Source organism: Dendrobium catenatum, unplaced genomic scaffold, assembly GCF_001605985.2.
Source record: "Dendrobium catenatum unplaced genomic scaffold, ASM160598v2 original_scaffold_208658, whole genome shotgun sequence".
Lineage (NCBI taxonomy): Eukaryota > Viridiplantae > Streptophyta > Magnoliopsida > Asparagales > Orchidaceae > Dendrobium > Dendrobium catenatum.
The window spans coordinates 210,052-271,568 of NW_021527071.1; the positions used below are offsets into that span (position 1 = coordinate 210,052).

A 61,517-nucleotide genomic window follows, 5' to 3' on the forward strand; every position below is an offset into this window, starting at 1 on the left:
AGCCAACAAATCCACCAAAACAGCCAACAAACTTTACCAACGAAACTAGAAGAAAGATACAGATGGAGTGGAACTTGCGTAGAGAAGAAAGAGGTTAGAAGCCCAGACGAAGGGTGGAGAAGCTCGCAAGCCTTCCAAGAGCTCTTAAGCTTTTCCAAGAAGAACCCGCAGGTTATAACAACTTTGCTCTCAATATTCACCAACCCATTTCATCTTAAAGCATCTCATATTTATAGGCAATAGAGGGGAAACTAAACAGCCCCAAAACACTTCAATTCCACACATAAATGGGGAATTGAAAAAGCCAGCTGGTTTATGTACAGAAATTCCAAATGGCACAGCAAACCACAAGGAGAAAGCCACGGTTCCAGCAGCCAAGCACAGGAAACCAGGAGGCAAATCTCGGGTCCAACTTGTAAGTTCATTTCACGGTAAAAAGGGGGGTCACAGCTGTAAAGTAGGCAGCAACCCTAAGAGGCAGCAGCAAACCGTGGGAGAGAAAACCAGCAGAAAAGCTGCAGCAGCCCAGGAGTCAAAAGGAAGGTGAAAAAACAAGTTCCACTCACCAAATATAGTTCCTATTTTTTTTAATTTCAAAGCTAAACATCAGCTCATAATGAGTTGCATTACTACTTGATATTAATGAGCTGTCACCACTAGAATTCCAACAACTAAAGCTCAAACCGAAAACAGCCAAGGCCCACTTGAAACCAGCAAACAGCCCAAAGGACAAGGTGGACCCCAAAGCCAACAAACCCAAGGTAGGCATAACCCAAACCTTTTCCTACCATGATCATTGTATTTACCACCATCATTGGATAGCATAAAAATAAAACAAAATATAGAAAATATAACTAATATTGTTCAAAACAAAAATAATGCAAAAATCTAAATGCATCAATTCCCCCATGGTGGGAGAATCTCATCTCCTGATGAGAAAGTTTCAGTAGTTCTTTCATAAATCTCCAAATTTTGTTTTTTCAGATCAGCAGCATCAATCCAGGTGCAATCAGTTAATGGTCAATTACTCCATTTGACCAAAAACTTCTTGAGTTCACCATGTCTTGTTTTAGTGATTTTCACATCAACGACATCTTCAATTTGATCTTCTTTGTTCAAAGAAGAAGTGGAAAGTGGCAACGTTTCAACATCCACAGAATCACCTATATTTCGTTAATAGAAAGGTCAAAAACATTAAATAGAGGAGAAGTTCCAACAGTAATAGGTAGATCCAAGAGGTATGCATTTGTGCCCAGTTTTCGGATAATTCGGAAAGGTCCGAATTTCTTTCTGCTCAGTTTACCAATAGTACCAACCGGAAATCGTTGGCGACAAAAGGAAGCCATTACCATGTCACCTTCTTTAAAAATAACTTCTCTCCGATGTTTATCTGCAACAGCTTTGTATTTGACATTAGCTATACGGAGTTTTTCAAGAACTTGCTGTTGGACCGATTTGATATGATCAAAAGATTCTAAAGCTTCAGCACTTACTTTGCTAGGTAAAGACAAACCATTCCTATCCAAAATATGTGGAATAGACTAACCATATAAAATTTCAAAGGGAGTTTTTCTAGTAGTTCTATTAACATAATTATTATATGCAAATTCAGCTTGAGGTAGAATTAAATCCCATTAAAAAGGTTTCTCACCAGCAAGACATCTCAAAAGATTTCCCAAACTGCGATTGACAACTTCAGTTTGCCCATCGGTTTGAGGATGATAAGCATTACTAAACTGAAGAGAAGTTCCTAACTTAGCCCACAGAGTTCTCCAAAAGTGACTTTAAATCTAGTATCCCTATCAGAAGTAAATGTACGAGGAACACCATGAAGACGAACAATCTCTTTAAAAAATAATCAACCACATGTGAAGCATCAATAGTTTTTTTGCAAGGAATGAAATGAGTCATTTTACTAAAACGATCAACAACAATAAAAACAGAATCATGCTTTATAGCAGTAACTGGAAGACTAAGAATAAAATCCATAGAAATATCCTCCCAAGGTTTATTTGGAATTGGGAGAGGAGTGTATAAATCAGTATTTTGTGATGTTCATTTAAAAGCTTGACAGATTTTGCATTGTTTAACCAATTTAGCAATTTGTTTTCTCATATGAGGCCAGAAATATTTTTCTTCCACCATAGCAATAGTTTTCCCCTGACCAAAATGTCCACTCAAACCCTCACTATGAAGTTCATGCACTAACTGTTCTCTTAAAGAATTTTTTGAAATGCAAAGTCTAGAACCTTTAAACAAAAAACCCTTGATGAATAATGTATTGACCAGATGGATCAGTTCCTGAAGTAAGACAAACTTCCCAAATATCTTTAAAGTCAGAATCACTTGCATAAGTTTCTTTCAAAAACTTAAAAGAAGTAACAGTCGGATAAACAGTTATTAACAAGTGAGACCTCCGACTTAAAGCGTCAGCAACTTATTCAAAACACCAGTTTTATGTTTGATATGAAAAGTGTATTCTTGCAAAAATGAAACCCACTTGACATGCCTTTTATTCAGATTTTTTAAGAGCCCAGAAAACGAAGTGTTTCATGATCAGTATTTAAAACAAATTCTCTTTGAATCAAGTAACATCTCCAAAATTTTAAAGCTTGCAAAATAACATAGAACTCTAAATCATAAGTAGAATACTTAGATCTAGAGTCATTCAGTTTCTCACTAAAGTAAGCAACATATTTTCCTTCTTGCTAAGCACGACACCAATACCAATATGAGAGGCAGGCATCGCAATCAACTTCAAAAATGATGTCAAAATTTGGCAAGCTAAGAATGGGAGCTTGACTCATTTTTGTTTTAATAATTTTAAATTTTTTTTCAGCTTGAGGTGTCCACCTAAAAATCTCCTTTTTCAAACAATCAGTAATAGGAGCAATCAGAGAACTGAAATTTTTTATAAATCTCCTATAGAAAGAAGCCAAACCATGAAATCCTCTTACTTCACTTATATTTTTAGGAATAAGCCAGTTTTGAATTGCTTCTATTTTAATCGGATCTACTTTTATCCATTCAGCAGAAATAATAAAGCCCAAAAACGTCAAACTTGCAATCATGAAAGAACATTTCTTAAGGTTGATGAAAAGCTTTTGTTGCGACGTGAGGGATGCGACATCGAGCAGCAGAGATCGTGCGATGGACGGCTTCGGCAGAGCAGGTATGGTGTGCACGATCTCTCCTCCTCTCTCTCTTTCTCTCTTTTTTTATATTCTCAGGTCAACAATGCTATAAATCAAAATGTCATCGAAATAAACCACAACAAACTTTCCAATGAGAGGTTTCAAAACATGATTCATAGTTTTCATAAAAGTACTTGGAGCATTTGAAAGACCAAAAGGCATTACAAGCCACTCATACAAACCCTCTTTAGTTTTAAAAGCAGTTTTCCATTCATCATCAGGCCTTATTCTTATTTGATGATACCCACTTCTCAAATTAATTTTAGAAAAGACTTTGGCACCACTCAGCATATCAAGCATGTCATCCAGTCTAGGAATTGAAAATCGATATTTAATGGTAATTTTGTTTATTGCCCTACTATCCACACACATCCTCCAAGTTCCATCTTTTTTTTGGAGTTAATAAAGTAGGCACAGCACAAGGACTCAAACTTTTTTGAATCAAACCCTTTTTTAACAATTCAGATACTTGTTTAAAAAGTTCAGCATGCTCGGTTGGACTCATTCTATAATGAGGAAGGTTGGGCAAAGTAGCTCCAGGTATTAAATCAATATGATGTTGAATTTATCGCATAGGAGGCAATCCAATTGGCAAATCATCAGGAGTTATATCAGAAAACTCATCCAATAAAGCTTGCATTTTTTTTGGAATATGAAAAACAATATCAGATTCTTTTCTCAAAACCAAATAAGCAACTTCAAAATGTTTCAAATCATTAGCATTTAAAAGCAGTTCAGGAGAAGTAATTTTGGCAACTGTGTTTTTCTTAACGGGTGAATCCGACACATTCTTTTGTGGATGAAGAGTAAACTCTTTATTATTTTGCATCAAAGTATGTGTTTTTCTCTCCATTATGAACAGTTTTGTTGTCGTACTGCCAAGGTCGTCCTAGCAAAATATGACAAACTTCAAGAGGCACAATATCACAAACAACTTGATCTTTAAATGATCCCCCAATTGATAAATTGACAGTACATTGTTTAGTGATTGGAACCTCACCCCCTTCTTTGAACCAAGAGATCTTATAGGATTTAGCCAGTGGTTTTGATTTGAGTTTAAGTTTGTCAACCAGTTTTTGAGAAACAAAATTTTCCGAACTTCCACCTCACCCCCTTCTATCATAAGGGTGCAGATTTTTCCTTTGATGGTGCAAGTTGTTTTGAATATGTTTCTTCTTAGCCATCTATCTTCTTTGTCAATTGTTGTTGTTAGAACTTGTCGAATTATCAAAAACTCTCCACCTTCATCTCCTTCAACATCAACTCTTTCTATTTCATTGTCATTTTCAGATTCAGTTTCATTCACTTCTTCTTCTTCTGAATTTTTCATCTTTTTCAATGAGATTATTTCTTGGTGGGTTATTTTTTCTACAAGTGGCTGAAAGATGACCATAAAGCCCGCATTTATAACATGGTCCAATTAACTTAGGTGAATCAGTCGGTTTAGTACCCATAATCCCTTTTCCTTTATCAATATTTTGATTTTAAAAGCTTTAATTTTCAGACCAGATGTTCCCCCAGAAGTTCGAGATTGAGATTTACTCGAACGACGTTTATATGTTTTCACGATTTTATTGTGACCCCTTTCCCGTTGATGTTGTTTTTCCAATTTTAATGTCATACGATAAGCCTCGTCAGTTTTAATGATATGATGCAAATTGAGTTGATCTTGAATTGACCACTTTAATCCATTGATGTATCTTGAAACAGTTTTTTCTTCATATTCTTCTAAATCGTTTCTAGATTGAAGTTTGTAAAACATTTCAGTGTATTCTTCAATGGATTGATTTCCTTGTTTCAGATTATTAAATTCTTGGAATATAGTTCGAGCATGATCAGTTGGCAAGAATTTTTCTTTCATTTTCTCCTTCATTCTTTCCCAATTTTGGACTTTTTCTTTTCCCCTTCTAAGTCTATTATTTTGAAAGTTTTTCCACCAGAAAGTTTTAAGCTAGCAAAACGAACTTTCCTATCATCAGGTATTTCTTTCCACTCAAAAAATTGATCTATCTTTTCTACCCATTCAAGAAATTGATCATGTTGTAGCTTACCCTCAAAGTTAGGAACATCAATTTTAATTCCATAGTCCCAATTTCTTTGTTGCCTACGACGATTTCTAGGAGTCTCTTCTTCACTTTTAGAAGTTTGATCATTAGGATTAGCATTAGTGTTGTTAACATTCAAGTTCTCAATTGCTTCAGCCATGGTATTAATCTGTTGTCGCAAATTATTCAATTGTTGCATAAGGTTTTGCCAATCAGCTGGATTATTAGCCATTTCAGAGAATAGAAAAGATTCGCCAAATAAAGCCAACAAAAAACCAAATCAACTAAGGATGAGAACTTGCTCTGATACCAAAATTGATGTATGCAACTTGAAGCAAAACGCAACGAGAGAACAACAAAGAGAATCGAGACCCACATTTAGAAATTTAAGACACCACTTGGAGAACAAAATAAGCTAAATAAACAACTAAATTTCAGAATAGAAAAGAAGCGATCATCCAACAAAGCCAATGCAAAAGAAAGTTAGCAAAAGAAACAAACTAAAAACAAACAAAAGCTTTCCTCAGAACATCCTACAAGAGGACTCCTCACATGCACCGATTTTAGGAACCAAGGGTCCACCACTGCAAAGGGGTCCAACGTCCTTCTAAACTCCTCCAGCAAATGTCACCAAAACAGCCAACAAATCCACCAAAACAGCCAACAAACTTTACCAACGGAACTAGAAGAAAGATACAGGTGGAGTGGAACTTGCATAGAGAAGAAAGAGGTTAGAAGCCCAGACGAAGGGTGGAGAAGCTCGCAAGCCTTCCAAGAGGTAGAAGAGGGAATGAACAAAGCTCTCAAGCTTTTCCAAGAAGAACCCGCAGGTTATAGCAACTTTGCTCTCAATATTCACCAACCCATTTCATCTCAAAGCATCTCATATTTATAGGCAATAGAGGGGAATCTAAACAGCCCAAAAACACTTCAATTCCACACATAAATGGGGAATTGAAAAGCCAACTGGTTTATGTACAGAAATTCCAAACGACTAAGCAAACCACAAGGAGAAAGCCACGGTTCCAGCAGCCAAGCACAGGAAACCAGGAGGCAAATCTCGGGTCCAGCAGGTAAGTTCATTTCACGGTAAAAAGGGGGGCCACAGCTGTAAAGTACGCAGCTACCCGAAGAGGCAGCAGCAAACCGTGGGAGAGAAAACCAGGAGAAACGCTGCAGCAGCCCAGGAGTCAAAAGGAAGGTGAAAAAACAAGTTCCACTCACCAAATCTATTCCTTTTTTCTTTAATTTCAAAGCTAAACATGAGCTCATAATGAGCTGCACTACTACTTGATATTAATGAGCTGTCACCACTAGAATTCCAACAACTAAAGCTCAAACCGAAAACAGCCAAGGCCCACTTGAAACCAGCAAACAGCCCAAAGGACAAGGTGGATCCCAAAGCCAGCAAACCCAAGGTAGGCATAATCCAAACCTTTTCCTACCTTGATCATTGGATTTACCACCATCATTGGATAGCATAAAAATAAAATAAAAAAAATAGAAAATATAACTAATATTGTTCAAAACAAAAATAATGCAAAAATCTAAATGCATCAGGGGGTAATGTTAGACCAGCCTAAGGTCTGGTTGAACCGGTTCTAGTGTACAGGCGTAGGATCAAAGGGGGAGGGGGATGCATGGATGGGCCCACGCCATAATGAAGGCTTGGTTTAGGAGGGAAAATTCGAATTAGGGTCTGTTTTGGGATTAATGAATTTTCCTTTTGCTTTAAGTAATCTTCTTCTTGCTAGGGTTAGGTTTTATCTTGAATTAAATCTGAAATTTGAGATCTTTGGCTTGAATTTGGGCGCTAGACTTCGGCTAGAGATTGGAGAGCTGAATCTTCCTCTCGAATTGAAGATTTATTGTATCGGGTTGTTTCTTTTTATCTCTTATTGAATTTCAAGTGCTTGCCTTGCTATTTCTCTACAAATTTTATAAAATCTGCTTGGTGTTTGCTGAATTTCTCTGAAATTCAGCACATTTTCTCTGATTTGTTGGTTGTTTCTTATCAGTAAATTCAACCCTTTTTAAGTATTTTGATCATTTCAAATCCTTAAAACACTTTTGTGATTGGCTTTTTTACCTTATAGATGCCTTTGTGATCACTCCTAATAAGATGTCATTAGCATAAACAATAACTATGATGAGCTTGCTTGTGCATGCGTAGTGAAAATTGAATGATTTGTGATGCTATTGTAAGGGAATCTTGAATGATATGTGCAAAACTATTTAACCCAAGCTTGTGGCCTCTATTTAGGCTCATTATATACTGTCTGAATAAACATATGCTTTTCTCCCCTGAGCAACATATTCATGAGGCTGTTCTATTTGAATTTCCTCATTAGAGGAATACATTACTTAGATCCTTTTACAGTATAGACCACTCTTAATTGATGGTCATAGATTGGACAATTCAGAAAAAGTTAGCTTACCAACTCGGGAGAAAAATTTAAAATAGTTTGTCCCATATACCTGTGTGAACCTTTTTGCTGTCAATGGATATTTATATAAATCGATCAAGCCATCAAGATAAAATTTAATAGTGAACAACCATCCATATGTAATATGTTTAACTAAAGAAGGGGGAACAACCAAATCCTATATTTGACATCTTATTATAACACTTATCTTGATATCCGTAACCTACTTCCAAAGAGTATTCTTCAGTATGTTTTGAGGGCTTGGAAAGAGAGATAGATAATATAATACTACAAATGTATGGTAGGAAGAACTTCGGTGATTAAATGACATAAGAGTGAATTGGATGAGCAGTACATTACCTTTTATGTTTTCATAGGGCAATTAAATATTTAGGTTAAAAAACTCATCAATAGGTGGATCCAAAGTTAAATCTAACATTGTGGATCGTAGTATCACTATGGAAGGTGGTCAAGGTTATCAAGAGTAAATTTTTGAAGGGATAAATGTAGCTACATAAGCTTATAGAGGAGGAAGAATATGTGGTGAAGGCATCTCAGAGGAAGAGGATAGGGAAAAGAAAGGTGTGCTCTCATGACAGTAACATCGGTTGAAGTATATAAGCATCAGGTAAGAGGATCATGCCATATATATCCTTATGATTGTGACAATGCTTAGGAAATATGCTTCAAATGACAGTTTTTGTCATATGAGAAAAAATCGTGAACAAAGAAGGTGCAGCCAAATATGTTTAAGCAAGTGAAGTTTGAATGGGAAAAAGGTGGAAACGGGTGAAAGATTATTGAGGAACGGAGATGGGAAATGGTTGATGAGATCGTAGGTTGTTAATATCACAATCCCTTAGAATTGATAAGGGATATTCATGTAAAATATTAATATCCTTGCAACATTAAGTAGATGATGGCTTTAATGTTCAATAATATTATTCTGTTGAGATGTGTAAAGAAAAAAATGAGCGTGAAATTGTAATTGCATAAATTTAAAGCATTATTAGTGCTTAAATTTTTGATTAAGATGGAAACAATGAACTTTTATGTCTTGATAATAGGTTTGAAATACATTTAAGGATCTTTGATCAACATTTGAGCAAGTAGATGTAATTGACCATGAAATAATCATACTGAATGTAACAAAAAAGTATAATCCTAGGTAGCTAAAGATATAACTATTATGGGCTCCAAAAATTTGGGCCTCAACAGCTCTTAGAGAGCGTGTTTTCTAGGTCATAGTTTTAGAGGACAGATTTAGTTATAGATAAGACATTAATTAGGGATTTTGGCCTCATTTTGTGAAGACTTTAAGATCTGGTTTCAGGTTTTCTATAAGTGCAATTCCTTATGGTTAATTATCCCTTCTAGTGACGAAAGAGAATCTTCGATTAAGGCTAGTTGTTACAAACTAAATAGTTTTGTGTATAATGGCAATTTGATTGAGGATTGAGAAAAATATATTGGTTTTAGCTTAAGTAGGTGTTGGGGGAATGATAACAAATTCGATCAAGATCCCGTGATTTTATTTTGGGTTTTAATAATCATTGGTCTACTTAGCCAGCGGAGATAGTTGACCCAACCGGACAAAATGACCCTTATCAACAGTCATTGGTTGCTTTATCTAAGGGTATCTTATAGACATGGGGTAGATGTTTATTTAAGGGGACGAATTTTAGTTGATCTTATTTAATAGAAACCTTTGTGCACTATCAAGTATACCCTATGATTCACAGCTCAAGGGTTTTCAAGTTGTTGGGGAACTTGCGGGATTTGATTGTGATCATAATTTAATAGTGTCATTTTGTTGTGAAACCATCTGATTAGAGGGCCCTGATTATAAATGATTACCTATTTTGCTATTTGGTGGCAAAATCTTTGGTCAGAAGATATATATCACATTCTTATTGACGAGAGATCGTAACGATATGCCTAAAAAGGCATTGACTCTTTATGATTAGGTTAATTTTGAATGTCACCCTTGATAAATAGTTGCGGAGAGTGGATTGTTACTTATTTTAAGAATAGATTTTACTTGTGTTTTTAAATTTTGTTATTTTTTTTTTGAAATTTTATATTTTTATATGGATGTAGCTTCAAAGTGATTTGCATTGAGATTTGGGGTAATTTTGTAGATAAAGCCCCATTCGGTTGATTTTTGCTTTTTACATGGCCATCAGCTGGGTTCAAGTCTTGTCGACTCTAGTATTGTGGACATTGATGATCAGACTTGAAATATAGGACTCATGACTCTGCTCTATGGGTAAGGCAGTCTGTTCGAGAACATCTTGTAAAATGAGAGCTTAAATTTATGCTTGAAAGGTAATTTGTGAATTTTTAAAAAATTGTGGCTTGTTTTCTTTTGCAAAAAGAGTTGCACAATACTCGGAGCAGGGTAAATTCAAATTTCATCTTATTTTTAGTTTGTGAATCATTCTCAGACTTTGTGTTCGAGTATTTATTATATTTGTCAGAGTACATGTGTATCCTTCTTTTATGTAGATGCTTGACGCTCTGTCACATTTCTCAGTGCATTTGTATGACATTGAATCATTTTTTGATGCACTTGCACATTCATATGATTTTCGATGCACTTGCAATGTGCATTTGCAAAAGAAAAGAAGTGAAGTGTATTAAGGATGAAGAGCAAAAAATGTTTTTATCAGAAGAGGATATTCAACAAAGGTGGATGAGATATTTTTATAAACTTTCAATAAAGATTATGTGAACGCGTTTGACTTTAGTGACCTTAGCATCCTAAATGAAAATAAAGATTTTTATTTTTATCAACGTGTTAGTAAATCAAAGTTAGAGAGGCTTTAAAGAAAATAAAGTGTGGAAAAACTATTGGATCCAATAGAGGTGTGGTGGAAATGCTTAGGAGATGAAGGAATTTCTTGGCTTACTAAGCTTTTTAATGTTATTTTCAAGACTAAAATGATGCTGGATGAGTGGAGAATGAGTGTGTTGATTTCTATTTTTAAGAATAAAAGTGATGCACAAGATTGTGCGAATTATAGAGGAATTAAATCAATGTGTAATACTTTAAAACTATGGGAGAGAGTTATGGAGCGTAGGTTGCGACGTGATACTAATGTTTTTCAAAATCATTTTGGATTCATGCCGGGTTGGTCAACTATGGAAGCTATACATGTATTGAGAGGTTTGATGGATAAGTATAGAGAGAATAAGGAGGATCTACATATTATATTTATTGATTTAGAGAAAGCATATGATAAAGTTTCAAGAGAAATGCTTTGGAGAGTTCTAGAAAAGAATGGGGTTAATAGTGCTTATATTCAAGTCTTTAAGGATTTGTATGCAGGAGCTTTTGTTTTCAAACTCAAGGTGATTTGACCAAGTATTTTCCTATTTCTGTTGGATTACATCATGGATCAGCCTTAGTCCCATATCTTTTTGATTTAGTCATGGTTGTTTTCACTAGACATTTGCAAGAGGTTGTACCCTGGTGTATGCTTTTTGCTGATGATATTTTTCTTGTTGATAAGACTAGAGAGGGAGTTGAAGGTACACTTGAATTATAGAGATCAACCTTAGAATCTAAAGTATTTCATTTGAGTAGTCTAAAACTGAATATATAGAGTGTAATTTTAGTAATAATAGTTCTTGTGGGGGGATTGTGACTTTTGGTAATCAAGTCATTAATAAGAGTACACATTTTATATATCTTGGGTCTATTGTTCAAAATGATGGTGAAATAGACGGGGATATTATTAACAAAATGCAAGTTGGATGGTTGAAGTGGAGGAAAGCATCAGGCTTGTTGTGTGATAGAAAAGTCTCCCTCTGTAGGCTCCAAAAATTCGGCCCCGGCCTCCCCGCTGCTTTTTGGGGGAGTTTTAATGGATTTAGTTCCGAGGTAAAATTTGGGAAGGCAGATGAGGTTTGTAAATATGACACTACCCAGAGATTTCACCCTCATTTTGGGAGGACTTTATGATATGAGTTTTGGTTTCCTATAGGCGCAAGCCCTTATAGTTAATTACCCCTCCGGATAACGAGAGAGAACTTTCGATTAAGGCTAGTCGCCAAATGAATACGGAGAGATACGTGTTATCTGGCATATAGTAGCAGCATGGGTCTAAATATTGGAAGTTGGATATTCAAAATTAAAAAAATTTCACCATCTTGTACTTAAAGCGTATGGTGGGGGAATGGATGATGGACTAGATCAAGATCCGATGGTTTCATCGTCCTGGGTCATCATGGTCCCTAGTTTACTTAGAGGAGTTAATCGGCCCAACATGACAGAAGGATCCTTGCGGCAACCATGGGTTGCGTCATCCAAGGGAACCTTGTAGACCTTGGTGAATATTTGTCTAAGGGGATAAATTTGAATCTACCTTAGCTAACAGAGGGGTGCCTTATCGATAATATCCTATTGATTCATATCTCAAGGATTTGATGTCATTGGGGAGCATACGGGCTCTAGCCATGACCATAATGTAGTGGTGCCATTTGGCGGCAAACCACCCTGTTCAGAGGGCCCCGATCATAACCGGTTATTCTGTGGTGCCATTTTGTGGCAAAACTGCCGGTTAGATGACACATGCCACGTCCTTGCTAGCAGGAGACTGTTTGAGAATGAATCCTAATAATCTTCTAGCTCAGACATTATCTCTTTATGAGGTGAAGTAATTTTTCAATTTTTTCACCTCGGTAAATTGTTGCGGAGGATGGATGGATTTTGCACTACGTGTTTGATGGTTTATTTCATATCTTAAATATATTTGGAATTTTGGAAGTTCAGTTTTGGAATATTTGAGAATTTGAGGAGGCATTTGAAAATATTTGGAATTAACCTCTCTGGCTGAGATTTACATTCAACACGACCATCATCGGGGTATATTAAGTCATTTTATTTTGTTGATTTAACCTTGTCGACTCTGTCTATTGGCAACAAAGGATCGAGTTTCATGGATTTTATGCATTTATTAGTAAATTTTCTTGATTATAGGCTATGTTGCACCGATATGGATACGACATGATACGGGACACGGTATAATAATTTATAAATCATGCATAAAAAATTAAGAAAGCAATCAAAGAATAATATTTGAAATTAAAAAAAAAATGATAACAACATTATTTGTAGCCTTGTGGCTTATAATATCCAAATATAAGTAAGCATTAAATGTCTAGTACAACAATAAAAGCAAAAACATAAATTGTCTAGCACATGAAGTTTCAACTATTCAATAGAAGGAATGACATGATTAGCTTCTTCAGTGGTTTGTCTTTGAACTTCTATATCATCTTCAATAAATATCATAGCTTCTAATTCAGGCTCATCAAGTGAAAAATTAGTAATTACTAATATTCTCATAGCATCAAGAGACTCAAATCCATCTCGGAAATGAGAGAACCTTGCTCGCAGTTGGGAAAGTAAATACGACACATTTTTTTTTTCGGATTTCTTTTTGTTTTTCAACGGACACGCGTATCAGATACACTTGTCCTTTTGAAATTAAATAGTATTTTAATTGGATACGATTTTCGCGTATCCGACACGTATCAGTGGTGTATCAGAGGCGTATCTGTGTATCAGTGTATCAGATACAACACGCCTTCATAAATAGGTGTATCGGTGCAACATAGATTATAGGCCTTGAAGGCCTAATATAAACGTATTTAATAAATATCTTAATCGACGCTATGACTGTATATTTGTTTGATAGTTGGAGTTGTGTCGACTCCTATCTACTCACATAGAAGTATCGAGCTTGAACTTGAATTCACTTATTGACTCGCGCAACATCCCTAGATGTCACGTGTGTATTGATAATACGCTCGCCTGGGCCCATGCAGTAGCACATGCTTTTCAGTGCATTTTGCATATGACACATTTATTTCAGTGCATTTTGCATATGACACATTTAATGTGTATGACATATCTGTGTGTTTGTATACTTTTTGATTTGAACAATGCATTTACATAATGTGAGTGATGCATATATGTGATTTTCACTATGCACTTATATGACTGTTATATGATTGACGTAATATATTTGCATGATTAACACAATGTATATGGAGAATTGATATGACAGATATGCATAAATGGTGCATAGTATATTTGCATACATGTTTGCATATTTGTTTACAGATGCATTTATATGTTTGTATGCACATTTATGTTTTTGGTTATGCATTTGCATGTTAAACATGTGCGTAATATTTGCATTTATATAGTGCATTCGTGCAGTGCAATCGCACATTTTAGATCGTGCGTTTGTATGACACACCTATTTGAATTTTGATGCATTTGCATAATGACATGATCATTAGCATATGTAGGAAGTAGTTTGCATGATCAATGGTACGTGTGCAGGTTTGTTAGCGTGCTTATATGATTGGAAGTATGCATGTGTGCCACATAATGTATTTGCATCATGCATTTATATATCTTTGGTATGCGCGCATCATATAATAGGAACTCTTAGACGACACTCTCTTTCAGTGATTTGACATGATGTGCATATTTTGATTAGTGGTCGTATAACCCATGACACATAACAGTGCGCTATTTTTTTTCTTTTTAAAGATAAATGTTCACGAGACGTACAAGCCATTTATAGGGCACGTACGAGCCTCCTAACTTTAATAGGTTGCAGGGATGCTACCTAAAGCACTTGTGCACCCGTGACTTGCAATGTGATGGATGGTTCTTATTTTTTTATGAAGTGTTTAACTAGAAAATTACCGGTGATATGCAGGGGTTCTTATATGTTTACAATTAATGTAAGTACCCTTCGTAGGAAAGGTAAATAACTTTTTTACTTTGTCCCTTCTTTTTTTAAAGATAATTATTGCCCGTATTTGAGTGTATTCACGCTCATATTTCACATGTTGGTAAATACTCGAGGAATCCAAAGCTGGAGCCTCAAAAATGACATCTTAGGATTCTAAGCTGATGGGGGCTGCAGGCGTACCTTCCATGTCTTTTAGCAAGGGGATCCTAGGCTGGCATGGCCTGTAGGTATACCTTCATATTTTTTAGCGAATGGATCCTAGGCTGACGGGGCCCGCAAATAATTTGAATTTTGTATTATAAATAGGAGAGTGGCTCAGTTTATTTCTTCCACACTTCATTTCTACAAGAAGTGTTATTGGGGAATTTAGTTGTGTGTGTCAAGAGTTAGGAGAAAGAGGTTTGGTTCCTATCGTTGGTGAACAACTAATTCCTCTACAAATTCAGTATAAGTTGTATTATGTTATAGTATGTATTTTCTTTCATATTTGCTTTCAGTGTTGGAACCTAGGGTGTCATGTATTTTATTTTTTTTGTAGACTTAAAACTTTAGGTGAATTTTGATTTCTTTAAAATTTTTCAAGTCCATAGTTATGTTGAAATTTTTGGCAGTACCCAGCGTTGTCCCCGTGTAGGGGGCTGCATCGGGGTGCGTAAAACCTTCCTGCCTGCCAAGAAAGGCAGTCACGGTAGTTGTTAGGTGACATTACGGCTGCAATCTCATTCCCCATGTTGTGGGATAAAAGGCTTGATGTTGTTGTTGTAACATTCTTGCTTCTCCTGTGTCTTGCTCTTCTAGTACAAATGAAAGTGTTTGTTTGCTGGGAGTGTCAAACTGAAAATCATTATAATTTTTGTACATCATATTTTAAATTAATGAAATGCAAAATTTCCTTTGACTTTGGAGCTAATAATATTATTCATTTGCTCCACGGTCACCTAACATATGAGAAGTTTAGAATCTCTCTCTTGTTCATGCATTGCATATCTCATGCTTTATTGTTATTATGCAAATGTTTTGTTGCTTTTTTTATACAACATTTTTTGGTGCTCGTTAACAGGCTGCCGGAGTGAAGCGCCTTCTTTTTTGTGGTGTTGGTTGCCAAGTGCAAGGTACATTCTTGTTTCTTATTTTTGTTCAATAGGAAACTTCTTTCATTGTTATAACTTGCCACTATTGATATGCAGAGTGATTTCTTACCTGCAGCACTAAGATCTGTGGAGAAATATCTTGGTTTGGAAAAGCTTTATGTACTTGGCACAAATTGTGGTAAATGATTATTATTATTGTTATGGTTATTATTATTATTATTATTATTATTTGATAATTTGATTAGAATTCTTATTTTGTGGTGAACTTGTATTTTAAGCTTCACATCTCATGTTGCATGGCACAAACAAATAATAATCAGCAATTTGATCTATATTCAACTTGTAGTGGACAATGGAACTCGCTCAGGTTTAGATAAGTTCTTGAAGGCCGCAAGCAGTGATCCAGAAACGGTTATGCATTATGAGTTCATGCAAGACTATAAGGTTGGTAAATTTTATGTTGCTTTGTCTTTATAAATGGATGAAAGGTCATATCTCTGCACCTCATAGTTCATTATTCTCTTTCATTTTCTACATTATGCCATTCTTTGTTCGATCCTTGGCTGCTCTGGTTTCATTCTACAAGTACTCACGTATTTGTTGTTGCTCATCTTTTTTTTTATTATGCATTAGCACTTTCAATGCTTGTTGCCCTATGTTTGGCTTTCATATACTTGACTGCCTGAATTCTACATCAACCATCCTCATTGATTAAACTCAAACCAAGGAGGCGAGGACCCTCTTCCTAGTTGGATTAATCTTCAGTTCCATTTCCTTACAAGATTTGAAGGGAAGAAAAAACCCCCTAACTTCTATCTCTAACTTGTCTCAAGGCTTAATAAATAGGATATTACTTTGGTTGCTCCCATGCCATTGATTCAGATTTTAATGAAACTTGGATGGCTCTAAATATCTTGGCTTAAATTTCTAATCATCTCCTTAATTGCCCTCTCATTAAAATCCTGTTCCTTCATTTCTTTTGGTGAGTGCCCCTTTCTCAACACGTGACCATTGAATGTTAGTTCAAAAAGTTTCTGTAGCTGTAGCTTGAGTAGAAAGTTTCTCAAAGAAACTTGTTATTACTTAGAAGTCTATACGTGACAGTTGTGGCGCTGACAGGTTCACTTGAAGCATTTGGATGGCCATATTGAAGAGGTTTAATTTCCTACTCCTATTTTTTAAATCTGTACTTTATTATATCAAACTTTTCTAAGACCCAACTAATGCAAACTCTTTAAGAAAGCAGGTTCCTTACTTTTGCCTACCAGCAAATGAACTTGTTGATGTCATTGCTCCATCTTGTTACAGGTACTTGAATTTACAATACATTTGAATTATGATATATCTTAAAGAATTTCCGAAATTTGAAATTATGGTCTAGTTATAGCTGGTGGCAGTCAATAGAGGGCATGACCATAGCAATAGATAGATCGCATTCATTGCGATTCCTGGTTCATGAGTTTGAATCAAGAAAACATTCATTTTGCATAGAAGGGGTAAGGCTGCATATATTAACCCCTTTCCAGACATCGTAGTGGCAGGAGTCTCATGCTTGCACCTTTGTAACTGCTACCATCTATTATATTTTTATCAGATTGGTTAAAATCAGTTTATTTCACTAGCTTGTTTTTACTTTTTGAGGGAATCTTTTTTATGAGGACATCGAAAGATCAACGGCTACGATCTGGAGTTTATTTTATTTTTGATGTGTCTTATGTACTAGTTTTTTTCCCCATTTTACCCCTAGGGGTGGTCATGTGGTGTTGTAGCCCGAAGGGCGTTTTAGTATTTGTTTATTTTCTTTTCATGAGGCCTATTTATAGGCTAGCTCACTTGTAATTTGGGATGATGATTTGATAATGAAAATTTCATGTGTTTTCTTCGTCTTCTTATGTGAGCACGAGAGAGAAGGGAGAGAGAGCTCGAGGTGAGCAAGCGCAATACCCACCATTCGTTGGAAGAGTCTGCGACTCATGGTTTTAATTTATTTTCTTCTTCTCCTCCTTATCTCCACCCCACCCGTCAACTCCTCCTGGCTTTCACTGCCAGCCATCTTCCCCACCCAAATCACCCCACAACTCCACCATCTCAAGCCCACCCGCCAACCTAGCCTCATCCAACCCAACACCTAGCCACCCCTTCCCTTTTGCCGCGGCCTCCCCTCTTGCTCCCATTCCATTATGATGATTTCAATTATCATAATTCCCTTCCTAAATTAACTCCTAGAGGAAATGAACGAAATTGATTTTATTTGAAATTTGAAATTCAAATTTCAAATATTTTCCTTATTTGCAAATCCTAATTAGGAAAGTGCATAAAATGAATCCTATTTAAAATTCAAATTAGATTGGATTTCTTAATACCTTTCCTTATTCCCATGAGTTATTTTGGAAACCTTAAATCCCTCCCCACAATTCCTCTTCCTCCCTCCACGATGTCGTCGACCCCTCATTGGCCACCTCACCCTTTATAAAACCCGAAAACTGTCGTTCGAATGCGTCGCACGCATTTTGATGCACCACGATGAATTTAAGCAAAATTTCAAAGTCGTCGGAATTCCACAAAATAAATTTTATTAAATTCTACGTGAAATTTCGATCAAAATGGTATAAAGAACATATACCAAATTTCGCACGGTTTGGGAATTAAAAATTGCCGAAGATAATTTAAGTATTTTTACCTTTTCTTCCATTTTTACCCCTCATTATAGAGAAATTAATGGGAGAGGGGCACATGCGTCATTTTACCTAATACTCATCTTAAAACACTAAGGGACCGAAATAATCGGTTGGTCCCTTGTTCTTTCCTTCGGCCGAAAGAGAGGAGCGGACGGGAGAGGGGGGGAGACCGTCGGGGGACGCGCGGAATCCGGCGACGCTATTTTTCGGCGTGCTTTTGGAAGAAAATCAAAGGGAAGGCTTAGAGAAGAAGAAATGTAAGTTTTTCATGCAAGAAACTTCTCTATTTTTTGAGATTTTTCTTGGAGAAATTTTTAGGGTTTTGATTTTGTTGGATTTTTCCTTAGAAAAATGTTAGGGCTTGATTATGCCTATGTTTCTAAGTCATAAATATGATTTTTTCTTAAGAAAAACTTAGGTTCCAAAATTAGGGTTTCTTTTAAACATGAGATTTTGTTTAAGAATAATGTTAGGAAGGATATAGAAACATAATAACCATGAAATTTAAAGTTTTTCTTAAGAAATTTTGGAGTTTTAAATTAAGGTTTTTCCTAATTTTGCATTTCTAAGCTTGTATGTTAACTAAACTGGTTCCTAAAGGTTATGGGAGATATCTAATTAAGAGAAATTGAACTTTTTGAGAAAAAAATATTTTTTTCCTAATTTTTTTAATGTATTAATCCGAAAATTTCATTTAAATTCTATGTATTTAAAGGAAGGAATGTGATAATATAAGTTCATAATAAAGTAATTATCTATTAGGATTGATTTATGATTTATTTAAGATATATGTTATATGTGATAAACATGCTTATATGGTTAACTAAATGTTTTAGGATATGGGTAGGTGAATGTGTATTAGTGAGCTTAAGGGAAGTGATTAGCTATGACTTGAGAAGGGTTAATGAGATATAGTGAATTTAATTGACATAAGAGGCTTATGTTGTAATGTTTCTCTTAAGTTTTGAAAATAAGAATTAAGGAGAGGTTGTTGAAGTGAAGACTTTTAAAGAACAATTGAGGTTGAAATCTCTTACTCTAAATATTCATGTTCCTTTATATTTTTATTGTTCTTTTATGTTTTATTCTTTAGTTGATTTGATACATAGCAAATGCATATCTTTAGTTGATTTGATACATAGCAAATGCATATGATACATAGAAAATGCATATGAAATGTCTTTATTATTTGATAGAAATGTAGAAATATTTTTATGAATCAATGCATCGTTGATGTTTAAAATTTTAAGCATTTCATAGAAGTTATTTAATGTACTTACTTTATGATTAAGGCATATGGTTATTATAAAAATGTTACATTTCATACCTATGTTTCTATGGAAAGATTATGTAAATGATTGTGCATGTTGAAGGCGGAGTACCAAATATGGTGTGAAAGCACAAATATGGCTCTTATGAGCAATACGAAATAAAATGACCCTTTGGGGCAAAAGAGGAAAGGAAATGAATGGCCAAAAAGATATTTATGTATCTGATTAGTACACTCCTGATACTCCGGTACAGTTGTATAAGATAAAACATAAGTAAACATATGACATACATAAGTTATGAGATACATAAGACACATGACATACATCAGGCATATGACATACATCAGGCATCTGACATACATAAGACGCATGACATACATAAGGCATATGACATACCTGAGGCATCTGACATACATAAGACATATGAACTATCATATCACATTTAGCTTATACATAAGAATTATCATGTGTAGCAAAATAATCAAGGCATTTCACTTCTAGCATATATATAAATTTTCATTTTAAAAGACATGTGAAAATGTTAGGGTTAGAGTTTGTGTTAGCTCATTCCCTAGTGTTGGGATACTTTTCAGGAGAACCAGCTGCAAAAAATGGCTGACCACCCTTGGTTCACCTACAGTCGTAGAGGACCGACTGACAAGTTCTTATATTTTCTTAGTTGTAGTTTACACCTTTTTGAGATGTTTGACATGCTTGATAATGTAACCACCTCTGTACATGTGAATCCTCTCTTGAAGTGATATGAAATAATATGCAGTATTTATTATATATTTGAAAAATTTTAGAGGCGCTTTTAGTTTCTTGTGGAGTATTTTAGATTAATTCAATGCATGTTTTAAGAAAGGTTTATGTTATGAACATCTGATTCCATTCCCGCCTCGTCTACATGAGCTCACCAGGCCCGGGTCGTGACACCCTTAATGATGATTAATGTCATCATTACCACTTATCAAAATAGCCCCATTGATTTAGGAAGATAACCCCTCAATTTGAAATTCAAATTTTGAATTTCAAAATCTTTCCTAATTTGACAAAGCTATATTTGGAAAGTTTTAAATCTCATTCAATTTATTTTTAAATTGGATTTGATTTATGCTTACTCTTCCTTAGGAAACTCAATTTGGAAGCTCTTAAATCCCTCCACAAAATCCTCCTCCCTCTCTTAATGCCACCGGCCCCTTGATAGGGCTCCACCTTGGATTTCCCTCTTAAGCCCCAACTCAATTTTAATTTGAAATCAAATTCAAATTCTTTCCCTCCATTTTCACTTAATCTGAAATTAATTTTATATTTCTAATAATTCTTCCTAATCCTAACCTAGATCTAGCTGCCCCCTCTCTCTCCTCACTCGCTCTCTCCTATTTGAATTGGGAATTTAATTACACGTGCCACCTAAGCAAGTAATTAAATTCTAATATTATTCCCACAGCTATCCATAAAACTCCCCACCACATTCCCCCAGTTTTTGTGCATCCAGATGGCGGCAAATCCTGAATTTCTCCTCTCCAACTTGCTGTCTAGAATTCTGGACAGGTTCTAAGTGCTGCCATGAGACTCAGAACATAGGAAGCTGCTTTGTCCAGAAGAACTACAGCAACAGAAACAGCAGTTCTGCTGTTCCCAAGTCCTCCAGCTGCTGTCCTAAATCTCCGAACAGGATCTAGGTTGCTGTCCAGATGAAATTCAGCCAAAGGAGGCGACTATCTTAACCGGAAAGACCTTCTAGTTGTTGCCCCTAATGCCCCAAACCAGGATTTGGTGAACTCTTTCCCTCACTCTTTTATTTTCCTTGTTACTTTCAATTGTGGAATTAATTGATTCATCGAGATCGTGTTAGTCATCTGCTAACGCCTAGAAATTGGAAGAGTTGATTGAGGTATCTTCTTGTAGAGACTAATCTTTTGTTAGCATTGAGATTTATTGTTCAAAATCAATCATGTATGCAACATTCAATTAAATTGACTGTGTTATGATCTTAACTTCTATGCATGTGATTTAGCCTAAGCTTGTCTTACCACCCTTGTGTTTTATTTTGTCTTTCAAAATCACTCTAAGGATATAATTATTGTGCTCTAAAAAAATTAAGCGTGCAAATTCATTAAGTAATTCATCTTCGCATGTTCGTTTTACATCACTTTTGTTGAAATAAAAATTGAGAGCACCATGTGGTTGCCAATGGTTAGCTATAGATTGATAATATTTGTGATGTCAGAAATTGCATGCTTACTATGATATTATTATATTGTTCGATAGCAATAAAAATAGAGAAAATAAAACTCAAGAGGAAGAAGCAACGATGTAATTCATTTCAATGGACCATTAAGATGAAATTGTCGTCAATATTAATACAAAGATAAGTATAGGATCACTATCACAAGGGCAGAGGTTGTTGCATAGCTGTAGTTAGGATTTGATGGGATCTTTTGATCTCAAGATTGAGATGGACTAGAGGAGAAATTGACTGCTAACAAATAGAATTCCACATTGAACATGATTATATGAGATGGAATGCAAGTGCTCCTAAGGGAATAAAATGGGACATTGAGAACCTGTACGAGGCAGCAACAATTGCAGTGGAAATTTCTGAAGTGTAGTTAACTGGCATTGCTAAAATAATAATGTCTGCCAAATCATATTTACCAATGGGAATAATGGAGGGAACTATATTCGTTATTCAAAGACAGTTATAGTGTTAAAATAAAGTAATGGGAGGAGACATAGGAAAGAATAACTGAAACCATGTTCTCACGTTCCCATATCATACACACAATGCAATGGAAATAACTGCTATGCGATCCCTACAAAGAGAAATAGAAACGAAAACAAGAGATTACGCTTACTGATGAACTTGAGCCGAAAGCCCCGTTCGTTTTCGAGCCCTCTTCGATGTGTTGCAGTTAACCGCCTCTATTTCTTACACAACCCTCCTACGGGTCTCTCCTATTTGGTTTCAGACCCACGCCCGGTGAAACCCGTCGTCCGTCCGCCTCACCTGCAAGCGGCCGGCACATACTGCCACTCCCAACCTCCAGATGCAGCATCTCCCGACCAAACAACACCCCATTGCCTTCGCCTTAGTCCGAACCTCCTAAGCCTTTCCGAGCCCGCCTCCCTTCGACTCGGTCTCATGCGAACAACCATTCGTTCACCTCCCGACCCGCCTCTGTTCGATTGCGGTACCCTCGTGAAACCACGAGCTGTGAATTTGACCCCTCTTGCACCTGCGTCTGTCCTCCTGTGCAAGGATGGGACCTCACGATCTTGTAACTCTCTCTTGCGTTCGATCTTGACACCAGGCCATTCAACCCTGCTCTTTGCAACCGACCTCCACAGTCGAGCTGCCTTCGTCTACACCCGCAAGGCAAACATACAACTTAAGCTTTGGTTTGTTCCACACACTTAAGCCTAATGCTTCTTGATTTGAAACTGGGAGCAAGGAAGAAAGGGTATATTATATTGTGTTATTATTATTAATAGAATATTAATAATAATAATAATTACAATTGAAGGAATTTATTGTATTATTAATAAAATATTATTAATAATAATAGTTGTAAATTATTAATAATAACTAATAATTATTATAATAATTATTGTTGTTATGATATAAAAGAAAAGCATATGGCGTAATTACCAAATCGGAAGGTTGAAGATGCATTCAAGAGTGATATGCCCCTCGAAGCCCTTGGACGTTGATTTGATCCGGTCGAGCGGATTAAAATGGCGAGTACCCTCCCTAACCTCCCCTCGCGGGGAGGGGCGCCAGAAGGTTGTCGAGTTTTAAATAGGTACCATAGTCGCTAAAATTGGAGTTAAAGACTAAATTCGGGGTCAATTCGCTCCCCCAAAACCCTCGTCGTCAATTTGATCCAAGCGGGCTAGAAAGGGCAAGTGCCCTCCCTAACCTCCCCTCGTGGGGAGGGACGTCAGGAGGTTGCCGAAATTTCCCCGAAAATATTAGACTTAGTGCGGATTTTTGGAAAAAAATTGGAAAAAGATATAATTGATTAATTTAACTTTAAAATAATAATTAATTACTTAATTGTAATTAAATGAGAAATTCTAATTGAAATAAAATTGTTAACTAATTAGCTAATTAAAATCTAAACTTAAATCATATTAAATAAATTTGAACCTTTAAAATTCATATATTTAATTTTGAATATAAGTTAATTATTTGAATGATTAATTAATTAATTTAACTCTAATTTAAATAATTAATAAAAATCAGAACATTTATTAAAAAATTTTAATTAAAACTTTAATTGAAATAATCAAGAGAATATCTTTTAATTCATTAATTTAAATCCTTTATATTAATCAAATTTATCGAGTAATTAAATTTAAATAATAATACAGTTAAAATAACTAAATAATTTTAAAATACATTTAAAATCAATTAAATAGCTGAACAATTAGTTTAAATGCTTTTAATTAAAATTAAATATTAATGCAATTAATTCAAAATTAAATAAATGCATTAAATAAAAGTAGAACAATGTTCACACTAAATCAAACACCATACGGCTCATACTAAAACCCAAACTCCTAAAAAAAGTAACCAAAACATAAAACAGAAAGAAAGGCTCCAAAATCCCAAAACTACACTCCTAGTAAACAACAACTCACAAACTCAAACTCTCAAAGCTCTCTAGCTCCTACAACTGTTGCAGGTACCACATACTTGCAAGTAAAAAAATAGAGTATTAGTACAACATAGTAAAAAAAAACTAGTGCTAGTAAAGAAAAGTAGGTGCTGAACAAACAACATGGCTAAAGTAGAACGACAAGCTACTTGGGTAAAAGAAAACTACAAGCACCATTACGAGCATAAAACCACAAGTACACTACTGAATGCTAGAGTAGAAAATAACTGTTGGGTAGTAAATGTCAAAACAACAACGATTGCAGGCTAGTAAGTGTCAAACTAGTGAACAAGCAGACTAGTAAACGACTAATAGCTAAAGTCTAGTGTCAGACTTGTACACAACTGCAAACTAGTGTACCTACAGTACCAATCTACCAACAATTAACCTCTAGGCTACTTTTTAATAGGAGCTGTAAGTCCCATCTCAATTAGGATGTTAGGGAAACCTTTCCCTAAATAAATAATGCATCCCTGATAACCCGGGCCACCTTTAATAGAGGCCATATGACATGCTAATTGGGATACTTCTAAAGTGAAGTAGTAAGACCCGCTTTTAACTCACACATGTGCAACCTTTAATTGAGGCCGTAAAACTTACTACAACGACTACTTTCAATGAACGTAGTAAGTCCCGACCCAAATCCAAACTACAGGCAAACTCCTAAATGGGGCCATGGGACCTAACCAAAAGCTAAACTACGGGCAACTCCCAAGTAGAAATGCAAATCTCAACCTAAACCAAACCAACCTACATCTATCCACTTTAGTTTACTCGGGATTTCTAAGAGGAGGCAACCAATGAATGTTAATCAAATTCCCTGGACACTACAATCAATGTTTGTTAGTGTTGGTCGACTGAAACCAACGGTATACTCGGGACGACAGAACAATGGGATCTTGATCTTGTGTATCTTCATCCCTCATAAGTAAGACTAAAACACTGGCACATTTCTACATTTCTTGCATAACTAAATATACTTTCATCTTTAATCGAGAGTGCTCTTCTACGCGTAAGAAGGGGTAATTAACTGAGGGCTGCGCTCATAGGAAGTGGAACATCATAATTAAATAAACCATGATGTCGTTCATCAAGGGAAATCTGATTAAATTAAAAATCCAATCTACCTCGGGAAAACTGGTACCTTAGGCTTGCGAAAGTGGGGTTTGTGCCGCCCAACGACATTTTCACCTTTCATGAGGGTGAACATCTTTATTTCATGAAATGTGACTTTGCATGCTGCTGCCATGATTGCATTCTTGAATTCAAGATGAAATCAGTTGAGGCGATAGTGAAAACCACTTAGCTTTATCTATCTAATATTACCAGATCAAATAGTTATTTATTGATTATAGTGTTGCTTCTCCTGAGGCTTGTGTGATAGTGACATGGAATGTCTTTCCATTCTTATTTTCAGTAGTCACCTAGTGGTTGTGTCTTGCTCTCTAATTTTCTGCTTTATATTTGTGTCAATATTTCATATAGCTAGCTTGGACTGAAATCTGAGGCTAACCCTCTTATTTGTTTATAATTTTTGCAGCTGCTTTGACTACACCAATGCATTGGCGGTAAGCCTGCTGTACTGAGTAGACTTCTACTTCAATTATCACAATTTTAATTGATAGAAATGAAGTATCTGTGGCTCCCATCAATATTGTGTTGAGGAGAGTGGAAATCTCATTTTAAACTTAAAATCTCTTTCCAAAATATGTTGTCTTACAATAGAAAATGTTGGATTTACAAGTTGAAATTGTTTCAGTTGATTATAAAGTCATTGGTAAAAGTGCCATAAGGAATACCAAATTTTCATTTGGTATAATGCAGTGTTGAAACAATTTTTTGCTTCTTGGTTATGATTGAATTAGGACTGTACTTGCACGCACAAATTACAGGCACGAATATTTTATTCTTATGTAACTTGATTAAGGTCATTCTCTACAACAACAACAACATCAAGCCTTTGTCCCACTACGTGGGGTTGGCTACATGAATCTTTTTTCGCCATTGCGTCTGGTTAAAAGTTAAATTTTCATTTAAATTTAATAAAGAAAGATCATTTCTAATATTTTCTATCCAAGTCTTTTTAGGTCTACATCTACCTTTCTTAACATAAGTCAAATCTAATACCTCAACTTTCCTAACCGGGTCATCGGAAGGCCTTCGTTTAATGTGACCAAACCATCTAAGGCGACTCTCTCTAATCTTATCTTCCACTGGAGCTACTCCAACCTTTTCACATATATGCTCATTTCGTATCCTATCTCTAAGGGTCAAGCCACTCATCCACCTAAGCATCCTTATCTCTGCAACACTTAACTTAGTATTATGCTTCTCTTTTAATGGCCAACATTCGGTACCATAAAACATTACAGGTCTCACCACCATCTTATAGAATTTTCCCTTAAGTTTGAGGGGAACTTTTCTATCGCACAATAAGCCCGATGCATTCCTCCACTTCAACCATCCAACTTGAATTCTGCTGATAATATCCCATCAATTTCACCATCACTTTGAACAATAGATCCAAGATATCTAAAACGTGTACTCTTATTAATTACTTGATCACCAAAAATCACAATCCCATCACTAGGTCTATTGCTTCTAAAATTACACTCCATATATTCAGTTTTAGATCTACTAAAGCGAAAACCTTTAGACTCTAAAGTTGACCTCCATAATTCAAATTTACCTTCAACTCCCTCTCTAGTCTTATCGACAAGAAGAATATCATCTGCGAAAAGCATACACCAAGGTACATCCTCTTGCAAATGTCTAGTGAGAACATCCATGACTAAAGCAAAAATATATGTACTTAAGGCTGATCCTTGATGTAATCCAACCGAAATAGAAAATACTTGGTCAAACCACCTTGTGTTTGAACACAAGTAATAGCTCATGCATACATATCTTTAATGATTTGAATATAAGCATTATTAACTCCTTTCTTTTCAAGAACTCTCCATAGCACTTCTCTTGAAACTTTATCATATGCTTATCTTAATGATTAAGGTCATTCTCTTTGTATGAATAAATCTGAGTATTGAGATCGAGATTTTTACTTAAAGCATCAAAATGATTACTTAAGAAGTTTCCTAGCAGTCATTTTATCCAACCTGTTTGCCTATCTTTGACTAGGTTCTTTTCTTCCGAGTTTTTCCCTTCAAATTTTCTTTTGTTAGAGAACTCAAAAGCATATTTAGATGCATAGCTATGATTTGATTACCTACACGTAAAGTAATATGATCCTTTTGATTGAACTACTAAGTTTCAAAATTTACTGATGGTTGAGGAGACAGCCTTTTAATTAAAATGACCAAAGTTTCCGTACTGTTTCCTTCTTCAAAAAGTTTAGATTCTTTTTATTTGGTTTTGTAATGGACACAACTATATTTTTTTGATGGGTTTTTGATGCGTTAAAGCTCTTGAAACTTTAGGACCTGGTGGTGGGATACATGGCAGTGCCCAAATATTCTGGATTAAGCATGACAGAACACCCACAATACATTACTGTCAGGTAAAGAGTGTACCGCTTGTGTAAACTTCTATTCATCGTTCTCAATGAACTTTATACTCTGATTGTTAGTATATATGAAGCTGTTAATTTTCTTTCTTTTCTACTACTACACATATTTGAAATTATGAAAAATGCAGAAATGAAAGAGGACGGGAGATGCTTAACCTAGTTGAGAATCTTTTGGAGATAACTGATACAACCAGCAGTGTAAGGGAAAAAGTTGCATGAATGTTCACATGATGAATCATTGCAGTTGTGAAAGCTTGTCTGGTAATCCATGTAAATTTTCATTTCAGGGAAGCAGAAGACCGTTTGTTATGGAGACGGTTAATGCAGATGATAAAGCCAAGTTAGGTATGTCTAGGGGCAGAGCCAATTTTTTTTTTGTAGGGCACAAAATAATAATTTTAAAATATGAATAATTTTATTTTTTCATTAGATCTCGGGACCAATATTGGTGGTTAAAAAAATAGAGTTTTAATTTCAAAGAATTATATATATGGCATTGCAAAATATATTACTGAGCCTCACCTTTATGCATATCACTTTTATTTTCTTTATCTGATCGTCATTATTGAAAATATTAGTCATTATAAATATTATTGATGTTTCACAAAAAAATGCTTTGATTGGGCATGAATCTCGATACAAATCTGAATTGAAAATGTTTGAAATTAAATTTTGGGACCATCCAAACTCTGATTTTAGCAAGCTTATAATCAAATTGATCATTTTAAGGAGGCGGACCCGAGGACACCAAATTCAATCCAAACTGAGCCCAAATGAGCTCAAATCAAAGGATCAAAACATTGTTGGAAGCTTCAAAACATTGATTGATGACAAAATAATATCCAAATATGACATGCTTATAGTCGAATCGAGGCACTCGACGAGATGAATCCAACGAGTCCAAGATCACTCAATTCTAACATCAATAAACGCTCAATGATCAATGGAATCAATATGAGCTATCCGATGAAACACCCCAAAATTGTCTTTAATCTTCTCCATATTTATTTAGTCACTCCAAAAATTATAAATAGACCCCCATTCTTTATATGAAGAGGGGAGAGGAAGGTGGAAGTAGGGGTATTACTTCGGGTCAACGGGTTGGGTTCGAGTCCAACTTGAGTTGACCCGGGCGTAAACGGGTTGACCTGAACTTGACCCGACTAGCTAAATGGGTCAGGTTTTTCAACTCGACCTGACCCGCGCGAGTTACTGGTTTGACCCGACCTACGAACCCGATTAGCTAAATGGCGTAGGTGGTGAGGCAAGGCGAAGAGGCCGACGGTGACTGGATCACTGGTGAGGCAGAGCAGGCGGTGAGGCCGACTGCTTGACGCCTTGAGGCCAACGATGGTGAGGCCGACGACTTGATGCCTTGAGGCCGACGACGGTGAGGCCGACGATGATGGCTTGACGGGTCGCATTACTCGCGTACTCGAGTTTGTCGTGGGTGCCGTTAGGTCATGGTAGCAGCAGATCTAGGATGGAGGAGATGTTGCACTACGGAAACTTGTAGGACGGGACAGTTGAAGCTGAAGCGACGAGACTAGATGCGGACAGCAGACGGGATGATTGGCCTCAAGCCTGGCGCGGACGGGACAACAATCACGTTCTCGAATCAATTGGGTTGACTTCGGGTTGCCGGGTCAACCCGAACCTGATTTGATTTTACAAACGGGCTGAAAACTCTAACCCGAACCCAACCCGTATAGCAAACGGGTTGACTCGAACCAAAATTTTTCTTATCGGGTCCGGGTTGGGTTTCGGGTCTGGTCAAATTTTGACACCCCTCGGTGGAATAATAGAAGAGCTCTGGAGCTTGAGGAATCTTGGAGCTCTACCCCGACAACATCATCGACGAATCCAAGCCATAGCTATTGAATCTCTGCCCGACTATCGTTGTTGGATCTCTATCTAGCTTCCATTACCGGGCCTTCCTCCGACCACTGTCGCCTACCAATAACTGTCCCTTCGACCACCACTGCCAAACTATTGTCCTTCCGACCTCTTTTGCACCCCTAATTATGGTCTCTCCATCCACTATCATCTGACTACGGCTCTACGGACCAAACAAATAGGCATGTACTCTCTTAAGAACATTTGCTATGTTGTTCTCCAACTATGTAATATGCTTTATACAATATTTATTTGCTACATTAAGCCAGCACTCTTCTCTGGAGAATGACATCATTTGTAATCAACCACCAACACTAGTTTAATCATTTCGACTGGGCAAGACCCTGTGAATTTTCCCATTCGAGGGTTTTTCACGTAAATTTTTTGGCATCTTTTATGATTGCTGCACTCCTCTATTCTATTTGTTTGTGTGCTGAATCTTCGTATAAGGCTAAAACGCTAAATTTTATATTTCTTTACCGTTGTGAATATTCTAGGATGCAACAATTATTAAAAATATTTGAAAAAAAAAAAAAAAAAAAACAGGTCTAAACATTTAAACAGTATTTTTATCAAATACATTAGATTTGTCTTAAAATATATATAATAAAAATTAATTAATTAGTTATAGATTATATTTATTTTAAAATAAACTGAATAATTTTGATTCATTCTAAATAATGCCTATCAGAAGATTATCCTATATCAAATTATTTACTTAAAATTTTAAATGAGTAAAATATAAAATGATGATTCTCAGAATGATTGGACCTACGTTTGACATTTTTCATCCCAATCAGAATCTAACATTTTTGGACTTCTCATTCTCTTGTATTTTGGTGGCAATTTAATGAATCTCTTAACAAAGTGTTCCAGATGGGAAGGCATTCATCTTCTTGAATAGGCAAAGTGTTCTTGATGGGAAAATATTCATCTTCATGCATACTATTTTCTCTTTGAAATTATAGCATTAGAGCCTTTAATAGTAATTTATCATATTAAATATTTAAATTTTAAAAAAAGGCTGATGGGCCAGTGGGGGCCCATGCCCCCAGGGCCTCCATTCTAGCCTGCCTTTCGGCATGTCATTGCCTAAATATGAAATTCTAACTATTTCTCCTTGGATTTATCGTTCTACTATATTGAGAAAACAACTTCAGATGTTGCCTCCATTTCTGCTCTCATTTGATAAGCCTTTTGCATGCATACAAAAATCATGGAGGCTAGTCAAATAATAAATGAAAACTCATAATGTTTCAAGACCTTTTTCTTATTGCTGGATGGACTTTCTTTATTGAAATGCCTAGTTTCTCATGCCTTGGAAAGAGATCTCTAACAATCTATTTTAAAACGGTCTATTTTAATCCTTTCAGGAAAAGGTCCCTCTCAGCAAGTTCCTCGATTCATTGGCAATTTGATTGCATTCATGTTAAATTTAGTAAGTTCAACGGTCAGAACCATAGTTTCTTCATAATTGTGTTTCAATATCTGATTAATTGTAATCTAAAATTGATTATGCTATTGCAGATTGGACCCAAAGGCCTTGAATTTGGTCGATATTCTTTGGATTACCATACAATAAGAAACTACCTGTATGTAAACCGCCAGTGGGGAAAGCAAAGGTGGTATAGCTAATCTCTGTCATTTTGTGTCTGATATTTTAGTAGATTGCCTCTCAACTATCAATATAATGTTTTGTTGACAGAGCTGAAAGACACATGCCGTCATATGCAAAGAAAATTGTGGAATTGTATAATGCAGATGGCCGTATAGATAAAATGCTTTCAAAGACATCGAATTAGGAGGTATGCTGAATCTCTTATTTTTATGGTGGTATATTTAACGAACCTTGATAAGTAAGGATTGATATCTGTGTCAGTACTAAATTGACACAGATAGCACAAAGCTTTCTCTCTCCTAGGAGGGAGGGATGGAGAAACTATTCTGTGTGGTCACTGAACGGTCAAGAGGCGAATCAGAATGCATCACGTCACACGTTATCGAGCTGTACACAACAAAAAAATGACGTGGGGCGTTCTCATTGGCCTCTGGACGCTGTTCGGTGACTACACAGAATAATTTCTCGGAGGGATGAGGGAGGAGAGTACCACAAATTGAATTTTGTTGATCTCCATTAATGTGGGGACAATTTATGTTAGTCTACAATCTCCCCTCATCAACTCACTGTGGTTCTTGCTGTGATCTCCCATTGCTCTACTTAGGGAAATGCTCGTCGTTGTAATTTTATCACTTGTGTCCCCTCTGAAGCAATTTTACCTCTTTTATTTCCTTTTGATTGTGAAGCAGGATCTGTGTTGCTGAAAGGTTTGAAGACCGTTAGCTGCATATAGTGAGAGGTTGATACTATTTCTTTGTTGTCTGAAGTTCAGATTAGCCTTCCAAGTTAGGTAATTTTTGCAGGACATTTCTCTTGCTAATTTTCCTTGTTGATGGGCCAGGTTAGAGAGTGGCTGAAGGATTGAAGTGCTTGATAGGAAGATAATTTTAATATGTTTGATTGTGATTTTACTTTCACTATTTCTCACTTTCTGCTGAAATTTTAATGGTTATATTCATGGAATTTGTGAGCTTTGATGTTTGTGTTAGTTTCTAGAAAATGTTGATATCTAGCAAGGTTATTTTTATTTCTAGGGCTCATTCGTTTGCATATAGATGGAACAAATGTTTTTAAAAATAATGATTTTATTTTTATTTATTTTGCATGTGAAAATAAAGTCATTTCATTCAAGAAGATTGTAGATGCTTAAAATTCATATTGAATTAGAAGGTTGTCCATACATTATATATATAGTCAATTCGGGTCAGTGGGTCGGGTTTGGGTTGAACCCGACCCGTTTTTGTAAAGCCAGGTCAACCCGAACCCGACCATATATATATGTAGTCTATTCGGGTCAGTGGGTCGGGTTGAACCCGAATTGATCCGGCTTTAAACGGGTCAACCTGAACTTGACCCGTTTTTGTAAACGGGTCGGCTTTTTCAACCCAGACTTGACCCGCGCGGGTTACCGGGTTGACACGTCCCGACCTGAATTTTTGAAATACTCCCGGCGGCGCAGCGGCATCACTAAAAAACCATTGCCTTGATTTATTGAGAGATTATATGTGACATCCAACTAAATTTATTTATCTTTTTTCTCTGTTATATTTTGCTATCATACTACTATAAATATTCTAGTAAGGAACTATAAAAATCACTTATACTCCCTTGTTAATACCACTTAAAAGGCTACAAGTTAATCAAAATAAAGCCAATTTAAAAAGTTATAAAATTTTCATTTCCCCAAGAGTTACTTTTCTTTCTTAGCCTAAAAGGTTATGCATTATATTTGTCCTATTTCTTATAGAGATGGAAGGTTGGTAATGCAATCAACTTATATTCACTCTTAGTCAATATATCAATTTGAATTATAATCTAGGAGAAGCTAAATGTGAAATTCTCCCCTCATATACTTACCTTATATTTTCATAACATATATTTAATGGTTGAGATACAATAACATTCGCAAGAGTGTCCTCACGAGGGAAATCCGGACGTATACCGAGCAATACTGAGTGCTCCGTACCGAGCTCCACGTGACGTGGCGCATGGGTATTGGTCTCTGGACACGTTCGGTGTTCGGCCGTAATAATTACTCTCTCACGAGAATGACCAAACTCGATGAGGCCTAGTCTCTTAAAAAAAAACCTTTGTTTATTTACCCTAATTTGTTTGGTTCAGCTGTAATATACATAAATTTCAAGTAATAAAAATTCAAAGCATTATTTATTTTAAACTTATATTAGTTTTGTTAATACATTCTAATTATAATACACTCTTAAATAGATTAATAATTGCTTAACAGTTAATGGTTTTTAAGTGAATTTTCATTAATATTAATTAAAGTATTAAATGAAATTAGCTATTTTATGAATATATGCTTATATTGGAAGAGAATTTTTGGCATTTAGTTGTGGAAGTGAGCCCCATTTCCTTTCTTTTGATAAGGATTCACGCATGCAGCACTTGGGAAAAATCTTAAAAAAAAAAAAAAAAAAAAAAAGAAAAATCGGGTGTGGGACTGTAGAAGAAATTGACACAGTGCTTATATTGGACTAGGGGTGTCAATTCGGGTCAACAGGTCGGGTTCAGGTCGAACCCGGAATTGATCTGGCACTGTTAGGGTCAACTTGAACTTGACCCGTTTTAAAAAACGGGTCAGGTTTTCGGATCTGAACCTGACCCGACACGAATGACCCGAAGTTGGCCTAAAAATACTAGTTTTCAAGTCAAAAATCGGTCAATCTTCGATTTTTGGGTCAATCTCGGGTTTTTGTGTCAAAAAGTTATTTTCGTGTCAATTTCAGATCATTTTCGGATTGTTGGGTCAATCTGAACCCGACCCGTTTCGGGTCCGGGTTGACCCTAACATGAATTTTTCCGGATCTTGTCAAAAATTGACACCCTATTATTGATGTTCAACATGCAGAAATTACTATAGCAATTTCGGCGGTGTTTTCACATACTGTAGCAAGGAGTGGCATAGTGAAATTGCCGGCTAGAGAGGAATTTTGTTGAAAAGGGAAATTTCTGAATTCAGTAAGGAGCTGTTTGGTATGATGAATTAGAAGTGTAAAGTATTTTAATTACACGCATTTTACAAATTATACTGTTTGGTTGGTTTTGAGCGGAGAATTAGAAATTCCTCCGAAGGTTCCACGGTGTATTGCATAGTTCATTTCGCGTGACTTCGAAACCCGCTCAAATTGAGTGGGTTAGAAATCCTCTCGCGATCTTCCGCAGACTCCTCCTTCGTCAACTGCCTCCTCGGCCTCGAAGACGACTCTTCCGGAAAATCCCGCTCTGGAATCTCTGCCTCAGCTGTCGCGTCTGGCGGCGCCGGGCAGCCAGAGCATGAGCAGGTAATTCATCAGCCAACTTGGGCTCACCAGCGACTTTTGGCATAATGCCTCTTCCCAATACGACAGTTTTCGTTATAACGACCGGCGTATCTCGACATTGCCGATGAACTCGGCGAGCTCGGGACATGTGCCGTTGAATTCGTTAAGAACCCAATCAGAGAGATCGATAAAGCCCGTCTTAGACTGGGAATCGAGCTTCTGCGACCGTTTTAAGAGCTGGGAGATGGCACTGTCTGTTGAAGCAAGGGCCTTGGCACGATGGAAGCATTCAAAGGCTTGTGAGTAACAATGGAGGTCAAGGAGGACCTTCCCCTTGCAAACGAGGGACTTAAGATGGAAAGGATTAAGCTTAAGCGCGTGGTCGCAGTCAATTAGCGCGGCGCTGAGGTCTCGTAGCTTGGAGTAGGCTTCGGCGCGGTTGGAGAGAGCGGAGCAGAGAGTTCGCCGGAGATTAGTGGAGTCTTCGTCGTCGTCGTTTGGTGAAGTTTGGGGGAAATGGCAGCGGGAGATGAAGCGGGAGTAGAGATTGATGTATTCGTTCCAGTCCCCTTTTAGAAGGAGCTTTGTTGCTGTTGATCTAAGCTTAAGCATCTCTAACTCTGCTGCGGAGCCTTTCATGCTTTTCTTCTTTGCTTGGATCGATGGGATTTTGAATTTGGATGGAGGATGAAACAACTTTCTTTCACTTTGTTTTTCATTCATTAATCATAATTTCGTTTGTTTAGTGCCGGAGTCTGGCCGGAGTGCCTATTGGATGCTCCCTCCAAAGATTAATGATCTCGAACTCAGAGTTCTCCTTCTTTCCTTGAATTTTATTAAATTTCAAAATTTTAAGGTTGTTACCTATTATGCTTTTACTATACTCTAGATATATCTAACCAAACAAGGGAAACATTTCTCCCGCGTTTACTTTGCAGACAACCAAACAACTTCAATGTATTTGGAATGCACTACATTTATTTTACACTGCATTTACTTTACATTGCGTTTACTTTGCAGGCAATCAAACAGCCCCAAAGAAAAATAAGGGTAAAGGAGAAATTCTGATTTCAGTAAAAGAAGAATAAAAAGAGAAATTTAGGGAAGGAAAAAGAAAGAGGTAAGCATTTTTATATTCATAGTTGTCTTATAAAATTTTAAGTAATAGTAGAAGTTCTAAAGAAATGTATACCAATTGTAATTTTAGGATTCATAAGATATATGCACAAAGAAGATTTTGGGATAGCTTATCAAAGGAAAAAATTTGCATGGTGTAAAATTGGAAGAATCAATTCTTCAAAAGGGGAAATTTGGCAATTATAAATTATAAAAGTAAATATTAGAATTTCTTGATGCATACAATATCAGTTGATTCATTTACAAGTTTAATTGTGTTAAATTATGGAATATGAACATACATATTTGTATGCATTTTTAAGCAACTAAATATCCATAGGAAGACTTGCAAGTGGAAATACGATAAAATATGTTTGATTGAGACATTGCTAAGTTATGTTAAAAGTAAGTTGTGTAAATTCTAATCTACAAATGTAAGAAATATTAATTCTAGATATATAAGATATCATTTGATTTATTTGAAGTGATAAATACATTATGAAGATTCCAAAAGTAAACATGAGAATGCATTTAATTATCATGTATAAGAAATCTGCATATTCATACGATAATTGAAGTTTGAAATATGAACAAGCATGATTGTTTAAATCTTTTCTTAGTTGGAAAGATTTTGAAAAGAAGGTTAGTTCTTTAAATATTGAATGATTTTTCCTTATTCAATAGATATATAATTATAAAAAAATTATGGAATGTATACAATAATAATAAACATGTATGAATTATGAATATATATATGAAGTGTAATGAATATCAATTTAAAGTAAAGTTTGATTATAAAATATTGTATAACTTATAATTATATGTGGGGCAAAAGGATCCCCATGTATGACACAACATGGGGCAAAATGGACCGCAAAGATATGATGCATGCATAGCAGGTGGGGCAAAATGAACTCTTAAAGAGACAAAATGGTCCTCTATGCTAATCAATGGCGATAATGACAAATTTGCTTGAACTCTATTCAACATGTTTATGAAAGTTAGCCAAATCTTTAAAACACTAATATTGATATTCAATATAGACTTCAAAGAAAGTAAATGTAAAGCTTATAAATAATGTCTAGTTTGTTTAATTTATGATTTTAATGTTGTGAATTTTATAATCATGCAAATTAACTGCTTTTTAAATTTGTATAACTTATTGAGCCTAATAACTTACCAGTTCTTTTCATACCGAATGTTGTTATAAAAAATAAAATGTGGATGTAGAATAAGTGCAAGTTATTTCTTCTTAGATACTAGTATTTAATTAGGTTTGTAAGTCTATAACAGAGGTGTGTGGACAATTTAGAAGTGTAATATTTTGGGACTGTATTAGTGGCTATGTAACTACTTATTTGATGTATTGGATTTATTAGATTCTTCTGTTTATGTAGTAAATGTAATGTTGTTCGACGTTTTATATAAATATATGCAACTGATGAAAAGTATCATATATGTTTATGATGAAAAATATTATGTTTATTTGTGTGGCACTCTATAGTACTAATAAGGGGTATTGTGCAGTGGCGGATCTAATGTGGGGGCACTAGCCTATTGGGGGGTGTTACATCAACTCACGTCTCTACTCCTCCCTCAAGACCTCGACCACAGATGTAGGCGGGCTCACCTCATCCTCGTGTGTTGACGGATGTACGACTCCTCTTGGCTCGCCTCTTCACGTGCGTAGACGTCTGTACATCTCCTTTCGGTTCATCCTCTTCCATCTCGCCTCTTCCGCATGCGCAGACTGAACGTCCGACTCCTCTCTCTCTCTCTCTCTCTCTCTCTCTGCTTGCTTGCAAATGGAATTACCTCTACCTCTCTTTGCTTGCTTTCAATCTTCAACAAAACTTCTAGCTAAAGGGGTAATGAAATTTTTTTTAAAAAAAAATGTTGGTCGCTTATCTGTTAGGCTAAGGCAAAATTTTTTTTGTCTTATAATTTCTAAGGATTTTGCTAATCATATGTTGCTTGCAAAGTTGTAATGTGATAACATAAGACGTCAATATAACATCAGAGGAAGGCTTAAAAACTGGTTTCAAAATTAAATTTAACAGAGACGGTGAGATTTGTTTAATTATTTTTCAATTTATTATATTAATTGACATTGCATTTGGTATTTCCCTTTCTTTAGTCTTTTTATGTTAGGATAAATTTTTTGAAATTCATTATTTACAAAATAATATATTGCATGAATGTTTTGCACTCTTATTTTAAATTTATAAATTTTAACGTCCATGAAGAGATATTTCAAGTGATCATCGAATTCAATTACATAAAAATTATATATGGGAATAATAATAAATATGAAGAGAAAAGAAAATGAAAAGCTCTCTCTCTCTAGAGACAAATAGGTTTGAACATTATTGTTGGTAGGGCTATCAATATTTATAAACTGGGAGAGACGAATGGGAGAGCATTTATGGCTTTAATGGGTTTGAACATCATGCTAGGGTATGATGTCCAAGATTCAGAGTAGGTCCTACCCAATATTTCCTTTAGATTTCAAATAGTCTAGATAGCGGTATCAACATTATTATTGGTAGGTATGTTAAAATCGGGTCACAGGTCAGGTTCGGGTCAAACCCAGAATGGACCCTACACAAGTTGACCCGACCCGAACCCGACACATTTTTAAAATGGTCACTTTCTCAGACCCGAACTTGACCGGCCAACCCGTCTTTACTTATGATCAAAGAAAGTCGAATTAAACGTCGGAGCTCCGGAACAGTGAGTAAGTTCTTCAGGACGCCGACAATGCCTACCTGGGCTTGAAGAGTGTTACAGTGGTAGGTATCGAGAAGAATAGAGATTGTTTAACACCGTGATTTATCCGCATGATGGCGGGGTCGTGGGAGTGCAGAACAACAGGACCGTGAGACAACGGGGTTGTGAGACGACGGGATGGAGTGCGGATGACGGAGGGAGATGCAGATGGCGACATTAGCTTGACTTGCGAGTGTGGGCAGAAAATTGGATCATTGGGATTTGAAATCTCGAATTTCATTTATAGTGGTCAGTGGGACTACGGCCGGCTCTTGATTATTCTTTGGTTTACGGGTCAATCCGAACCCTACATGATTTTTGAAACAGGACGATTTCTTAAATCCGAACTCATCCTATTTGACAAACGGGTTGAACCTAACCTTAAATTTTTGGGTTGGATTTGAATCAGGTTTTCGGGTCGTGTCAAATATTTTCACCCCTAATTGTTGGTGGCTCAATAGATGATTGAGTGGCTATTTGGATGATTGTAATTTTTTATAAAGGTGATTATAAAGTTGTTGTGAGGAAAATAATGTTTTTTATAGCTATTGTAAAAAATAGCTTCTTAATACAAATTTTTTTAAAAGCAATCAGAAAATATTAGCCAAATAGAATAATTGTTTTCATATGAAAAACAAAATAGTGAGAAAGTTATCCCAAACAGACCCTCAATCTTATAAAACTTAATTACTTAAATAAGAAAATTTAGTTCATTTTGTAAGAACTTATAACTTTATGTAGATTGATTAGTATATGATCTTATAAATTTAATTATTGTACAAAGTTCATAATCATGAAATATCTTAATGAATATCTATAATTCTTTTGAATTGTTTGTATTATTAGATATTGCATTGAAAGCTCTCCAGTAAGTATATTTCTACAACAATTTTAACCTCTACCAAGCTCTAAAGATTAGCAACAGTTATAATTGTAATTAAAGTTTTATTTGGAACAATTTTCTTACAGCTTATTAAAAATTTTTCTAAGTATAAAATTTTTTGTACTAAAAAATTGCTTTAGATAGCAGTATAAAACTGTCCCAATAAAAATATAAGACATATTTGGACTACAAACACTCACGTCTCCAATGAGTGAGATAATTTCTTTTTTGAAACAAGATTCTCCTTTTATTGCTTTTTCTCTTTTATATAGAAATTCGAGAATTAATATCTATATGCTATGATTTATATTTTGAGTTTAACTCTTAATTAAAAAAAATCATTAGTTCTATTTTTATACCGTTATTATTAAAATTTGAATCAATACTGGCGAGCACTGAAGTAGAAGAGAGAGAGAGAGAGAGAGAGAGAGATTGAAGCTAAAGGTGATCAAACAAAAGGATGAGTAGATATGTAGAAAACAAATATTAAAAGAAGAGGGATAAGTGTCGCATGCATGACTATGAGGTTTAGAAGAAAATTTAAAATAAAAAATGCGGAGAGAGAGAGAGAGAGAAAATTTAAAATAAAAAATGCGGAGAGAGAGAGAGAGAGAGAATGGACCAATCCTATTCTTAATGTAGTTTGCCTTATCTTCTTTCTCTTCTTTCTTTGCTCAAGATTTTGTTTTTTTAAGATATTTGAGCTATTAAGACAAATTCAGACATACATCACAATATCACATGCCAAGATGAGCTGCGTTTCCTTAAGCTTCTTGCAAAATCTACAAAAAATTGTTGTAAGATATTTCATAAGCATCTCCTTAGTCATTAATCTCTTTCAGATGATTGTGTAAGAAAAGCTCTCAAACATTTCTCTTTCAGATCATGTTCTTTCTTGTAGAACATGAAATTCTTCACCAAGTCCATTAATCAGTTGAACCGGTTTGACTGAAAATCCTAGAGTTGGTGTAACTGATCATCTACATCTAAAGCTCAATTTTGATTTGATCATTTTTTTTTTGAAGTTTGTAATCATTTTTAATATTTTTCTAATTATTTGAGTTTAATTTTATTAATACGCTTTATTGCAGCTTGTTATAAACTCGATTGTAAAATTATCGTGTTGAAAGTAAATTTAAGAGGATTTACATACATACTTACTATTCTATTTACATATCAACATTTAAAATTTTAATATTATGCAGTGGTATATATGTAAATCCCTCATAAATTTCTTGTTCTGATCGTAAAAAATACTTTTTATCATTTTTTTTTTAAATAGGAAGAAAATAATAGCAAAAAAATAAATAAATTATCCATATGAAAAACAAATCAGTTAAAAAACTATCCCAAATAGATAATTAATTTTTAATATTTCATATTATGTGCTTCACATTACTCTCTTTATATATATTTTTACAGCTATTCATGTTATCTTTAATTTAAGATCAGTTTAAAATTACAACGTACAGGAAGCACAGCGTACACGTCCTTACAGAACCCGGCCCACGGTCCGAGTCAGTCTTGGAATCCGGTCTGAGCCCAGACGGCGTTGCGGACCCGGCTCAGATCCCTTCCCTTCAGCGTCCGGCCGATCCCTTCCACAACAGAGAGAGACTCCGCACGCCGCCGCCACAACACCTCGTGTGGCGGCAGCACGGCTTCCACGTCGTCCTCTTCCTCAAACACTCGACTTTGTATTTTCGACCAGGTGGGTATGTTCACCGGGAGTGATCCGATGGCGTTTGGGCCGGCCGGATCAACAGACACGGTTTTCTTCCTGGTGGGCCACGGCCCGGCGGATTGTGGAGGGGAGAATGATGAGGCCCAGATGACGTCGGACTCGTCGAGCTCGTCGGAGGATGGTCCGGCGGATGCGGTGCTGCAGCCACCGGCGATCCCTTCCTTTCCTGATCTCGAGGAGAAGAGGTGGATGGTGTGCTTCAGAACCTTCTGGTTTCTTATCGCTGCCATGATAAGTTTCTTGTTCCTTGAATAGAGGGAGACGTGGGTGTTACCGTTTATAAAGAGGGGTGAACAGATCAAGAGGAAAGAGACAAAAGGGGTAGTAAGCCTGCCCCACTAAGATAGAGATATGGATGAACTTCTCTATCTCTTGACTCGCACAATATATAATAATTTTGATTGATTTTTTTTTTTTAAATTTAGGTTTACAAGTTTAGGAAGTAGAAAAAATCTCTTACATTTTGATTATGAGTAGTTGAGTTTTTGTTATGTAATAGAAGTAGAGTTGAATTTTGATTGATAAATTTCTTCTCCACAATTATTTAAGCTTTAAATTGCTAATTATATATAAAGAGTGTGGGATATAAATGTTTTCATTGAGAATCTAAAAAAGAGACCAACTAAATTAGCTCATGTTAAAATAGCTTTTGTTAGTAAATGATAAACTTTATAAATGATGCTTTTTCACCAAATTTGGAGAAGGGGCATCTTCTTTGAGGTCAAGGAATGATGTCTTTAAGGAGACAAATTGATGAGGTAGTGCGGAAAGGTTGTGGAAGTCATTGAAGATGCATGGACTTGTCCTTACAGAGGTAAGGAAATCATGGTAGACAATGAACTCGTGGAAGATATCGAGAATGGGTGGGTCTATTCCTTCCTATTGAGACAAGAGTTGACATCGTCAAAGATTGTAAGATATAAAAGAGTTTATCAGGACCTCTATCTTGTGGGTCAATCTTCCCAACCACTAACCTTTATCTTTCCTGTTGTTTTGTTTGTCCATCTCTAAAAGTGACACTACCAACATCACCCTCTATTTAAAGAAAATAAACAATCATGGAGGAAACTATAAACTAGAAGGCTCTAAAACACAACATCCACCTCTTCTCTTCTAGATTCAGTGGCCACAACACCGCCTCCACTGGAATATCTTCCAGTGCTCAATGATTTTGAGGTCATCTATGCTTTATTTTTTCCTCCATAGCTCACTAAGATGTGCCTCCTTGGATGAGCATCTCTAATGGGACGATTGGCTCAAGTGTAGTTGGATCACTCATAATATGCATAATTGACAAATCAAAATTATAAAAATAAATTCACGGAACCTAAGATGCGTGGGTTTAATAATCATTTTTTTATAATAACAAATTTATATAGACAATATGCTCATAAATGTGCAAAACGATCTTACATAAAAATTCTAGTTTTGGCATCACACTTAGCTCAAAATGATATAAAAATTAATGCTATACTTGAATAAATATAGTTATTGCTCCTCCTTAATATATGTATATAATATAACTAAGATATAACCATTACAAACTTCTTTGTTAAGATTAGCGACAAAGAAGTTAATTATAAATCTTATTATTAATATTAAAAGTTAGAGTTGGCGTTGATGGTGTCTTTAACATTATTGGTGATGACGAATGTCGAAGTTGTTGATGATAATGGTGATGAAGCTCACAAGAATCGACATTGATGTCAACGGTGTGCATGGATCTTATATGTGATGGTTGTCACGACCCAACCTGATCGGGACGGATCCCGCTTGCATCGGGTTGTGATGCTGGAACTTCAGACTGACTGAACTGATTCCAGGATCTGGCTTTGGAATTTGTTTCAGAACTTTCTTCCAAACATACAGACAGAAACAGACGCACAGAGCTACTATGAACATCAAATGCAGCGGAACAGATCATCTATCTTTTTTTCCTCAAAAGAATCATATACAAATACAGCTCATGGCTTTCAGACAGAAAGAAAACCAGAACAGAAAAGCCATGACTGTACAAAAATCAAAAGTACAAAATACCTATAACAGATCGGACTCTAAACTCCTACTCCAAGACTTCGTTCCCTTTCCCAGAACCTAAAAATCACGCAGAAAATAAGGATGAGCTACACAGCTCAGCAAGACATCAAACCTCCAATCAAAATCCTCAGAATCCACAACAAACACATCAGAAAAAATCCGAACAGAAATCAGATCAATAGAATCGTACCGAGCAAATCAGAACATAAATCATACAGATCATATCAAATCAGAACAGAACATAAATACATCACATCAGAGCTGACAGAACGTACAAAAATTAGAAATCAGATTAAATCAGAATAGAACAGATCAGATCAAATCAGAACAGAATCGTATCAGAATCAAATCAAATCAGACAAATATTTCAGAACAGATCTTCTTTCCAGATTTCAAAACTTCCTCTTATATCTCCCTTGTGCATACAACACCAGAACTTCCCCTTATATCTCCCTTGTGCATACAACACCAGAACTTCCCCTTATATCTCCCTTGTGCATACAGCACCAGAACTTCCCCTTATAGCTCCCAATTATGCTCATAGCACCAGAACAGAACAGATATACAGAATTTCAGAATTTCACAGAACTTCTCAGAACTTCCCCTTATAGCTCCCTTGTGCTTACAGCACCTTCCCCTTATGGCTCCCAATAGCATACGAATAACTAATTCAATTCAGAACAAATCCGGACAAATTCAGAAATTGTACGAAAATCCGGCGGCATAACGGCAGTATACAGAATTTACACAAAATTCACCAAATCAAAATTTTATCAAATTACCACAGAACATTCACAACAATATTATAAGACTTTTATTCTACTGCCCAGACAAATTCAGAAATTATCTGAAATTACAGTCGAAAGAAAACACCGTCGAGTCAAAACTACTGGGTCAAAATTCTCCAGAAAATAATCAAAACGTGCACACTCGGCACTTCAATAACATACCAAAAGTTACGCGGTAAAAACTGAACCAGTCGAAAAATACGGACAGAATTCACTAACGAAAATGAAACCCGGATAGAAAACTCGTTCAAACTTCACCGTTCTTAAAATTGAGAAAGGCGGAATGTGCCTTACCTTGCGTACACCAATTTCCTGAACTATCTTGACGGACGAAAACGGTCCAGCGTCGCCCAAAAATCAACTTTTCCTCTTTTGCCCTCGACTTTCTCTCTCCTCAAAATCAGATATTTTATTTTTTTGATTTTCTCTCTCTTTAAAATGAGCTGATTTCAGCTAAATAACCAACTGATCGGCCTGGCCGATCGCACGATCGTCATGGATGATCTAACCAAATTCACATCGTCCTGGGACGATTTCACAGGACGATATAGGACGATAATTAATTTTCAAAAACCCCTTGCTCTCTGTCTTGTGCCATGCTCTGATCGTCCCGAGACGATCCCAGATCGGCCTTGACGATACCTACAGGAAAATTTTCCTGTAACTTATGTACAGAATCTGGAACAAAATTTGAACTGATCGTCCCGGGACGATCCACGATCGGCCTGGACGATATGTTCAAAACTGCTTTTACAATGGTGCACATCAATTTTGTTGGCAATGATAGGTGATGAAGTCAATAAGCATTAGCGTTTGTGTCGATGAGATGGATCAATGTTATATACAATATTTTGAATTGATGTTATTGGTGATAATGGGCAATGAGTTGGAGGGAATCAACATTTATAATAATAGCTTGTATCAATCTTATAGGCGATGACATGCATCAACCTTCTTTGTGATGGTAGGTGATGGAGATGACGGACATTGATGTTTGTGACTACAATATGCATCAATCCTCCAAGAGACAACATTAGTGGGCTTTGGTGTTGGTGACGATGATATAAATCAATTATAGGTGATGACATGCGTCAATAATATTAATGATGTCGAGTGACAAAGTTGATCTTCATCGACCTTATAATCAATGACATGTACTAGTACTGTTGTTGGTAACGATGGGCGTTAATAGTTATGTGATGTTAGCTGGAGATTATAGTTAAGCGATGACCGTTAAGAGGCCATAATAGTACAGTAATAGTGTTCAAGTAACATAAGTGAAGCCACAACAATTAAGTGATGATGGATGGATAACAGTGATTAATTATAATTATTATTGTTGGCGTCACCATTTGTATTCATGGTGTGTATAGACATTATAGGTAATGACCTTAATTGATATTATCTATGATGGTGGGTAACAAATTTGGTGGGCATTATGTTGTTGGTTTACATCAATCTTATAAATGATGACGTGCAACAATTTTGATGAAGACGAGTGATAAGTCTGCAACATTGACATTATTGTTGACATTATGCCTTAACTTTATAGATCATGGTGTGTGTTGATATTGTCGATGACACTGTGCAATAAAATCAACAAGGGATGAAGCCATTTAGCGGTGAAGTCGACATACATATACTTTTATATCAATGGTGTCCATCAGCCTAATAAGTAAGGGCATGTGGTGATGATATTAAAAATGTTGATAAATGATAGTTAGGAAAGGGTATAGTTTGGTGATGATGTTAAGGAGATTGCTTTCAAGTTATGGTGTTAAGGTGATTCTAGTTGAATGATGGTGGTTAGGAGATCATAATTAAGCAATAGTGGTTGGAGATTATGGTCAGATTGTAACAACCGAACACTTACCTATTGAGATATTATCCGCTTTGGCCTAAGGGCCTCATAATTTTGTCATGTTAGTATAACTTCTTACCCATTCTAAAATTTTTACGAGATGAACATGCTTAACTGCAGAGTTTTTTAAATAAAATTTCAACCATTCAACAAAAGGCACCTCAATGTTTAAGACTTTAACTTCTTTTACTTAAGGTGTTTTACAATCTCCCCCACTTAAGTAACTGTCATCCTCGTAAATATCCCTATCCCAAAATCATCCACAATGCATATATGATTCTAGAGGTGACCACTACAAGTTCAAGTGGTAACTACCGTAACGTAGCACTTTATCCTATACTGGGTTAAAGTGGTGGCTCCCATGAAATAGAACTTTGTCATATATGGTACTTAATTCTCATCTTAATGCTAGTGTATTACTCTGATGTCATTTGTAATAGCCTAAACTCTTAACAATCGAGATATTATCCATTTTAGCTTAAAGCCTCATGATTTTGTCATGTTGGTGTAACTTCAGAGGAGGTCATCCATACCAAGATTTTTTCGGGATTAGCATGCTTAATTATGAAGTTTCTTAAATAAAATTTCAACCATTATACTAAAAAGTATCTTGATGTTTAAGAGTTTATGTTCTTTTACTTAAGGGATTTCACACGGGTGATGATGACTATAAAACTTTATTAGGTGGTGGTGACTGGGATACCGTAATTGATTAATAATAATTAAATGGTGATAGTTGGGCAATAATAGATAGAGACAGTGGATTTCTAATGGAGGTTGGACGACAGTGGTTATTGGAGGTGATCTTCAAAGTTAACATAAGGTGAAGCTATAAGTTCTTGAGATCTTTAAGTTCTCTTCAATTTGAAGTTAAGGTCCAAACCCCATTTCATATGGAGACTAGGGTCTATTTATAATTTGTGAAGTAAAATTTTAATAATTTTAGTCAAAAATTTCAAACATTTTATTTGACGGCCCATATTGATCCCTTTGATTATCATATATTTTTTCAGTATTTAAGTTTCTTATGATCTCAAAATTATGCGATCTTGAGCTTATTGAATTTTTTTTAGATGTGCATTCTTACTTGAGTATTCAATATTTAAAGATTATTTGGTCATTCATAAATGACACAAAAATTTTAATTATGTTTTAAATGTTTGATTTGAGCTCATTTGGACTCAGATCTAAATATTTTTGGCGTTTTAAACTTGTCTCATCAAGACATTTAGGTGCATGAAATAATTAAAAAAAAAAATAACTTTAACATCCTTAAGATATATCAGAGAATGTACTTTTTATATATCAAAGTATCTCCAATGTCATGCTATGGATAACATAAATGTAAATGCAACAATAAGTAAATTATAAATTAAATGTAGTACTCATGTAATGCATGAATTGACAGTAAAAGTCACATTGACTATATAACATGATATCATTGTACTTTTTAATTCTATTTAATTCTTAACTTCAAATGGATATTTATATAAATATTTTAAGACTGTTATATAACCATTTTAATTGAAAGAAAAACTTTAATCAAATCATATACTCAGAAATTTACATAAGAAATATCAACCGGTGAGAATTTTATTTCTTACAACCAAAATGTTTAGAGTAAATCATACAACAATATATTAAAAATTAAGCTGTGAAAATATTATAAAATCTAAGAAAAATATATTTTATTCATAACTTTTATAAAACTGCTGGAGTTGAAATCAGAGATATGAGTTCATAAGTCTACCTCTTACATTACAAAATCCCTAGCTGGCCTAATGGACAAAACCCAAATTTTAGCCTCCGAAATATCTCTCCTCCTTTCTCTCTTCTCTTCTCTTCTAATCCTTCCTTCAATGGCAAGATGGATGGGTGTGCGGTTAGGGTAAATTAGTTAATGGTTTAAGATATTTTAATTATATGAAACCCACTAATTTGATCGAATGCCACGACACTAGCCTCCTCAGCACCGCAACGCTGAATCAAATCTTTTAAATTCCTAGAAATATTTTCAAAAAGAGAGTATGACACAACATTGGTGCCACCCAGCACCACAACACACATTCAAACTCACTTTTTTATTCGAGAGCGCCTTGGTGCTTCCCACTCAGCGTTGCGACACTCCTAAAGAATATTTTATAAAGAAAAAATCACTTCCCCAGTTCAAGTCCTGAATTACTTAAGGGTTCATCAAGCATTCAAGAACCCATGAATATTGATCAAACCAAAATTAAACACACATTAATAGTAATCACCTGCATTTCTAAATAGCATGTGCTATAAAAATCAATTTAATCAAGCATTAATCTCGATAAAAATTAAAGTAACTTTCCATTAGCTATATACTATATGAAATCCAATTTCAACAAGTTATAGTCAAACTAATATACTCAATGAAACCAACATAATTTAACTAAATGTGATTTGATCAAACTCCAAATGAGCCCCGATTAAGAACTTAAAATATAATAAAAACTTTAAGATATTAATTGGAAACCAATTATGTTTGAAACTTAATTGCATGTTTAAGTTAAATCTAGTGTTTTAATGAAATGCGCCCAACAAACTTAAGATCACTTAATTTTAACACCATTATGACACTTAAATGTGAAAATAGTGATCTATATTAAAAGAATCAATACGGAGCTTCAAATACAGTGTTCAAAGTTTTCAATATATTTACAGGGCATGCTTCTCTCAAAATCTATAAATATATCCATAATCTCTGCATGAAGCCTTGACTTAAGATTCAAGAGACCTCAGAAGCTTAAAGAATCATAAAGCTCCAATTAAGCACCAATCTCAGACCGCCACCATCAAACCATCACTTGATCAATTCCATCGAACCATAACCCAACCATCATTGGGAAACTACTGCTTGACCGTTGCACAACCGTTATTGTCAGACAACTGTCTGATTTCCATCGATGAACATCTACTGTTAAATTTTCACCACACGACCACCATCATCAGATTTCCACCACTCTTAGACCCTCATACTTTTGTAATATCACCTTCTCTAAATCAGGGAATGAACAAATCTTTGTAATACATGCTCACATAGTAGAATTATTTCACTTTGGTCAAGCTTTGTTATTTTCTCCTTTTCGAGTTTTTCACATAAAAACTCTTATGTTGCTTGCTGTTTTTTTTTTTGTGCGATCATCATGCCAAGCTAGGATGCAAAATTCTTTCACTCTACTGCCATGAATTTCATATCATGCAAAAAACATAATCTTAAACCTCGTTTTTATTTTAAAGTATTCATATCAAACTACTCCGAATATTTGATATCCTAATCTTAATCTTTGATATTTTATTAGAGGATTTATTAATAAAATTATTGCAAAATTCCTCAGCTCTATGCATCTCAATCTATATCTCATAAAGATCTAAACTTTTACCTATATACATCATTTTAAAAGTTAAATCCACTTTATTTTCTTAGATCAATATATATTTAATTATTATGCTATTCTAAAAGATATTTCCCTTCAAGTTATCATTTAATAATTTCTCATTCAATTATTTTTAATATTTAACCATATATTATTATTTTTCATTTTAATGCATCTAACTTGATCAAATTTCTTACTTCTCTTATCTCTTATCTTAGCTACTCTATAAATCTTATTTCTCTTTCTTTTTTTCTATTTCTATTATATAAATAATCAAGTGTTAAACTATATTAATTTAAAATAATAAAGATAACATGAAGATGCTAATAATAATCTTTAATATTACATAATCATCATTAATTATTAATTATGATTTATTTTTTCATGCACAAAAAAAATATTTTTCATATAATAAACATTTTATGATTTTTCTTACATTTAACTATGTTTTTTCTAAGGCTTTCAAATATTATATATATATATATATGGTGATTATATTATATATATATATATATATATAATATAATATATATATATATATATATTATATATATATATATATATATATAATAAATAATATATATATTATGCTGTGCGTGCCTAGAATATATGGGTAGTAGAGTTAGAAAATTCGTCTTAGCGTTGCACGAGTATTCCACACACAAGCAAAAAAAGAGAAATGAACACCAGAGTTTTTATGTGGAAAACCCGAGAGGGAAAAAACCACGGGGCCTCACCCAGTTGCAAATGTTCCACTAGTTTTGGTTTTGAAGTACAAAGGTTGATCCGTCTTACAAATCAAGACGATCAATTTGCAATCAACTTCTCACAAAGTTACAAAGTTCTGCAAATTCTCGGCGTTTGCCGAGAATCCGGCAAAGTTCCGGCGTCTTCAGGCGGTAGGAAGAGCTCAAGCGGTGGTCGAGGAGGATCTTCTTCCTTCTCCTCCTTCTTCTCTTCTCCTTCAACTGAGGCATTCCCTCGGGCCCTATACACGCGGCATCTTCTGTCCAGGCCCGGGGCCCCTCTTTGCAAGAAGGAGACTTCTCCCCCTTTTTTCTTCTTCTTTCATCTCAGGCTTTCCCTCGGGCCCTGCACAGGCGACATCCCTTGTCTAGGCCAGGGGCCCCTCTTTGCAAGAAGTAGACTTCTCACCTTTCCGCCCTTCTCCCCTTCTGCCCTCTTCCTATACTGGAGGCTTTCCCTTGATTGGTGGAATCCCTTATCGATTGCAGGGTCCCTCCCAATACAGAGGGCATGTCGGGTGGCCATTCTTCTTCGAAAAATTCTATGACCGAGAGGGATTCATATCTGTAGTTGGTTGGAGATAGAAGTCAGAGAGACCGTTATAAGGATGGATGTTGAAAAGACTATTGACGGGCAGAAATCCGGCATCGAGTAAAAAGGCGACGAATGTCCACCGACGGGCAGAAGTCTGATGTCGGGTAGTAGTCCGATTGCAGGCAGAAGTCCGACGTCGGGTAGAAGTACTGCGCCGGGTGAAAGACCGACACTACAGGAAAAATGTCAAAAACCGACAGTTTTTTCTGGTAGTTACTATGGCTAAACCGGCAGTTTTCCTGTTTACCGGTGGCTTGGCGGCGGCATTCAAGCAGCCGGTAAAAATCGCGTAGGAAACTATTACCGGCGGCCTTTTACCGGCGGTTTTCCGGCGGCTTATACCGCCGGTGGCAACTGGATTTTAAACCGGCGGTTTTTCGGCCGTTACGCCGCCGGTTAGTTGACCGACGGCTAACCGGCGGTCATATTACCGATGGTCGTTCGGCGGTTAAAGCGGGCGTCGTGTGTTCGCTAAACCATCGGCAAGCGTCGGTAGACCGCCGGTTAAATTACTGACGGTAGCCGGCGGTTGTAGCTGTTGACATTACCGACGGTGTACACCGCCGGACGTCCACGGTAAAACCGTCGGAGGCAGTCGGTAACCACCGGTTTAATACCGGTGGTGTAATGACATTAATGGCGGCTTAACGTACCAAAATCATCGGTTAGGCCGCCGTTAAAAGCCGGCGGTCAAACCGCTGGCTACACCGCCGTAAACACCGGCGGTCCATAAACCGCCAGTTAGAACCGCCGGTAATAGGCATTTTTCCTGTAGTGCGATGAAAGTCCATCGACGGGCAGTAGTCTGACGGCAGATTGTAATCTGACGGCAGGCAAAAATCCGATGTTGGGTAGAAGTACAACGTCGGGTAGAAGACCGACAAAAGTCCATCGATGGATAGAAGTCCGACGATGGGTACTAGTTCGACGGAAGGAAGAAGTCTGTCGACGGGTAGAAGTACGGCCTCGGGCAGAAGACCGAAGAATGTTCGTCGATGGTCAGATTTCTGAAGACAAGTAGAAGTACGGCGTCGGGCAGAAGATCGACGAAATTCCATCGACTGTCAGAATTTCGATGAAGAGCAGAAGTACAATAGAAGTCCAACGTTGAAAGTCCTGCAAGGCAAAAGTTCAGCGACAGGAGAAAATTCAACATCAGGTAGAAATTTAACTTTGTGTAAAAGTCCGATGGAAGTCCATTAACGGCATTCTGGTAACGTTAACCAAGGATGTATAATCTATCCGAAGTTGTTTGTCAGAGCCTTTGCTCGATGATGTAAACCGATATTGGATCCACCAATGATGTAAGACCTATCCAAGGTTGTAAGTCATAGCATTTGCCCAATGACGTTAACCTGTATGGAATAGGTCGAGAGAATCCTCCAAGAATGTAGGACCTATCAGAGGTTATATGTCAGAGCACCGCTCGATGACGTTAACCTGTGTGGAAGAGGTCGAGAGAATCCACCAAGGATGTAAGACCTATCCGAGGTTGTATGTCGGAGCATTTGCTCAATAACGTTAACCTGTGTGGAAGAGGTCGAGAGAATCAGCCAAATCATGTAAGACCTATCTGAGGTTGTATGTCGGAGCCTTTGCTCAACAACGTTAACCTGTGTGGAAGAGGTCAAGTCGAATCCCCCTGGGATTGATTTTTTCTTGATTGGGAGGGGGTCAATGCCGCATGTATCTCGAATCAAAGGTAAAGAAGGGTCTATATTTAGATCGTTAGTGCCTCTTTGAGGTCGAGATCAAGACCTTGCCCAAGGAGTAGAAGTCCAGCAGGGGACTGTATGAAGCTTATAGTTGATTGAAAGTATCCTTGCATTTGTTGTGATTTTTTCAAAATATCATCTTGATGTTGGAAGTATTGGAGGGATCTTCTTGACCATAATTGGAGTCAAGGTTGCCCCCCAATCAGAATCTAATTCCCATGAAATTAATGAAGTAAGGACTGATGTAAGGAAGTTAACATGAACGTCCTTTTGAGGTTGGAGCAAAAATTTGCCCCCCCCCCCAGTCGGGAACCACGTTCCCACAAACGGTGCCAAATTGTTGTGTGCTAGAATATACACGGCGGTAGAGTTTGTAAATTTGCTTCCTAGCGTTGTACGAGTATTTAGCACACAAGCAGAAAAGTGAACACCAAGGTTTTTACGTGAAAAACCCGAAAGAGGGAAAAAACCACTGGGCCTCGCCCAGTTGCAAAGTTTCACTAGTGTTTGTTTGAAGTGCAAAGGTTGATCCGTCTTACAAATCAAGACAATCAATTTACAATCAACTTCTCACAAAGTTACAAAGTTCTGCAAATTCCCGGCATTTCCCGAAAATTCGACAGAGTTCCGGTGTCCTCAGGCGGCAGGAAGAGCTCCGGCAGTGGTTGAGGAGGAGCTTCTTCCTTCTCCTCCTTCTCTTCTTCTTCTCTCTCTTCACTTGAGTCCCCTTTGTGTAGAATGAGGGCTCTATTTATAGTTTTTCTGGAGTGGCATAGCTCATAAATAGGTGTAAGATCGTGGGCGAATAGGGAGTGGTTTGAATGGACGACCGATATTGAACCCTTCGATCGTGCACCGTTCGTTGACATTTGGAGGCCTTAATGATGTCGTAATTCGGTGATCTTGGGCTCTTTGGATTTTTCTCGTCGAGCCGTTCGATTCGAGTATAAGCTCGTTAAAATAGAATTATATATATATATATATATATATATATATATATATATATATATATAATTAACTTAAACTTAATAAGTTATATGATATATTATTATGAGTTCTTAAAATGTAATAATACATTAATAATTTAAAAGAAGTTGATGATCATTATTAAAAAATTTAAAAATATATAATTCTACATTTTAATTCACAAACATATTTAAAAATTAGGTGGATGAATGATTTTATAGTACTAAGACTACATTTGAGATAGTTTTTTACTCCTTTTTGAAGCAATTTTTTATATAAATTTTTTCGAGCTATAATTTTTTGTACTAGAAAGTTGTTTTAAAAAGTAGTAGAAAGTTATCCCAAATGAATTCTTAAAAACAGAATGTGAAACTAGTATATACGTGACAAGGTTGGGGTAGCTCTAGTGGCAGATAAGATAAGAGAGAGTTTCCTTAAATATGATTTGCTCACTTAAAACGTTGGCCTTCTGATGACCCGAGTAGAGTAGTAGATGCATGTATTAGAACTGACCTATATATATATATATATATATATATATAAGAAAATACTAGAAATGACATTTTTTATTAGATTTAAATAAAAATTTGACTATTAATAGAACCTAATGGAGAAAAAATATTCATTCAGCTGACCCCACATAATGGGATAAAGGTAGTGGTGTCAATTTCGGGTCACGGGTCGAGTTCGTGTTGAAACTGGAACTGACCCTACACTATTTGGGTCAATCGGAACTTGACCCGTTTTTAGGATCCGAAGTCGACCTGCTTCGGGTCTGGGCCAACCTGACACAACCCGAATGACTAAGGACCGACTAAAAATTTCTAATCTTTGGATAAAAAAATTGGTAAATATTTGATTTTCGGGTAAAAAAGGGTAAAAAATAGTTCAATCTTGGGTTTCCAGGTCAAAAAGAGTTTTCAGGTAAAAATTAGTCAATTTCGGGCTTCTGGGTGAACCCGAACCAGATCCACTTTTTGAAACGAGGCGATTTGTTGAACCCGAATCCGTCCCGTTTCGAATTCGGATTGATCATAACCTAAAATATTCGGATCGAATTTATGTTGAATTTTCGGGTCTAGATAAAGGCTTCCTATTGTTATAGTTGTTGTATAGAAATTTAAAATTTTTTTTATCTTTAAAAATTAATAGAAGAATTTTAATTACTCAATTAGTTGAATGCGTGCATTCATATTCCAATTATTGTTGGGGGTAAGATCATAATTAGTTATTGCTGTCATCGGTTATCCTTTCGAGGAAAATCCCCGCAGGCCGCAGCTCTGTTTGTCCGCCACGTGTCCACTTACAGAAAAACGTCCACATAATTGTACTCGCTTATCACCCGTTGGTGGTCCCGCAATGGTATTGAAAGAGCGCACGATTTTTGTAGCTCGCATACGTCGCGATCGTGTAATTAGCTGTCATTCATTGAGCAGATGCGGTCAGGTTGATCTGAGCCGTTGAAATCTAGCGACGGAACGGCTGTCATCTTTCAAAAACGCATGCGCAATGCATTGAAAAAATTTCGAGTTGCCTAATTCATATGAAGCTGATTTGAAAGGTTTGTCATCGTCAAAAAGATAGTTTCCCATTTTAATTCTTCTTTAGATTTCGTGCGGGCATGAAATTGTTTTAAGCGATCATTATCACCCTTCACTTTCAAACAAAACTTGCACCATAGGATTTTTAGATATTATATCAAGCTAGGGTTGGTCATTTTTTTCGGGCAGATTAGGAGATTTAGGCTTAGTTTGGGATGACTTTTTTATTGCTTTCTAAAACGGAGTTTTAGTACAAAAATAAAAAAATTTGTTTTAAAACTCCGTTTTAGAAAGCAATAAAAAAGCCGTCCCAAACGAACTCTTAGGCTTCGTTTGGGACGACTTTCTTTCTACTTCCTAAAGCAACTTCATAGTACAAAAATTAAAATTTTTATACTAGGAAACTGCTTTTATGAAGTAAAAAAAAAGCCGTCCCAAATGAAACCTTAACCGCAAAATCGTTGGGAGGAATTTTTTTTCGTTGAACAATAGGCTGCAACCGTAACATTGAAATTCATGCAATTATTTGATCATTTTGAATTCAAATTTATTAATAGAGGACACCAAATCTTATTCACAAGTAGGAATTAGGATAATAGAAAAAGAAAAGCCTTGATAATTTACTAAATTCTTGATAGAAAGTACTGATTAATGTTACTATATGACTTACGTTTCATTTGGTATACAACTTTTGATTACTGTTTGTTTACTACTTCAAAGAATTTTTTATTCCAAAAAGTACGTGTTAACACCCAAAATCAACATGCTGCAAGAACTTCATTAATATCATGCTCCAGCCACTACAACAGAACCTCTCCTGTATTATCTCTGTAGTTACGGTTTGCAGAAACCGAATACATTAAATTTGTAACTGATTGTTCTCCTACAGTTTTATATAAACTTCTTATCCCAGTAATGGAAGACATGCTAGATGAAACAATACAAAGTATTTTGCTTCTTTATGTCTTTCTAAATTTCTCTTATAGAATTCTTTCATAAAGTAGTAAGAAATTTATCCCAAACGAAACCTTAATGTCTCAAAATCATCCATTAATTCCCTATATAAGGTTTAATTTTAGGTATAGTGATACCTAAATGGGTACATATGAGTTAAATTGGATATTATGGCTAAATAAATGCTTGTCATAAAATGAATAAGCTTAAATAGTTTGTAGTATCAAAGTAATTGAAGAACCCATGAAGAGCTCTATGATGAACCAAACTTCTTTGATGAAGACTTCGAATACTTTACATTTAACCGGTGAATAGTCTTTGCATGCTTGGATCAGTTCTTTTGATGAATGCATTGTAATTAGGTGAGTTTTAATTCCTCTCCACATCAAATACTCAAAAAACCTTTCTAAGTTCATTAAACATTTTGTGTACCACAAACATTCAAGCTTTAATCAATTCTAAAAATGGCTTAATTAAGTTAAGCAAATTCAACATTGATAAAGAAAGTAAATTATTCATTTTAAATCCTAATGAATATCTATCAATATCATAGATTATTTCTCGTTCAGAGTGTTTTGGTCTATATGGGAGATATTTATCCAATATTTTTATATAAGAAATATTAGTTCAAAATATATATTAGGTGAGATAAATACTCCAATAAATTCTCTTCGAAATCAATTAAAATTCAAATGCTTATTAACCAAATTTTGAGTTTCAAATGTTTTACCTACTTAAGTCATCAATTGTTAGGATATCTTGGTGCAAATCATCACGATGACCTTTAGATTCTTTAAATTTGAATTGAGATTAAGGCTTCGTTTGGGGCGGCTTTCTTGTTGCTTTCTAAAGCATCTTTTTAGTATAAACATTTCTAATTCAAGAATTTTTTATATTAAATAGTTACTTTAAAAATCAGTAAAAAAGCCACCCCAAATGAAGCATAATATGAAATTTTGAATTACCCTAACTTTAGTACAAATCCAAATACTTTAATGCTTATCATAATCAGATACCCTAAAATAATCATTTTCCAACAAAATATAGATGTTCTAAGGCTGTTGCTTCTATTTTGGATAATGTTAATACTTCGGTTGAACTTGTTGATGGCCTTAACCATGTGGCTCATGTCATGGAGCCTGAGATTGTTACGGATGTTCCAGCAGCTGTGGCCGCTTTGGTTCCTCCTCAGGAGGTTTCGAAGGAGATTCCTCTAACTGTGGTTTATTCCCAAATTAATACTAATGCTTGTGTGATGGAGGGTGTTAGTGCACTTAATGGTGCTCTTTCCCCTGTTGTTGTTGAGAAGTCTCCTAGTGGCTGAGGTTCAGGTGAAATTTTGGTTGATACTGTTGAAGGCCAATGTGGTATTAATCTGGTCGTGGATGATGGTTATGTAGAAACTTAATCTCTGAATCTTTACAGAAACAAGAAGACAAACGAGAGAGAGAAAGTAAACAGAGAAATATTATTCATTTCGTTATTTGCTTCATATGATACATATGTATTTATAGAGTGTACCGATACATAAAAGGCTATACACTAGATCGGCTACAGATTACAATTAAGTATTCTTGTGTTGCTGCTCTAATACGCCCCCACAAACTGAGGATGGTCTTGTTATAGTCAGTTTGTCTCGCAGCATTTGAAACCGGGACGTAGATAAAGCTTTGGTGAAAATATCTGCTACTTGATCGATCGTTCCTATGGGAAGAATTTGAATGTGTTGTTGAAGAATGTGATCTCTTACGAACCGGTGATCAATTTCAATATGTTTGGTTCTAGCATGAAACACCGGATTGTTTGCTAGAGCAATAGCCGATGTATTATCACAATAAATGCTTGTTGGTTGATTTTGCGGTATACCAAAATCTGTGAGAATCCGGCGAAGCCAGACTACATCTGCTGTGAGTGAGGCTAAAGCCCGATATTTGGACTCAGTAGACGAGCGTGCCACCGTTGCTTGCTTTTTCACCGTCCAGCAAATAAGTGAATTCCCGAGAAAGGAGCAGAATCCAGAAGTTGATTTTCGAGAGACTGGATCACTTGCCCAGTCCGCATCTGAAAAGGATGTAAGGATCAAGTTAGATTTTGTAATGGGTAAACCATAGTCTACCGTACCTTTGATATAACGAAGAAGTCGTTTGAGAAGATAGACGTTTGGAGGCTTGGGTTGATGCATGTGTTGAGACAAACAGTTTACGCTATAGGAGATATCCGGTCTTGTGAGACACAGATATTGCAACGAGCCAACTATTTTCCGGTAGAGAGCTGGATTATCTAATATGGCATCTGAAATAAAGTCAGTTGGAAGTTTTGTACAAGTTGGATTTGCAAGAGAATTGCATTGTTGAAGCTTAGCCATCTGTAAAATAGAGTTAGCATACGGTTGCTGTGATAAGAAAAATGAATCTTTTGTACGTGTTATTTGGATACCGAGAAAGAGCTAGCCATTCCCAAATGTTTCATTGCAAAGCGTGTGTTCATTGTATTCATAATTTCTTGAATTTTAGCAGAGTTATTTCCCGTAATGAGAATATCATCCACGTAAATTAGTAAAAATATATGAATATTTGAATCACGAAATATAAGCAAAGAAGGGTCCGATTGGCAGTGTATAAAACCGATAGAAATAAGAAACGATGTGAACGTGTTATACCATTGACGCGGAGCCTGTTTGAGACCATATATTGCCTTGTGTAAATGACATACATAACTCGGATTCGTGACATCTTCAAATCCTTTTGGTTGAGTCATATAAATTGTCTCCGATAGTGAACCATGTAAGAAAGCGTTAGCAACATCCAGCTGTTGAACAGGCCAGTCATGATATAGTGCAACGGCAAGAAGAATTCTTATTGTTGGAAGCTTCGCCACAGGACTAAATGTCTCGGAGTAATCAAGTCCGTATTCTTGATGATTACCCTTTGCTACCAGACGAGCCTTGTATTTAGCTACCGATCCATCCGAATGCAGTTTTGTCCGATACGTCCACCTGCATCCTAGAACCGTGGCATTAGATGGTAACGGAACAAGAGTCCACGTACCTTGTTTATGCAGAGCCAAAAATTCTGCTGCCATTGATTGCCTCCATTCGAGGAACTTACTGGCTTCCGTGTAAGATGTCGGATCAGACGGACATTCATGTATTTGTTGCTTGTGTAGTAAATTGAGACGTGTAATGGGTTTTAAAGATCCTGTTTTTGATCTAGTTACCATTGGATGATTGTGTATCGGCTTCTGAGAAGGAGGCTGTATAGTTTGCTGAGGCGGGGCTGATGACAAATCAACCATATTATGATTTGAAGTGTTCGGTAATGGTGGAATAGAGCTTATTGGAACAGACGTAGGAACATGATTTTGCACAGATGTATTTTGAGAAACAGAGATCGGCGTAAGAAATAATGGAGATAACTGCGAATGCTCATCAGAATTGTTAGAAACTAACTTTGAAAAAGGAAAATAATGTTCATCAAACTTCACATGACGAGATATAATTAATTTGTTAGTAGAAATATCAAAGCATTTATATCCCTTATAATTTTCGGAATAACCCAAGAAAACACACAACGTCGCTTTTGATTGCAACTTATGTCTTGCATTTTCCGGAATTAATGGAAAACATGCCGAACCGAAAACTCTTAAGTGATGATATTCAGGAGCTTTATGATATAAAAGTTCAAACGGTGAGGTGTTATTAGTATTAGGAGAAGGCATACGATTAATGAGATATGTAGCCGTAAGAGCCGCATCTGGCCAATGCTTATAGGGCACCGAAGCAGTGAGTAGAAGAGATCTGGTCGTCTCAATGATGTGCCTGTGTTTCCGCTCAGCAACGCTGTTTTGTTCTGGCGTGTACGGGCACGAAATTTGCTGAACAATGCCATGCTGTTTCAAGAAGCTAGTAAAAGAATTGTTAACGAACTCTCCACCTCCATCTGTTCTAAGACATTTGATTTTAGCTGATGTAAGATTTTCTATATAAGTTTTAAACGTCACAAATACAACAAATACTTCAGATTTATGTCTTAATGGAAATATCCAAGAAAATCTAGAATAATCGTCAATGAAAAGAACAGAGTAAAGCATGCTAGTATTTGATGCCGTGGGAGCAGGACCCCATACATCAGAATGAATTAAATCTAACACAGAATTTGCTCGATTACAAGACAATTCAAATACAGATTTATGATGTTTGGCTTTATTACACACGTGACAAGTATGCATTGTAGTATCTATATGTAACCGAGAGTTACAGGAAGCTATAGAATGAAAAACGCGGTGATTGGGATGACCCAATCTGTCGTGCCAAAGCTTATTGTTGTTACTTTTTGCCGTGAGCCCATAGGTCTTGATCGCCGGAGCCGAAGAAATCGGATATAATCCGTCACGGCAGGGGCCTTGAAAAAGAACTTGTTGAGTCGTCAAGTCCTTAAAAATAAAACCAGATGGATTAAAAATTACAGCTATATTATTATCACGAGTAAGTTGAGATATAGAAATAAGATTGTAACGAAGTTCAGGAGAATGAAATATTTTTGATAACAAAAGCTTACGAGAGGGAGTCAGTAGCAAGCCTTTCCCTGAATTTGCTATGCTAACCGAGCTCCCATCGCCAATGACGACGCCATCAGAGCCTTGGTAAGGTTGGGAAATAGACAGATTATCCAAAGCATGCGTTAGGTGAGACGACGCGCCAGAATCCAAGTACCAATCTTGAGAGACACCAGATGAATCAGCCATAAGAGCTCTGGATTGCTGTCGTGGTTGAGGGACATAATTTGCATTCATCCTGTGCTAGCATTCGTTTGCCGTATGTCCTCGTACATATCTGACATGTTTGATTTGATTTTGTAGATGATTCTTTGACATTGTTATTGTTGTTGGACGAACCATAAGAGCGACCTCGTCCTTTTCTACCACGCCCGCGAGACCCAAACAGCGCTGTGTTTAGATTTTCAAACGGAGCCGATCTAGCCGCATCCGAAGCAACATGAATTTCTTCAGATATAAGAAATACATATAACTGCTCAAGAGTTAGCGGTTGTGTCATGGTTCTGATTGAAGTTTTAAACGCTTGATAGGTTCCAGGTAGTCCATTGAGGATATACAAGATAATATCTTCTTCATCTACCTTGGCACCAGCGGTTGCGATTTGATCTACCAGTGACTTAATCTCGTTAAGATACTGCACCATCGTGAGATTCTTGAGAGAAATGTGATGCAACTCATTTTTGAGTTGAATCACTTTAGATCTGTTCGTCGATTGGAATTGTGAGACCTCGTTCCTTTGCTGTTGCTGTAGCTGCTGGGAAAAGTGATATTTTTCCCAGGATCGTCCGGGCCGATTGGAGATCGTCCAGGCCGATCTGCACTGTAGAAAATATCGTCCTGAGAATAGTTCCTGGAGTCGTCCAGGACGATCGATTTTGGTCTGATCATCCCGGGACGATGTGACGATCGGCCGGGCCGATCCCACTAATGATATAAGAAAATGAGCTCGTTTTGAGGAGAGAGAAAATATTTTTTATAAAACAGATATTTTGAGGAGAGAGAAAGGGCGGAAAAGCAAAGGAAGAAGTCCGATTTCGGGGTCCGCGGAGCGATTTTCGTCGTTCGTTGCTGTTGGATATTTTGTTTGTCTCGCTGTAAGGATTCCGAACCCTACTTCTGTTTTCAGAGATTTTGAGATTTTGCGAAATGGTGCTCAGATTTGTGTTTTTGTAAGCGATTTTCGTACCCGGTTTGGTACTGGCAAAGATTTCACCGCGTAACTTTTGGTATGTTGTAGACGTGATTATTCTGCACGTTTTGATTATTTTCTGGCGGATTTCGTCCGGTTCGTTTTGGTTCTGCGGAGTTTTATTTTGACTAAAATTTATTCTGAGGTCCGAACTGGTTTGAGCAGTAGGAGAATAGTCTTAGAATGTTG

General features: G+C 36.1%; 2 protein-coding genes and 1 long non-coding RNA gene across 3 annotated transcripts; 2 read left to right on the forward strand and 1 right to left on the reverse strand.

Moving 5' to 3' along the window:
• Window positions 1-5,135: 5,135 nt before the first annotated feature.
• LOC114578892 lies at window positions 5,136-9,271 on the forward strand. Its single transcript, XR_003699808.1, has 2 exons — window positions 5,136-6,069; window positions 6,221-9,271. It is a non-coding gene; the product is annotated as an uncharacterized LOC114578892 (long non-coding RNA).
• Window positions 9,272-14,008: 4,737 nt separating this feature from the next.
• Window positions 14,009-32,200, forward strand: LOC110109953 (7-hydroxymethyl chlorophyll a reductase, chloroplastic). The gene is made up of 14 exons (XM_020841186.2): window positions 14,009-14,023; window positions 15,505-15,556; window positions 15,651-15,713; window positions 15,882-15,979; window positions 16,655-16,690; window positions 16,782-16,843; window positions 25,692-25,719; window positions 27,586-27,665; window positions 27,803-27,872; window positions 27,962-28,019; window positions 30,944-31,008; window positions 31,098-31,192; window positions 31,276-31,375; window positions 31,878-32,200. Exons 1-13 carry the CDS (start codon window positions 14,009-14,011, stop codon window positions 31,370-31,372), a joined length of 819 nt encoding a protein of 272 aa, XP_020696845.1. The 3' UTR covers window positions 31,373-31,375; window positions 31,878-32,200.
• An 8,379-nt stretch (window positions 32,201-40,579) lies between these two features.
• LOC110109960 lies at window positions 40,580-41,229 on the reverse strand. Its single transcript, XM_020841200.2, has one exon. It carries the CDS (start codon window positions 41,209-41,211, stop codon window positions 40,756-40,758), a length of 456 nt encoding a protein of 151 aa, XP_020696859.1. The 5' UTR covers window positions 41,212-41,229; the 3' UTR covers window positions 40,580-40,755.
• Window positions 41,230-61,517: the final 20,288 nt, after the last annotated feature.

Bases quoted from the DNA above. Each gene is read 5' to 3' on its own strand.
- LOC110109960 (XM_020841200.2), bottom strand. From the start codon at position 41,211: ATGGCAGCGATAAGAAACCAGAAGGTTCTGAAGCACACCATCCACCTC.
- LOC110109953 (XM_020841186.2), top strand. The intron at 31,009-31,097 runs GTAAGTTCAACG...ATGCTATTGCAG, and splicing joins TTGCATTCATGTTAAATTTA to ATTGGACCCAAAGGCCTTGA. The intron at 31,193-31,275 runs GTGGTATAGCTA...TTTTGTTGACAG, and splicing joins CGCCAGTGGGGAAAGCAAAG to AGCTGAAAGACACATGCCGT.